Source organism: Perissodus microlepis, chromosome 9 (genome assembly GCF_051167445.1).
Source record: "Perissodus microlepis isolate ML-2025 ecotype Zambia chromosome 9, ASM5116744v1, whole genome shotgun sequence".
Taxonomy (NCBI): Eukaryota; Metazoa; Chordata; class Actinopteri; order Cichliformes; family Cichlidae; genus Perissodus; species Perissodus microlepis.
The window spans coordinates 27527766-27597015 of record NC_140469.1 but is presented as its reverse complement, the minus strand read 5'-3'; the positions used below and the strand labels follow the sequence as shown (position 1 = coordinate 27597015).

General features: G+C 38.9%; 8 protein-coding genes and 1 long non-coding RNA gene across 9 annotated transcripts in view; all 9 read right to left on the bottom strand.

Annotated features, from left to right (window-relative positions):
* Nucleotides 1–3311: 3311 nt before the first annotated feature.
* Nucleotides 3312–5786, bottom strand: LOC146380660 (uncharacterized). The gene is made up of 4 exons (XR_014801362.1): nucleotides 5598–5786; nucleotides 4052–4184; nucleotides 3922–3980; nucleotides 3312–3830 (listed from the first exon to the last, which is right to left on the bottom strand). It is a non-coding gene; the product is annotated as an uncharacterized LOC146380660 (long non-coding RNA).
* Nucleotides 5787–9014: 3228 nt separating this feature from the next.
* On the bottom strand, nucleotides 9015–11332 carry LOC146380659 (eotaxin-like). The gene is made up of 4 exons (XM_084940205.1): nucleotides 11164–11332; nucleotides 9548–9674; nucleotides 9419–9477; nucleotides 9015–9329 (listed from the first exon to the last, which is right to left on the bottom strand). The coding sequence occupies exons 1-4, from the start codon at nucleotides 11231–11233 to the stop codon at nucleotides 9304–9306; spliced, it is 282 nt and encodes a 93-aa protein (XP_084796331.1). The 5' UTR covers nucleotides 11234–11332; the 3' UTR covers nucleotides 9015–9303.
* A 4648-nt stretch (nucleotides 11333–15980) lies between these two features.
* Nucleotides 15981–17659, bottom strand: LOC146380658 (eotaxin-like). The gene is made up of 4 exons (XM_084940199.1): nucleotides 17531–17659; nucleotides 16379–16505; nucleotides 16244–16302; nucleotides 15981–16151 (listed from the first exon to the last, which is right to left on the bottom strand). The coding sequence occupies exons 1-4, from the start codon at nucleotides 17646–17648 to the stop codon at nucleotides 16081–16083; spliced, it is 375 nt and encodes a 124-aa protein (XP_084796325.1). The 5' UTR covers nucleotides 17649–17659; the 3' UTR covers nucleotides 15981–16080.
* Nucleotides 17660–26439: 8780 nt separating this feature from the next.
* Nucleotides 26440–29649, bottom strand: LOC146380657 (C-C motif chemokine 18-like). The gene is made up of 4 exons (XM_084940202.1): nucleotides 29478–29649; nucleotides 27747–27873; nucleotides 27617–27675; nucleotides 26440–27525 (listed from the first exon to the last, which is right to left on the bottom strand). The coding sequence occupies exons 1-4, from the start codon at nucleotides 29545–29547 to the stop codon at nucleotides 27497–27499; spliced, it is 285 nt and encodes a 94-aa protein (XP_084796328.1). The 5' UTR covers nucleotides 29548–29649; the 3' UTR covers nucleotides 26440–27496.
* Nucleotides 29650–35295: 5646 nt separating this feature from the next.
* LOC146380656 (eotaxin-like) lies at nucleotides 35296–36673 on the bottom strand. The gene is made up of 4 exons (XM_084940203.1): nucleotides 36523–36673; nucleotides 35837–35963; nucleotides 35709–35770; nucleotides 35296–35626 (listed from the first exon to the last, which is right to left on the bottom strand). The coding sequence occupies exons 1-4, from the start codon at nucleotides 36590–36592 to the stop codon at nucleotides 35601–35603; spliced, it is 285 nt and encodes a 94-aa protein (XP_084796329.1). The 5' UTR covers nucleotides 36593–36673; the 3' UTR covers nucleotides 35296–35600.
* A 6642-nt stretch (nucleotides 36674–43315) lies between these two features.
* Nucleotides 43316–46683, bottom strand: LOC146380655 (C-C motif chemokine 3-like). Its single transcript, XM_084940206.1, has 4 exons — nucleotides 46490–46683; nucleotides 44614–44737; nucleotides 44481–44539; nucleotides 43316–44388 (listed from the first exon to the last, which is right to left on the bottom strand). The coding sequence occupies exons 1-4, from the start codon at nucleotides 46557–46559 to the stop codon at nucleotides 44363–44365; spliced, it is 279 nt and encodes a 92-aa protein (XP_084796332.1). The 5' UTR covers nucleotides 46560–46683; the 3' UTR covers nucleotides 43316–44362.
* A 9039-nt stretch (nucleotides 46684–55722) lies between these two features.
* On the bottom strand, nucleotides 55723–57241 carry LOC146380654 (uncharacterized). Its single transcript, XM_084940195.1, has 4 exons — nucleotides 57096–57241; nucleotides 56895–57000; nucleotides 56533–56607; nucleotides 55723–56410 (listed from the first exon to the last, which is right to left on the bottom strand). The coding sequence occupies exons 1-4, from the start codon at nucleotides 57166–57168 to the stop codon at nucleotides 56236–56238; spliced, it is 429 nt and encodes a 142-aa protein (XP_084796321.1). The 5' UTR covers nucleotides 57169–57241; the 3' UTR covers nucleotides 55723–56235.
* A 2041-nt stretch (nucleotides 57242–59282) lies between these two features.
* LOC146380653 (uncharacterized) lies at nucleotides 59283–60749 on the bottom strand. The gene is made up of 4 exons (XM_084940194.1): nucleotides 60592–60749; nucleotides 60390–60495; nucleotides 60071–60145; nucleotides 59283–59948 (listed from the first exon to the last, which is right to left on the bottom strand). The coding sequence occupies exons 1-4, from the start codon at nucleotides 60662–60664 to the stop codon at nucleotides 59774–59776; spliced, it is 429 nt and encodes a 142-aa protein (XP_084796320.1). The 5' UTR covers nucleotides 60665–60749; the 3' UTR covers nucleotides 59283–59773.
* Nucleotides 60750–67945: 7196 nt separating this feature from the next.
* The window catches only part of LOC146380652 (uncharacterized), a 1475-nt gene continuing 170 nt past the window's right edge, over nucleotides 67946–69250 (bottom strand). Inside the window, exons 2-4 of the mRNA XM_084940193.1 lie at nucleotides 69085–69193; nucleotides 68733–68807; nucleotides 67946–68608 (exon numbers count right to left, since the gene is read on the bottom strand). Coding sequence (XP_084796319.1) covers nucleotides 68434–68608; nucleotides 68733–68807; nucleotides 69085–69193 — 359 coding nt within the window. The 3' untranslated portion in view covers nucleotides 67946–68433. The remainder of the gene's footprint in view (nucleotides 68609–68732; nucleotides 68808–69084; nucleotides 69194–69250) is intronic.

Genomic DNA, 69250 nt, shown 5'->3' with positions numbered 1-69250 from the left:
TATGAACTGTTTCTGAGAGACAAATAACACCAGGATCCTTTTCTAAGTAGCTGACAGCTGGTAACTGTGCAGGGGCGGATCTAGCAAAGTGTTGCCAGGGGGCCAGGTAGGGCATTAACAGGGAGAGGGGGGCACAAAGAAATACTTTTCTTTCTTATTCTCATTTAAAATATTTAGCTTTTAAAAAATAATTATCTGAATCTTACAACAAACGATTGATAGATTTATATATATATATATATACCATCAAAACAGTGTACATTACTGTCACAACCAGTGTTGGTCAAGTTACTTGAAAAAAGTAATCAGTAACTAATTACTGATTACTTCCGCCAAAAAGCAATCCCGTTACTTTACTGATTACATATTTTCAAAAAAGGTACTTTAAAAGTACATTTTTTTCAAAAACTTACTCAAGTAAATGTAACGGAGTAAATGTAACTCATTACTACCCACCTCTGAGGCTGAGCAACTTAGGAGTTTGAGAAAACTAACCGTGATTATTAGTTATTATGATTAGTTCAACACTCAGCAGCCTCATATCCTGGCCACTAAACTTTCCTCCCAATTTCACCTGGATGATCAGCTAACCCTGTGGATATTGGACTTTTTGACCAACGGGACTCAGAAAGTTCAGGTCAACAACTGTCTTTCTGGTCTCCGTTCCACCTCCACGGGCTCCCCCCAGGGCTGTGTGCTCTCCCCCTGCTCTTCATCTTCTACACCGATGACTGCAGGTTCACACAGCCCAACTGTCACCTGGTGAAATATGCTGACGACACAGTTCTCCTGTCACTGCTGTCAGGCCCCTCACAACACCACGGGCCCACTCTTCAGGAGTTTGTAGAGTGGTGTGATAGCTCCAAACTTGAACTGAACGTGAGCAAAACCAATGAGATGGTGGTGACCTTCTCCGGTAGGCAGAGGGATCTGGCTGCTTCAGTCACCACCACCATCCACGGGAAGCCAGTGGAGGTAGTTGAGGAGTACAAATACCTGGGAACCATCTGTGACAACCTGCTGAAATTCTCTGCCAACACAGAGGAGATTCTCAGGAGGGCTATACCTCCATAGGAAACTCAACTCCTTTGGAGTCAGCACACCCATCATGATGACTTTTTACTATGCCTTCCTGGAAAGCATCATGACCTTCTTCATCACCTGCTGGTTCCACTCCCTCAGCCTTCAGAACAGGAACAGACTGCAGCACACTGCATCAGTGTGCTCTAAAATCATTGGCCTGCCTGTCAGAACTCTGGCACAGGTTTTCAGCCAACAGGCCCTTAGACAGGCAGCCAGAATCATCTACGACCTCTCTCACATTCTTCACGCCCTCTGGGCGACACCTCCGCTGCATTTCCTGCAGGACTGAGAGGAGGAGAGCCATATTTGTCCCCAAAGCCACTCTGCTTTTTAACTCCAGCCGATAAGACCATTTCCCACACCAGAAACATAAACGACTCTACACTCTTTTTATATATTCACTTTTAGTCACTACAGTTATTTGTTCACTTATTCAGTCATTTTAATTTTAAAACTGTGTATATACTGTATACTTTAAGTATTTTTTTATCTCTTATTACCTGTTTATGCCCTGACCTTATTTTTAATGTCATGCTGCTCTGTTGTATCTTAATTGCCCCTTGGGGATAAATAAAGTTTCTTTGATTCTGATACTGATTAACATAAATAATGAATAAAAAAATACAAAGACTTTCAAGTCCTAACTAATAATTGCAATAACAAGAACTCTTCTTCAATACACTCGGCGCTTCACACACATGCCCGAATAACTAACTGGCTATGGCTGCGTCTGCTCCGTCTGGGGCAAGTGCACAGAAAGTTTTCCACACCCCACAAACGCTGCGGCTCTTCCGTCGTCCTTTATTGGTTACGTCCACATTGGGAGCCAGTTACACCAGGCCGATCCTTCCGTCCACCAAACCAGCTGAACCCCTGCACAGGTGAATTGGGCTATATGGCAATGTGAATAATATACAAATATCTTACTTGAAACCCACTCTCAACATGATGTTGGTAGTTTGAAAATATTAAAGTCTCACTGATAAGGGGTGGATGCACACTGAACTACACAGACCTATAAAAAATAGCATTAGCTCTGCCTGCGGATGTTCCTGCACTTAGCAATAAATAACCACAAACCCCTCCAAATGCTAAATACTATCCAAGTAATAGCACCTGTTTTTACAGGAATCGGCAATGTCGGGACTGCATGGCTTAAGCTGGTACATCTATGATGTGACACAAGGCAGTAGCCCTCACCACAAGGACTGGTTTGTTAACCATACCACCAGAAGGGCTGACATGTGGTGGTTTTGCAGTGATTGAAAGCAAAGAGCTAAACTCTCCCCTGTATGGAAAGGAATCTGTGCTGTAGTTTACCTGATCATGCCTCTTAAGATGTTCACCCTCCCAAACTTCAAGCAACTAACAACTGCATGTTAGTTCTTTGATGGCCTTGCAGAGTAGAATGGCTTCAGATATGTTACTGGCAAAAAAGTTTTGTGTCATCTGTTATGACCTAGGTCATGTGTTGTTTGTGTTCCTCACACCTGAGGGTGGTGCTGTTCTTTCTCTGTGTTGTTTGTGCTAGTGTAAGCTACAGGTGGAGGCTGAACATTGGTGGAAGACTAAATGAGGCTATAAATTGGGACCCGTCCAGACCAGCAGCCCGACCAACTTCCAGCTTCCAAGCAAGTTGGGCATTTAGCCCTGTGTCTTATAGTGTGCTGTGTAAGCAAGTTTCTGTGATGAGGAGAGCTTGGTTGCCTGGTATATATCTTGCTGTCTGCTAAAATTCTAAAATTCGACTTCATTTTCTTATATGGAGGTATCTCAGGGATAGAATATGCAGTTAAACAAAATTAAACTGATAGAAAGGTGAGTTTATAAGTAGCTCTGCTGTGGTTGGAGCAGTTGGGTTAGGAAGGCAGCCTGAGAAGGTCCAGCCATCTCCAGCAGGGGGCTGCGTAAGCTAATTGTAACAAAAACGGTTAACCAAAGAAGGGGCCCAGCAGCTTTGGGCTGTAACACCCCTCAGTTTAAATGTTCGACCCCATGATCTTCAACATGAGTCCCAGAGGAAGAGTCTGCACAACAAAAATTCCAGGTCTTCTGTCACAGACCTGCCCATGGCCGTTCATGCTACATCAAAGTAGTTAAGAAACAGACAAACATTTAAAGAAAAGACTACTATAGAAATTTCTTTTTCACAATGGGTCCAGAGGAACAAAAAAAGAGAAAAAAATAAGATATTTTCTGTGAAATAACAAAACTTTTCTGTCTGGAGAATTGTGCTGATACATTTTATTGATTAACTAAAGGAGTATTTCTTTAACATACTGGCAAACTGAGATGAAGTTTTACATTGTGCTTTTTTCATATAATAAGATTTTTCACTGGTCCGACCCACTTATGTTCATCGTGGGCCGCATGAACTTGGGTAAAAGTTTTATAAAAAACCTGGACAGTGTTGCTCAGCGAGCATCCTCAGTTGAAACACAAGTGGAATGCAATAGGCGATTCAAACAACAGCAGGAAAATATTTGCTCAATAATACAAAAGTTTATTTTTGTATTGTTTTTCACAGGCACATTGTTCTTCACATAAACACATAATGCACAGAAAGAGATTCACAAATAAGAAAAAAACACAAAAAAACAAAAGACAAATAAAACCTGATCAATTAAAGTTTTAAAGCAGTCAGGCTGAAAAAGCACTCTGGTTTGAATAAGCCTTTAAAGGTGATGGAAATACTGGAAATACTGATGCAGCAGACAGACTTCACACCTCCTTCATTTTGGCAGTGACTAGAGAGGAAAAACAGACAAGCAGCAGCTTCAGTTTTTCTTTGTAAATACTTTGCATTTATTTCTGTGTGTTTCTTTTAGCATGACTTACGATCTTTGACCCACTGAGCGTCTGGATTTGCACAAAGTGGTCCCTTTTTTGTGTTGAAACTGGAAATAAAAGACAGAAAATTATAGAGATTGTATATGTTTGTATGTAGGACAACAATGTGCTGACTTACATTATAGCCTTCACACAGCGTCCTCTTGCAGCCTGCTCAAGATATGTTTCCCCCACCACGACAGCAGTCATATTGCCTTTGGCGACGTCAACGCAGCACGGGCGTTTACTTCCAGGTCCACAGTCTCGAGTATCTGAGAGATAAAAGGTTAAAAACTGATTTGTCTTACATCACTAAACAGAAGATGACTTTTAATATGTGACCTGAAATTCTGTTACAGTGCACAGGCATTTTTTGTCCAAATCAATCAACAAGTTTAACAAATCAATGTTTCCAGCACTTGGGGGCCCTCAAGCACTTTTTAGGCAGTTTTGGCATTATGTTAATTAACTTTGATTTTTATAGTCGTTGGGATTCAAAGAAAAAATGAATGAAAACCAATCCAACTTTGGCCCAGAATTAAGTTTAGCTGTTGCAGGGCTCTCGCACAGATTTTAAAGAATGTTTCTATCTTGAAATGTCTCTGATTAAAAAAGCATATTACATACATATTACATTTGTGCAGCATGTGGACATTTCTTAAAGAAACTCCGGCTAGCCTGCCCATGCTCCACAGCATACCTATGAAATAGCTGCATAGACATGAAATCAGTGATGGTTTGATCAGAACGCGTCTCCAAGCAGCCTGAAGCTGGACAGATAGTCTCAATATGATAGAGAAAGGTGGGTTACTTTGAAATGTCCACACACCGTGACCGAAGGGGAGTCATACCCCGTATATATGGAATATGTAACTGAGTGGAGACATAGTCTTGGTATGATAGAGAACATATTCTCAATGTTCTTATGTTTATAACAGACGGTACGTCACTGTTTGCTTTGTGCTGTTATCAGGATCACTCAGAAAGTTTCCATAAATATATTTTAACAGACGCAAGACTTGATCCAACATTTGGAGATATCATCTGGAATCTGGTTCCTTGAATTTTGCAAGGATGAATTTTTACAAATTTGTCTTTATGTTCTGAAGAAGAAATCTGCTGTACCAAACTAATCCAAACTGATTCTGTCTTAAGTTGCTTTTTTTGTTATTATTTGCAAACAAAGCATGTTGATTTCTTTTCCAGAGGATGAGAATAGGAACCAACATTAAGCTACATTTATTAGCAATGATTAATCTATCAAATGTTTAATCATAGATTTCACAGTTCAGATGTGCTGATAACTGAATGGTGAAAAATATTGTCCCGTAGCTGCGAGATATTATGTTATACTCTCTCTGTGTTTCTCTCTTTTAAAATGCCATGACTGACTAACAAAACTTAGCCCAGAAAACAGCTTCCAGGAATGCTTGGTGGGTAGAACTCGAGTGTAAATGCTGGATAAAAAAATTACAATTATAGACTGAGCAGATACCAGAATATGACTGATGTAAAGGTTTGTGGTCTTTACACAGTGGTCCTGCCCAATAAAACACCAAAATGTCAGAAGTGCACATTATTCACAAACAGGTAGAAGCCATTGTTGGAAATATTCATTGCTGCGATCAAATAATCTATTTTATCTCTTTTTTCATTTTTCTTTATAAAAGTAAGAGCACAGTTACCTTCAGAGTGGCAGCACACACACATTGAGAGCAGGAGGAGAGTGATGGAGAGGATCTTCACAGACATTTTCACCGTGGTCTGGCTCACTGATCAGAGTCAAAATCTACGAGTTGATTGGTGTTTGGTTATTTATTGGTAAGTGCAGGAACACATGCAGGCACAACTGATGAGGTGTGATTATAGGTCTGTGTATTTGTTTGCATGCTGTGGCATATCACACCTCCCCCTCTTATCAGGGAGAATTCAGTATTTCAACCTATCAACACCTCACTGAGAGCTTTCTGAGAAACAGCCTCACGTACACAAAGTTCAAAGACACTCAAATATGGTAATGATTATGATAGAGCCTGATGATTGATAACAACGGTTTGTGCATTGTAATGAGTAATGAATCTAAATCACCCACTCACTTCTGTTTTTCAGTGACTCATGATGTCCCTAAACAGCCTATATGTACATTTATTAACATTTGCATGACTGGCTGACTTTTATGCTGCTTATTTTTTCTTATAAATTCCCACGACTTAAACTTGTGAAGAATGAGAAGAGCGAAAGCAGATCGTTGAATGAAACGAATGAACGAGATTTGGTTTGTAAAAATGCTGCAACTTCAGTGGTGTGGAACTGGTTTGGCTTTCGTCCGTCAAATACACACCAAAGCACTATTTTTGGTTGAGCATGCTAGTGGGCCGTTGTTATTACTGTGTTGTTTGGAAAATACGGCACACTTAAAATCAATCCTTTGATTTTTCTGAAAATCGACAGTGCCCCTTACAATCCCGTGTGCCTTATGTATGAATTCTGGTTGTGTTTACTGACCTCGAAACGATTTTATGTACACGGCGCTCGAAAATCTGTCAAATGTTTCAGTACGACTTTGCTAAGCTACGAAGCCGCACCGCTTGATGGATTGTCGGAGCATTACAGCTATCGTAGGCAGGAGCCTCGCGGAGTGATACATACTGTGCTTCAACATAATATTACCGTATTGTGTGTGTATAACCTCTTTTTAAGTTTTGTGGATATTATACCTGGTTATGCTGAGGATATGTCGGCCAATTTCCACTGGAAATGCCTTTTGGTTAAAGTGTCTGCAAGGAATTTGCATTTGCACTGTTAAATTTTTATATAACTTTAATGCACTTAAAAAGCTGCTTGTTTAAGTGAAAATACATTGATGGGTTTTTTTTGCACTAATAAAGTTGTGGAGTTGTAAAGTATTTTGTCTAGTGTCAATTATATCGTCAGTTATATCGTTATCGCAAATTTTCAAATGTATATCGTGATGGATATTTTTGGTCATATCGCCCTGCTCTACTGTCTTTATCTTCCAACACACACTTGCAAAGATCAACAGTTTCTAACACAGACTAAATGCATCACATGAAAAATGGTTTGTGTATGCATTGCTAATTCCCCCCCTCATAGCTGCATTAGACATTCTATTTCTTTTATTTAGGCTTAAATATGAGGGCATGGCTGTTTGGGGTACTTGGGTTCATTTCCCTGTTCATGACCCAACAGGCCAAGCATAAACTTTCTGACAGATGGCCTCACATTTGACTCTGAAATACTGTTCCTGTGGTTGCTGTGCTCTATTTGTGCTCACCTGCTGTGTTTAGTTCCAATAGATGTGATGCTGTGCATTATAGCTAAAAACTGTCTTCTCTGGTCTCATTGGTTCAAAGGACATAGTTCCAGAAGTGTTTATTGCAGAAAGTCAAGGTACCTTTCCTGCACCTCATGGATAGGGTTGTGTGTTCGCATGCTGCATATACCACCACATATCTGGATTTTCAGTATGACTTAAAGCAGTTATGACATGGTCTGATTTTCTCACCCAATAAAGGAATATTTAATACATCAGGCATTTCATCAGACACAGTTAACACAGCTCGTACATTTGCTTTTTACACATATATGTAAGCATTGAGACAAATTTAGTAATGCCGACAAATTAAATGAACAATATTTGTCTCTTATATATGATACATCTATATATACACTGTCAAAGATACTTGTCTTTGAGTGAAGATTTAAGGTGATAGGACATATAAATAACTGCAACTTGAATCTTTGACACAGAGTTCAAGCTCACTGCTGTAATATATCATAATAATCTGACAATAATTATAATATTGGCCATATTATATTTACATTACCACAGTGAGATGACTTTAGTCTCATGAACAACATTAGCTAATTGTTATTTACTAACTAATCTTGAAATGACTGTTCAGCACAGAAATGAAGCCCAACAATCATGTTTTACAGTCCCGTGGTCTCAGCCTCAGATACTCAACTAATCAAAGTGATGTCATAAAAAAATGAACGAACAAAATAAAAAATTCTCCATCATTTCTGTCAAACAAAGCTGTATGAAACGTTTCTCGCGGTTAGTATCATGGTTGCTAGGCAACCTGAGCAGCGCGACGAAGGCTAGACCGTCCCATTTCACAAGCCTCTCACTTCCGCACTTCTCGTACTTCCTAGTATGTGAACTCCTGATGTGGTCGCTGGATTGGGACACAGCCTCTGTGTGCTGTGTGAGCAAGTTTCTGCGATGATGAGAGCTTGGTTGCCTTGTATATATTGTATATAGTGCAAATAGACTTTGCACTAAATAGAGATAAGCCTGATATATTATCAGAAAAAACACAGTGCATGCATTCTGGGATGATTGTAAGAGTTAAGCATAAACAGGAGGGAAATGATGAGGAAATTAATGTTATACAACACTTTTTTGGGGCTAGCTGAGGAAATCTCTCTCTCTCCGTCTCTGTCTGTCCCTCACTCCATGTTATGTCTTACTGTCTGCTAAAATTTTGCTTCTTTCTTTTGTCAGCTGCATGAACTTTGGTAAAAGATAAAAGTTTATAAAAAACCTGGACAGTCTACTCAGTGAGCATCCTCAATTAAAACACTAGTGGAATACATTTGGCAATGTGTGTGACATTTTGTTTGTTTTTAAAAAAGACTACTATAGAAATTTCTTTTTTTAAATGGGTCCACAGGAATAAAAAAAGGAGAAAAAAACCCAAGATATTTTTGGTGAATTAACAGAACTTTTCTGTCTGGAAGTTATGCTGATGCATTTTATTAATTAACTGAAGCAGTATTTCCTTAACAAAGTGGCAAACTGAGATGAAGTTCTAAATTGTGCTTTTTTCATATATTGAGATTTCTTGGGGATAAATTTGTCATTAAATGTCTTTAGACTGACAAAAAAGGGAGTTTCACAGGTCTGACCCACTTATGGGTAAAAGATAAAGTTTCATTAAAAACCTGGACAGTCTACTCAGTGAGCATCCTCAATTAAAGCACTAGTGGAATACATTCAGCGATGTGTGTGACATTTTGTGAGGGTCTGGTGGGCACTGAAACAACAGCAGGAAAATATTTGCTTAAAAGTTTATTTTTATATTATTTTTCACAGCCACATTGTGCTTCACATAAACACACAATGCAAAGAAAGAGATCCACAAATAGGCAAAAAAAAAAAAAAAAGACAAAGCAACCTGAACCCCAATTATCAATTAAAAAACAATGAAGTCAAGAGCATGAATAAAATACAGGTTTACTCCACAGTAAAAATTAATCTACAAAAAGAAAGTTTTAAGACAGTCAGGCTGAGAAAGCGCTCTGGTTTGAATAAGCCTTTAAAGGTGATGGAAATACTGAAAATACTGATGTAGCAGACAGACTTCACTCCTTCCTCATTTTGGCAGTGACTAGAGAGGAAAAACAGACAAGCAGGAGTTTTAGTTTTTCTCTGTAAACACTTTTATTTCTGTGTGTGTTTGTTTTTAGCACGACTTACGATCTTTGACCCACTGAGCTTTTGGATCAGCACAAAGTTGTCCATATTCTGTGTTGAAACTGGAAATAAAAGACAGAAAATTATAGAGATTGTATATGTTTGTATGTAGGACAACATGTGTGGACTTACAGTATAGCCTTCACACAGGGTGGTTTTGCAGGCAGCTCGTGATATGTTTCTCCCACCACCTCAGGGCTCATATCGATGTCGGTGACATCAACGCAGCACGGGCGTTTACTTCCAGGACCAGGTGGACCTGAGAGGTAGGAGGTTAAAAACTAATTTATCTGACCTGAGAAAGTCTGATTAGAAGGAAAATCAAAAGTTAAATCTAGGTTTAAAACGTGATGAAACTCCTTACATCGCAAAACAAGACAAATGTTACCTGAAATTATGTGACTATAAGCATTTTTTTTTACACTTCGACAGAAAATGAAGGTCACAGAGAGGCAAAAAAGGATATGAAAACTAATAAACCATGTTTCTGTCTTCTAATGTCTCTGATAAAAACAGTGCATGAACACATTTTTCTGAGGTTGTGAATCACATATCGTCAATACTCTCTCTTTATATATGTTTCTATTATTTCTATAATGGAGGGTGTGTGATCGTTTCCTTTGTGTTTGTTTCCTGGATCACTGAGAAAGTTTCCATAAACACTTTTTAACAGAAGTCTCAGATTGTTCTGGCTTTTATTCTCCAGTACAGCACACCAAATTCCTTTCCAGAGGATCAAAATGAGAAAACACATTTAGCTTAATTTGCTAGCAACGGTTATTATATGAAAAACATGACTTTCCAGAGTCTAGGCTGTTAGTGGCTTCCCATGATGCACTCAGTGTTTCTTCAGAGTCTCACTTATTATGTGTTTAAACATCAATTTCTGTTTAATGACGCATTTTTAAATCTCTGTATCTCTTTCACAGTATGTTTGTAGTACTGTCTTCTACCCCTCAACCCTGTAGGTCCCTACAGATGGTTGCCCCTCCCTGACCCTGGCTCTGCAGGAGGTTACTTCCTTACTGTTACTTCCTCATGGGGAGTCATATAATTTTATCTGTATTATTGTATCTTTACTTCACAATTTAAAGCACCTTGAGGTGACTGCTGCGGTCATGTGATATTATATGAATAAAACTGGATTATATTGAAAGTTAATAATGTTTAATCATACAAGACAGAATTAAGAGGTGCAGGTAGCTGAACGCTGAACAGAATTATCCCATAGCTGCAACATATCATGTTATACTCTGTGTCTCTGTGTCACTATTTCCTGCTTGTAGATCACACCATCACACTTAACCAATGGGTCACAATGCATACACCCCTCACAGAACCCCCCCCCCATGAAAACAGCATCAAGATCTGGCTACAGATTTAGCTTGAAAGAAACCACTGCACACTGTGCCACCATAGTAAGGTTTGAGTTATGACAGTCAAAAGGGCGATGCAAATGATGCCGAGCATGCAACACACCATAAAACATAATTCTGTAATGTCACTGGAAATAAAATATATATAGTTTAATTATTCTTAATATTAACCAATCAACCAGAATGTGACTAAATTAAAGAAAATCTGAAAGTCCTTACAGAGCGGTCATACCCAATAAAACCGCCAAAAAGTTAGACGTGTACCCCAGCATCACAAATAGCTAGAAGCCATTGTTGGAAAAAGTCATGCTGTGATCAGTTTTATGTATTTTATTCTTTTTGTTTTCCATTAGAAAGTGAGAGCATAGTTACCTGCAGAGTAGCTGAAGCACACACACATTGAGAGCAGGAGGAGAGTGATGGAGAGGATCTTCACAGACATTTTCACCGGTGGTCTGGCTCACTGATCAGGTTGAAACTATATCAGTTGATTCGGGTTTGGTTATTTATTGGTAAGTGCAGGAACATTCACAGGCAGAACTGATGACGTGTTTTAACAAGTCCTTGTGTGTGCATGGTGTGGCATCTCAGACCTCCGCCCCTTATCAGGGAGATCTGAGTGTTTCAAACCACCAACAGACTCGCAGCTTCCAAAGAAACACACACACAAAGTTTACAGACACTTAAATATAGTGTACAAAATAATTGATACAAACAGTTTATGTATTGTCACAAATGATGGATCTAAATCACACGTTGATTATTGTTTTTCCATTTTAACTAACTGTGAGTGTTTATCTCTTGCAGTTTTGCGTCAGGCCTCAAGTGAAAAATAATCGTGCGTCATGATGCCTCTTAACGATCCTGATGCACATGTATTCACATTTGCATGATTTGTTAATGTTTGGCTACTTATTTTTCATCTATAAATCCCCACAACTTAAACTTTTGTTTGTAATTTAAGCCATTAAAGTCTCACTGCAAACTAAAGCGCCTCTGTCAGTGTGCCCCGGGGCAGCTGTGGCTACAATGTAGCTTGCCATCACCAGTGTGTGAATGTGTGTGTGAATGGGTGTAAGACTGAATGTAGTGTAAAGCGCTTTGGGGTCCTTAGGGACTAAGTAAAGCGCTATACAAATACAGGCCATTTACCATTTACAAAGCAGTGAGACGCTCTTATTGCTTATTTCATTTAGGTGTACTTTTGGCAGATGATCAGGTAACTTTCACACTCTGCTCTGGAGGAAGTGTGTGACAGAAAAGTATTTGTGTCGTCTGTGTTAATCTTCCAACACACACACATGCAAAGTCAAAATTTTTTGACACAGGATGTGCACTACTAACTTCCCACCTCGTGCATCGGCGCTCTTTTATTTCGGCCTAAATTTGTGGACATGGTTGTTTTTGGGTGTATGGGTTCATTTCCCTGTTGCATGATCAAATTTCAGGCAAACATTAACTGTCAAACAGATGGCCTCACATTTGACCGTATACAGAGGAGGTCATGGTTGATTCAATAACTGCAAGGGATCCTGGTCCCGTGGCTACAAAGCGAGCTGAAGTCGCTCCTGCACTGTGATTGACAGTTGAGGAGTTTGTGCTTATATGCCGTATTTGGTTTTCACCAAATGTGGTGTTGAGTATTATCACCAATAATCCCCACTTTGGTCTCATCTAGGGATGCACCAATACCACTTTTTTGGAAACGAGTACGAGTACGAGTACGAGTACTTGCATTTCAGTACTCACCGATACCGATACCGAGTACTTAATAAAAACATGATTTAAATTTGCAGGTAACAGCTTTAGTCCTATAATTTAACAAAAAACAAACAAACAAGGAACTAGTTTGGAATTAAGAACATTTATTTAAAATGAAAAGCATATTGTATGCAACATATTACAGAATAAATAAGTATAAAAAAACAAAATTTAATTTTAAATTTGTTCGTCTGTTTCTCTGTTTAGAAGTCTCACTAGCACAGTCACAGCTGGGATGACATCAGAGGCTAGTGCGTCGTAGCTGCTCACTTTTTTAGTTAGTTCCTCAAAGGGGGCGAGGATGGCAACAGTCGTCTCCATAAGAGCCCATTGGTGAGCGGTGAGATAGTCAGGGAGTTCGTGCTCGGACACATACACGCCCAGCACTCGCTTTTGCTCAATGAGGGACTGGAGCATGTAATACGTGCTGTTCCAGCGCGTCTGTACGTCCTGCTGCAGTCTCTTTATTGGCTGGTTGAGCTGTCCCTGAATGTCCTCGAGGCGGGAGTAGGCTAAGGCGGAATGTTTAAAATGCCCAACTATTTTCCGACCCACTGCTATAGCATCAGCTATGCTCCTCTGTGCTAATAAGCGTGGGTAAATAAGCGTGGGTAAACTCTTTGTACTCGTTGTTGTGTTGGGATTTTAGGTGCTTGATTAAATTGCTTGTGTTAAATGCGCAACCTTTAGAGCCTCCTCTGGACAATTTCGCTGAGCACAATTTGCAGGCCGCCTTTGTTTTCGCGTCTTCGTTCACTTTGAAATAGTTCCACACAGCTGATATGTCTCGCCTCGCTTTCTCCCCGCTCTGAGCTGCAGCCGGGGCAGGCACTCGGCGCCTGTGATTAACCCCTTACATGCCGCTCAAACATAGACAGGTCTCAGACCGTGGCATCGGTCCTCGGTATCGGGGGACTTTTAACGAGTACGAGTACTTTAGAAAATGTGGTATCGAGGCCGATACCCGATACCGGTATCGATATCGTTGCATCCCTAGTCTCATCTGTCCAAATGACATTCTTTCTGGAATCTTTTAGTTGCTTATAAAATAACATGTTACACCGCATTACTGAATTGCATTTTTTCAATAATGCTGCAATGTAACCCGTTAATGGACTACATTCAGTAATTATTTTGCAGTTACAATTATATGGATTTATATGCAGCTATCGGCAAACAAAATGCTTTTTTCTTCCGGTTTACTTGTGCTGCAATCATCTGATTTCAGTTTGTGTTTGGGAGGAGGAACTTGGTGGTGCAGTACAGTGATACAGCTTTTGAGGAATACAGACATGGAGATTACTTTTATTTTTATCGCACAAAAGCACAAAAGTATGATGGAAAAGTGCAAACTGCATCCAGGACAGAAGAACTGCATTAAATTGCCAACATAACTTAGGCTCTTTGCAAGCATCTGCACAGACCACATGCTAACACAAAGCTAGCCAAGAAGTTGAGAGCATGCTAGCCGCTGATCTTCAGCAGGTAACAAAGACACTGATGAACAGGCAGTCGTGCAGCCTTAGGTTTTACCTGTTCATACTCCTAGAAGTAACTTAACTTTTTGTGGTCAGCTTTGTGTTCATAAGTTAAAATCCAAACAATACCATGTGAGTCCTCATCAGGGTAGGGATGGTGCTGGTGTGTGGAACTGTAGGCTAAGTTAGGTTTATATTGTTAACTGGTAATTAAGTGAAACTTTGTGTTATTACCTCATCTATTACTACTTCATACAAATCTTTGTGGCTTTTTATTAACTGGAATAATTAGAGGTTGTTTAAAGTCACAATTCCTGGGGTGCTTCCTAGTCGTGTTGCTGTCTTTCCCATTTTCTCATTTTTCTTGCAGCAAGAGGAAGGTTTAGTGTACATACCTGCCTTAAAAAGCCCGTCATGAAAGTCTTTCAACATAATCAGTTTAATGATTGTGAAACTTGCTTTGTGCCATTCCTCTTTCTTCTTATTTTGCTTGTTCCCACAAATGTTTATGCACTTTTTTCTTAGGTTGCGTTCTTTATCTGATATGGTAATACATATTTGAGTTTATGTTACTTCCTGTTTAAACTACACTTCAAGAAATAGTCAAACCAAAGATAAGACAGCCACAAAAGCATATTTCCTGTTTATTTAGTAGGAAATAGGTTTGTAAGAGACATGTTCCTTAATTTGATGGTGTGAGTGTCTAACTCTCCAGTACGACTGCTAAATGAAGATTAAACTTAATAATTCAATAAGTATATTTATGAGTATCATATTAATAAAAACATTTACTTAAGTACTCGAAAGCGAAAGTAATTTGTTGCACTGCTTCTTACATTACTTTTACTCGCATATCATATAATTAGCATTTAACTTTATAAACCTAAGTCCACAGTCCCACATACCAACCCAAATCGCTATCTTAATAGCGATTTAACATATGATGTTTCTGAGGTTTCCTGACAAACAGGAGTTCAAATGGAGAAAATCCCATGAAAGCCAGGGTCACCTCCTGCACTGCAAACAACAGAGGTTCCAGCCAGCGACCCCAGTGGCATCGACCCTCTTGAATTAATGTATGAATCATGGACTTCAAGGTCTTTTTCAGCTCCACTAGCTCATCAATGTCAGCATAGTATATACTAGTCCAATTAGATTTAATGTGCCTCCTTTATTGGTCAGATGAATGGTCACTGAGTATCTCTACATTCTATTTGGTTCAGAGTATTGTGTATGATCTACTAAAACAAAACAATAGCCCTGTGCATGCCAGTAAATAGGCCCAATGAGGTCCATACCAATACACTCAAACAGGACACAAAGGCTCTTTGAAATGGTCATTTGGTTTACTAACTGGTATCCAGGCTGGATGCACACCTCTGACACCCATCTCCTGGAATGCCTGGCCAATACAATTGACCTTTAACTCGATCCAGAGTTTTCTCATATCTTCTGTGACCAGATATCAGGTTATAATGAGCTGCCTGGAAGATTAATTCCCAGTGGGTTTTAGGCTCCAAAAACTGGGTGTGTTTCTCTGCAGTGGGAGTGTAACGCCTCACTCTGTACAATCTATCCTTCATTACAAAATGGGAGTTGGCTATGCTGCATTAGGGCTGGTGCTACTTCCCCAGTAGAAGTGTCGGATAGCCTGGCATTGCCGCTGAACACAGCACAGATACCATCCTAGCTATCGTAAGCATATCCCCAAGGATTGTCCCACCAGTTTGTTAAACCCATGCCAATCCGTCTCAGGACCTCTAAGGGGCAAACTTAACTCAAATAAAAGTGCATAATACTGGATTATTGAGCTCAACTGAAAACACCAAGGGAATCCAATTCTGGGAATGTATCAGGATATTTTTATGAATCTGGTGTGCATTCAAACAACAAGAACAAACTGGTGCTATAAAACAAAAGTTTATTTTCATGTAGTTTTTTAAAGCCAAAATGTACTTTGTGTAAACACATAAAAACACAACAAGAAATTCATATATGAGCAAGAAAAAAGACACAAAGCCAGAACTCCAATGAGTTCACCATCTTGCCTTTAAAGATGGTGAAAATACTGATGTAGCAGACAGGTGCTTCCCTGGTTCACCTTTATCATTTTGGCAATGACTGTAGAGAAAAGACAGAGAAAGGAGAGCTTCAGATTTTCTCTGCAAATATTTTTTTATGTATTTCTGTGTGTCTGTATTTCTATGACTTACGATTCTTGACCCACTGAGCATTTGGATCAGCACAAAGCTGTCCTTCCTTTGTGTTGAAACTGGAAATAAAAGAGAGAAGGTCATACAGATTGTATGTGTTTATGTTTTTCTGGAGGACAACATGTTTTGACTTACATTATAGCCTTCACACAGCGACCTGATGCAGCCTGCTCACGATACGTTTGTCCCATCACCTTAGTGCTCGAATCGCATTGGGTGACGACAGTGCAGCATGGTCGCGGTACTGTAGGAAGACGATGAGCTGAGAGGAAGAAGGTTAAAAATTAATTTCTGGATTGAGAAAAGTCTTTATGAAAATCAAAGTGAATGCCAATGTGACCATTAAACAAATATTAGTCATGCAAGTTAATGGCCTTTTTTGTTCCCAACATTAGGTACTTTTTGCAGCGATCTCGCATAGAAAACTATGCCGCACGTATATAAAACAGGTCCGCAACTCCGAACCGTAGTAAAGGGACCTCTGGCTAATACATCGGGTTCCGTGTCGGGCTCGTAGCCAAAAACTAGCTTTACTTTGTTTTCTGGGTCAACTTTGCTAGCGAGAGACAGAGAGAGGCGTTGAAAGGCTGCTCCAGCGTAACTTATTGTTTCGGAGGAAAACACGAACACAGTGTACAGACGAGCCTTAACAGCTTACTGACAACTTGGCTCGTCAGGCACTCTTTTTGGCTGCAGTGGTTATCATTATACAGTGGGATACAAAAGTTTGGGCAACGTTGTTAATAGTCATTATTTTCCTGTATAAATCGTTGGTTGTTACAATAAAAAAATGTCAGTTAAATATATCATATAGGAGACACACAGTGATATTTGAGAAGTGAAATGAAGTTTATTGGATTTACAGAAAGTGTGCAATAATTGTTTGAGTTTGATGAAAAACAGCTTCATGAGTCCGATTTTCTGAAGTTGTGAATCACATATTCTCAATATTCTGGTAGTTACTTTTATAACTGAGGCTATGTCCCTGTTCACTCAGAAACAGCATCAACATCTGCCTACAGAGTGAATTAGCTTGAAAGAAACCACTGCACACTGTGCCAGCATAGTAAGTTATGGAAACATAATATGTATACTTTAAATATCATGATGATTAACCAACAAGAATGTGACTGATATAAAGATTAATGGTAAAAGAAACTATGAGAGTCCGTACAGAGCAGTCATTTCCAATAAAACCAAAGAAAGCTAGGAGCCTTAGTCAATGGTGTAATCAGTTTTATGTACTTTCTCTCTTTTTGTCCTTTAGGAAAGTAAGAGAACAGTTACCTTCAGAGGAGTAGCAGCACACACACATTGAGAGCAGGAGGAGAGTGATGGAGAGGATCTTCACAGACATTTTGACCGGTGGTCCAATTTGCTGATCAGGCTGCAACAAAAAGTTCATCAGTGCTTGGATATTTATTGGTAAGGGTAGGAAGATTTGCAGGAAAAAGAAGTGACGGCGGGTTATTTTAATACGTGTTTATTTGTGTGTGGGGTTGTATCAAAATCACACCTCCAACTCTAAATAGAGGCGGAGGCGGTTTAATATTTCAAACCGCCAACTGCTTGCTGAAAGCTTTCCGAGAAATAGCCTCACATTAGGACATGCACAGACATGTGTTATGGTCTACAGCTTGATTGATGCCAACAGTGTGTGCATTGTGATTATTGACGAATCTAAACCACCCACTCATCTGAGTAGAGTCCTTTTTTTCTCCTCCTGTACCCGATGTTGTGTATTTTATTTTATTTTTTTAAATGTTACCTATTGTTACCTAATGTTGGCTCAAAAAATCTCTAGACCCAGCAGTCTTAGCTAATTATACACTGAAAAAAAGGGATTGGCCAGCTCTTGGATTTACGTAAGCATCTTGCGTGTATATAACACAATTGCCTCATGCTTTAAAGTTAAGTGTAACTACATAGTGTAGAAACTACATGATATGCAGAGAGGCTAGATTAAATTGTTCATATCATGTTCAAGTGAAGTAAGTCAATAATATAGCAATGTTAAATCCCGCGACACTGCACAGGTTTCAGACTCGCGCTCTTTAGATCGTGGTTTCAGGAAGGCATCCATCTCCGTCAAGTCGAGCAGCCACCTCTACTTTTTTTAGTATACCAAAAAAAGTAAATTGGGTGGTTGTTACATTAAAAAAGTCTAACTTGTAATTTGAACACAATAATTTCATGTTTCTATGAACGTAATTAAATCATGAAGAATCTGTACGAAATTCAACAACTTAATTTGTTCTTGTTGAGACGACATGATACAATCTAGTAAGAGTGGTTAGTTGCTGAACTCATGAAATTCACAAGATCGCACAAGATTTCAAACTGCAGGAAAATCACTGGAGTTATAAGAGGCAGACAACTACACACGCACCACGTGCATGCTATTGCTATTTATTACGGAGCCCCGCAGGGGACATGGGAGAAAAAAAAAATTAAGACGGAACTTTTGCGAGATCTCGCAAAACTAACTCGGGATCTCGCAAAACTTTTGCGAGATCTCGCAAAACAAACTCGGGATCTTGCAAAACTTTTGCGAGCTCTCGCAAAACAAACTCGGGATCTCGCAAAACTTTTGCGAGCTCTCGCAAAACAAACTCGGGATCTCGCAAAACTTTTGCGAGATCTCGCAAAACAAACTCGGGATTTCGCAAAACTTTTGCGAGATCTCGCAAAAGTTTTAGCCGCATTCTTCGGACGCCGGCTCGAAGCCGACCGGGAGGTCGAGGCACGATGTGCCGGGAAAGCGGTGTTCCTCCCGGCTGTAGTAGGTCTCGACCTCCCGTTAGCTTCGAGCTAACGGGAAGAATGCGGCTAAAACTTTTGCGAGATCTCGCAAAAGTTTTGCGAGATCCCGAGTTAGTTTTGCGAGATCTCGCAAAACTCCGTCTTAATTTTTTTTTCTCCCATGTCCCCTCCGGGGCTCCGTAATTTATTGTGTATTATTACAAAAACAAAAAAATTCTGCATCAAATACAGGAAATCATAGCTTTCCTACATTTCCTAGATTGTTGGCATGGTGGTTAGTGCTGTTGCTTCACAGTAAGAAGGTCCTGTGTTCAAATCCACATTCTGGCTAGTTTGCAGGTTTCTCTCTGGGTATTCTGGTTTCCTCCTGCAGTTAAAAGTCATGCAGTTATTAGAGTTAGGGTTAACTGGTGATTCTAAATTACCTGTAAGTGTAAATGGTTGTTTGTTTCTATGTGATAGACTGGTCAGCTGTCCAGGGTGTACCCTGCCTTGTAACCTATCACTTCAGGGTTATTTCCCAGCCCTCCTGCAACCAGGATAAAGATAGAAGGATGGTAGTTGTTGAAGACCCATTCAATTTTTATGGTAACCAGGATCTAGACTTTGTTGAACATTATGTAATATGAAGACAACATGTAGTATTTAAGTACTGGGGTAAAAGTTATTGAATAGTGTTGAAATAAAATGACAAAATTGTGAAGGATTAAAATATTCCAAGAGCTCAACTTACTTCATCTGAACATGTTTCAATCGCGTTTTATGAACACAAAATGCACAGGTTTACTGAATATGAAAAAGTTGTGCTGATTTAACTCAGTTGTTTAAGTTTCTGCCAAAGCAAAACATTTGTGTGCAACCAATGTCCACTATTGAATCAAGTAAATCCAACATGGCCTTTTTTTCAGTGTAGGCCAATCTCCAACCTTCCTTTCATATCAAAAATCCTTGAAAGAGTAGTTGTCAAACAGCTAACTGCTCATCTGCAGAGGAATGGCTTATTTGAAGAGTTTCAGTCAGGTTTCAGAGCTCATCACAGCTCAGAAACAGCTTTAGTGAAGGTTACAATGATCTTCTTATGGCCTCTGACAGTGGACTCATCTCTGTACTTGTCCTGCTAGATCAGGGGTCGGCAACCCTAGGCACGCGAAGGGTTAACTGATGGCACGACCATAGCTGGACTGATCATACCGGGTATTTACTCGGTGGGCCGATGGTAATTTTTCATTTTTATGGGCCGATGTTTTTTTTTTTTTTTTTGTAACGTTATAAACAATGAAAAGTGGTGGATTGGCCAGATGCTGGCTGGTGTGTAAAACTAACTCAGTTGTTTGGTGGTGGCTATGGCGGTGATTCCTCAGATTCAGTAACATTAGCAAGTGGTGGAGGCCAGCAGGTGGATGAGGGAAAGGGGAAGCAAGAGGAGCAGAGACCCGAGGCGGCCGCCGGTCCGAGTATCAGGTGAACTGAACTTCAGGTAAGAAGTTATGACCTGCAGTCTATCTGGGTCAGATATAAACCAAGTTTAGGGGTAGTTTATTTTTGTTGTGCTGAGTTTTTACAGTCAGTTACAATAACTCGTACTGCGTACTAGCTAGCATGAGAGAGTTTCTATACAGCTGGGCGGGTGCTATGATGTTACTGGTGAACTTTATTTTATTCATAAGGTTAGTTAGTAGAGTTGCCAACCGTCCCATAAAAAGACAGAATCGTCCCGTATTCAGAGAAAATATTGCAAGTTTTATGTTGAGCTGAAAAAGAACACAGTTTGTCCCGTACTTCAGCTAGAATGGAAAAAGACACAAAGCTGGAGTTATTCTGTCTTTACGCTGCACAGCTGCCTCTTCTCCTCTCATTTTCTCCCCCTCTCTCTCCTGGTGCTACTTCAATCATGAAACTGATCGATGATCAGCTTTTCTCTCTTGTTTGTTTATCGTCCACTTTGTTGGCTTAGTTTATTTTTCTTATCATTGTTGTGAGGAGACCATATATAGCATTTGCATTTTCTGTTGTACAGTTCATTTGCTGTCATGCAGTTCTTGTTATGGATAAAAAGTGTCTCTTTGTGTTTTAAAATAGCTGATAACAGCGAATACGCTGATAGCTGCCAACATCTGCAAACAAATATAATTCTATGAAGTTGTTCTATATAGTGTGAACTGTTAATATAGAACATTATTAAATTTATTGCTAATGCAATCATTTGGAACACTGACTTCTGAGGAAATTTTAAATGGCACTCGTCATCAGAAAGGTTGCCTACCCCTGTGCTAGACCTTAGTGCAGCATTCGATACTGTTGACCATAATATCCTATTAGAGCGATTAGAACATGCTGTAGGTATTACAGGTACTGCGCTGCAGTGGTTTGTATCATATCTATCTAATAGACTCCAATTTGTACATGTAAATGGAGAGTCCTCTTCGCACACTAAGGTTAATTATGGTGTTCCACAGGGTTCAGTGCTAGGACCAATTCTGTTCACATTATACATGCTTCCCTTAGGCAGCATCATTAGAAGACATAGCATAAATTTTCACTGCTATGCAGATGACACACAGCTCTATCTGTCCATAAAGCCAGATAACACACACCATTTAATTAATCTGCAGGAATGTCTTAAAGACATAAAGACCTGGATGGCCGCTAACTTTCTGCTTCTTAATTCAGATAAAACAGGTTATTGTACTCGGCCCTGAAAATCTTAGAAATATGGTATCTAACCAGATTCCTACTCTGGATGGCATTACCTTGGCCTCCAGTAACGCTGTGAGGAACCTTGGAGTCATTTTTGACCAGGATATATCCTTCAACGCACATATTAAAGAAATATGTAAGACTGCTTTCTTCCATTTGCGCAAAATCTCTAAAATTAGAAATATCCTGTCTCTTAGTGACACTGAAAAACTAGTTCATGCATTTATTACTTCCAGGCTGGACTACTGTAATTCATTATTATCAGGATGTCCAAAAAACTCACTGAAAACCCTTCAGTTAATCCAAAATGCTGCAGTAAGAGTAAAAGAGTAAAAAAAAAAAAATTTGTGACGCAGACTAAACACACAGAAAAAATGGTCTGGGTATGCACTGCTAATTTCCCCCCTTCATAGCTCCATTGGTTGCCCCTTTTGCTTTTATTTAGGTTCACATTTTGGGGCATGGGGTGCTTGAGATCATTTTCCTGTAGCATAACCTAATTTGGGCCAAGGTGTAGCTGTCAGGAAGATGGCCTCGCATTTGACTCTAGTCAACTCTTTCTGATTCATTGACTGCAAGGTGCCCAGATACTGTGACTGCAAAACAAGCTCATATCATCACCTCACCATGCTGGACAGTTAGCATGAGGTGCAAGGCATCTTTGAGGTCTCCTCACCACATCACTGCCTTCAACAGCATTATGTTGCTAACAGAACTTTGGCTGGTTTCAACCATCTGCACAGACAGCAAGCTAACGACAATCTAGCCAAGAAGCGAGCGTTATGTTAAAGCTGAGTAAATGCTAACCCCAGCCCAGCAGCAGCCTGAACTTCAATAGTTAACAAAAGCAGCAATGAGCAGTCAGGCTACAGCCTCCACTCTACATATTCATCTTTCACTGTTTCTATCATTGTGGCAATCAATTTTACGTTTCTCAGCCCTGATTTTTATCTCCATGTTGTCAGCTTTGTGTTCATTAGTAAAAGTTAAAAGATTATATGTTTGTATTAAAAAGGATTTTTTTTTTACACTGTGTGAGTCTGTAGCCTAAGGGTTTTATTGTTGATAATTATGAAATTTCAGGTAACAGATACAGTGTATTGAGAAAGTAATGTAATAAGTACTGTACAAATTACTTTCTCAGGTGTGTAATTAATTTACATACCGCATTAAGAAAAATATAACATTGCTTTCACTATGACCTCAACACTGGAAACAAGCATAAAGGACACAACGTTGGTCTGCAGTGGAGTAATGTGTTGTTTGCGAACAAACTACTTCCTTGTGCCAACAGGGAGACCGAATCTTCAGCCAGTTCTGCTGAGAATCCATGCAGGCAGAGAATGTAGTTTGATGGGCGCACCATGTGGTCAGTCACATGCAGACAGACTAGGATCATACTATAACCTAAAAGAAGGAAGGGGGAATGATGCTCCGAGGAAAGCGAATGTTGTGGTACAGGAGTGTTGATAAAAAGTGAATAAATGAGGAAAAAACGAAAACGGTGCAGCGTCTGATTTAAATGGTAAATGGTAAATGGCCTGTATTTGTATAGCGCTTTACTAGTCCCTAAGGACCCCAAAGCGCTTTACATATTCAGTCATCCACCCATTCACACACACATTCACACACTGGTGATGGCAAGCTACACTGTAGCCACAGCCACCCTGGGGCCCACTGACAGAGGCGAGGCTGCCGGCAGCTGTGATGTATGAGACTGCAAAGCTGAGTCCAGAACTGTAAAATGAGGAGCTAGCTAAAAAAATCCACACTTTCATTTTACCTGTTTTCCCGATGCAAAGGACAAAAGACTTTTATCCAGGCCTTAAATCCTCCCTAGTAGCACATGCATAAAAGGCTGTAACTCTTCACTGTAGATAATCTCCCCACGTGGCCCACAGCTCAGCGAGAGGAAGGCTCAGTGTACCTGTCTACATAATCTTAATAAATGTAAAACGTGTTTTGTCTCATTCCTCTTCCGTGAATACTTTATTTGGTTACTTTGTTTACTCCAGTTTAATATTTCTGCACTTTTTGTTAACTTTGCTTCCTTCATTTGACGTGGTAGTTCGGAGGTACATTTATCTTACTTTCTGTCTTAACGAAACCTTGAGAGCTTCTAGGTAAAGCAAAGATAAGATAACAGGAATAGTTTCTTTTCAGTTTTTTTATTATTTGAGTGTAAGAAGTGGTTTTTTGTGAAGTATCTTTCTGAATTCGATGGTGTGATGGGGTGACTGCTTAATGAATGAGTGGTTGAAAAGTTCCTTTAGGCACATTTTGTATGAAAACAAAATTTCCCCACCGTGGGATCAATGAACTCTAATCTTGTATCTCATAATATATGAATGAAACCATTAATAATGGTTGAAAAAATATTAAGCAGGTTTCATAATAAATAATATGAGTGCGCAGAATCAAATTTCTTTCTCTGTATCATAAACCATGTGGTTCCTCAGCTCCTCTCAAAATAGGAAGGTGTAACTCTTTTCATCTATGTGCCAGGAAGTTTTCAGATATGACACCATTGGTAGATGTTTGTCAGTCTTTATGATCACACTTCCTTTCCAAATATGTTGTATGAGTCTATCGGTTAGTGGTTTGTGGTTATCAAAACGGGTACATGCACAAAACGAGAATAAAAATACAACTTAAATTACTAAAGATTCCACAAACAATAAAAATAAAGAAATTCAAAACCTACAAATATGTAGAAAGACAGAAAAGAGATACAAAATGACTTCACAGACAACCCTGCTAAGAGGTGCAAAGCTACGACAGACAGAAAACAACCATGGACATAGTCAAAAAAGACAAAGAACACGCACAATGTTGTGATGTGGTTTTAAACGTGTAAATAAAAATGGCCCAAAGCTTTTTAATACACCCTAAAATTGTTCCACATCATTCTCCGAGAGCCAGAGCAGAGCTGTGCAGAGATGATTTTCAAAGTTAAAATGGGGCACATGGAACCAGACTGGATAACAGCAAACCGCATTCATCACGAATGTTATACTGAATCACATCGTGCTATATCACCATCATCAGGCAGCGATGATTGCAAAGCAAACGTAGCCTATATTTTACCTGATGGTTACAATGTTGCTGGTGGGGGGTTGCTGCTGCTGCTGAGAGTGCTGAAGGATCATTTTAGTGAAATATAAGTCCTCCAGAAAGGCAGGAAAAATCCCTGGAACTTACTTTAAAATGAAATATGTTCCCTAAAAAGTTGGACAGAACTACAGACCCATGACAGCCTTACCCAGTTAGCTAGCAGCTAATGACCGGCACTGCTATGTAGTTTATAAAAGGACAGGTATTTTTTGTCGCACTGTTGCACACACAGGACTCATTTGTTTCAATTTGTTGTGAGGTTAGATACCATTGGGCGATCTTGGCATTGGCATCTTTGATTCGATGGTTGAACTGCAACAGAACGTGGTTCAAGAAGATGGTGAATGAGCATCTCGGGAAGTAAAGGATTTTTTTAACATAATCTTAATAAATGTAAATCCTCTTCCGTGAATACTTTATTTGGTTATTCCAGTTTATTTTTTCTCCAGTTTTTGTTAACTTTGCTTTCTTCATTTTACATTTGACATGGTAGTACAAAGGTACATTTATCTTACTTTCTGTCTTAATGAAACTTAGAAAGCTTCTAGGTAAAGCAAAGATAAGATAGAAGCAATAGTTTATTTCCTGTTTTTTTCACTATTTGAGTGTAAGAAGTGTTTTTTTTTTGTGAAGTATCTTTCTGAATTTGATGGTGTGATGGGGTGACTGCATAATGAATGAGTCGTTGGAAAAATTCTTTAAGCACATTTTGTATGATTATGAGACTTATATAATACAAGAAACAATACAAACACAGTACTAGAGAGAGTGCTGGAGCTATACCAGAATCGGAGCTATACCAGTAATGTAAGAAGCCAGAGTGACAGTGTAATGGTACAGCTACTGTGGAAGCACAACACATATAGTCTGACACACGCAGGCTTCTATTGTGCTGTTCAGCTCACTGGTCTTAGTTCAGCTAAGTAAAGGGCTTGCCTTTTGTTACTTCCAGCTGCCTTCCTGTGTCCACATTTTAGTTGCTTTAGTGGAAAAATCATTTTGCACAATTGATGCAGAATTATCAAACTGATAATTAATCTCATAAATCATAACACACTGCTCTCCTCTATGCCTTTATAAGTTAAAAGCATTGGCATCAGCAATGCTGGCGCTGCATTTGCTTGGTATTGGATCACTTTGAAGTAATGTACATAACTAACTATTACCATTCACTTTTTAAAAAATGTAATTAATATAAATTTGTAACTGTACACACTTCTGTTATTACTGTTGCACACCTACAGTACCTTTGCAGTCCACCAGAGGGCCCTTGTCAATACTTTGGATATCACTGGTCCAAGTTATAACAAATCTGAATCCTTTCTTGGTAGCTGGTATACTTTTGAACCCAGTGTGAAATTGCCAGGGAGATGTTGTTGGGAATTCCGGTGTAATCTTAAACCTTTCAAGCTCTCAATCACCCTCTCATCATATTGTGTGTGTGTGTGTGTGTGTGTGTGTGTGTGTGTGTGTGTGTGTGTGCGTGTGTGTGTGTGTGTGTCTGTGTGTGTGATCATTGTTTTCCCTCTCCCATTATCACACCTACATATCACATAACTGACACCTTGGAGAAGCATTGACTGGCATCAGTGTCGAGTGACAGAATATAAAATACCTATTCCAGCCTCCTGATGTTTTATCACAGTTTATCACAGAGCACAAACGTCCTGCAGGGATTTAAAAATATCAGACATTGGCCTTGCACTAGCTACGATCAAAAAAAGAGTTATGAAATCAGAGTTGCTTTAAATCAAAATCCATTTATAACACCTTCTATGAGTAGCACTGCTGTGGGTGGAGCAGGGAACCAGGAGGAGCAGTCAGAATAGGAAGGTAGGTTTATGAACACGTGCAGGCACCTATCTGCAGCAGGGGGCTGCACACACGAATTGGCACAAACAGTAAAAAAAAGGGAAGGGGGCCCAAAAACCCTGAGCTGTAACACCCCTCGCCTTAAAATACAACCTACAAGGGGTTTGCTTTTCTTTCACATGGAGCCATCAGATATATCTCAGACACTTACTTTAATTATCTATGCTGAACAGCATATGAGGAAGTTATGTCTTTAGGAAGTGTGAGTTTCTTTTTAAGTGGTGGAATATTTGATGTTTATTGAACTCGGATGTGCTACTTCTTGAGCATCCTCACACTACAGACTTTACTTAAAGTTCATCATTGGGCTAAGACATGGCTTAAATAGGTTGGAAAAAAACATTCTAGTATCCTACCATTCCTAAGACCCCGAGAAAACTTAAACAGTGTATCATATGGGGTTATGCAGTTTGAGCTCAATTGAAAACACCAGGGGATACCTGTTCTGGGAAATTATTGGGATATGTGTATGACATATTGTGAGAGTCTAATGGGTATTTAAATAGCAGGAAAATATAATAAAGTTTATTTTTGGGGGTTTTTTTTTTCCACATAAATACATAATACACTGAAATGCACATATAAGCAAGAAAAGGGTCAAAGAAAGACAGCGCTTAAATACTAACTTTTTAAAAAATGGTTGGCACCATGAAAGACTGAAGTCAACACCAAGAATTAAATACAGGGTAACAGTAATATAATTAATCTGAAAGGTTTTTAGGAAGCATTCTCATTTGAATATATCTTTGAAAGTGAGGCCAAAGATGATACAGACAGGCAGCAATGCTTCACCAGAGAACTTGTGCTTCACTGCACCTTCTTCATTGTGGAAGTGACTGAGGAGGGAAGAGAGACAAAGGAGAGCTTTAGATTTTCTCTGTAAATACATTCAATGTGTTTGTGTGTCTGTGTGTTAGCACAACTTACGATTCTGGACCCACTGAGCGTTAGGATCGGCGCAAAGCTGACCATATTCTGTGTTGAAACTGGAAAAAAAGAATGTTTTAGAGATTGCATGTGTTTATGATTGTGTGTAGGACAACATGGGCTGACTTACATTATAGCCTTCACACAGGGATATGATGAAGCCTGCTCGCGATATGTCTCCCCCACCACCTCAGGGCTCATATCGAGGTTGGTAACATCAACGCAGCAAGGGCGTTTCTTCGTAGGACCACGGATACCTGAGAGGAAGGAGGTTAAAACGGATTTATCTTACCTGACAAAAGTCTGATTAGAAGGAAAACCAAAGTTAACTCCAGGTTTAAAATGTGATGAAACTCCTTACATCACTAAACACAACATAGCTGTTGAAATGTTACCTAAAATTACGTGACAGTGAGCAGGCTTTTTTGTGCATCACTCTGTAAACATTTTACACTTTGATTATTCAAAGTAATTTTAACATTTTCATTCAAAGTGTATTGAAAATAGTAACTCATATGGACCTTTGTTTTGGCAAAGTATGTTCTTCAACATCTTCATCAAACAGAAACAGTGGGCCAACAGAGTATTTGCAGTAGAAAGTCTCACCGCTTGGGGCTCATCTTAAGACTCTAGTAATTACGTTCATCATCGACAGTGTGTGACTGTTTTTGTTACCAGGACCATATTCCATAAATATAATTAAACAGAGGTGAGATTTGACTCCCGTTTTATATCTGAGACACTTACTGTAATTTTACATGTGGAACAGGAATATGAGGATTTTATGTCCCTACGAAGTGCGACAGCTTCTTTTAAAGTGGTGGAATATTTGATGTTTATTGAACTTAGATGTTCTACTTCTTGAGCGACGTCTGATTCTGTTGTGTTGACATCCACTTCCAGTTTAAATGGATGTGCCAGATGTGGATTTGATGAACAAAAGCTGGATGTTGTTCCAGAAATTACTTTTGCTTTCATTTTTTTTACTTTACTCAACTCCTACCCATCAAATTGAAATGTAAACAATTGGTAGACATGATCTTGCAAATGAATTTTCAGTCTTGAATTGTTCTTATTGTTATTAATTGTCAACAAAGAACATTGGCGAGAATATGAGGCAATAAGCTTCATTTATTAACATCATTCTTTTATCAAAGACAAAATTCAGATATGCAGCTAGCTGAATGGTGAACATCATTATCACACATTTGCAACTTATCATGTTCTGTCTCTGTGTCTTTCATTTCCTGTTTGTATATGACATTATCATAGTTATGCAATGAGTCACAATGTGCACCTCTCACAGCAGAAAGCTTGAAAACTAAACAGCATTAAGATTTATTTACAGAGTGCTCATATAGCTGAAATGGAACCCCTGCATCCACTGTGGTATTTTGTATGATAGTTGAATGGTGCGAGGGATGCTTAGCATCATGAGACAGAACCCATAAATCAAAGGAAGTACACATTTGCATGTAGATATGCATAAATGTATAATCACTATACATCAAATGAAAATATTTCACAATCAAAAGAAAAGTCAGGAGAATGATGTAAAAATCTCCTTCTCCTAAATTTAAATGTAAAGGACACCTTTTAAAATGTCATGACTGACTGCACGTTCAGGGATGTCTGGAGTTTGGTGGATAGAACGCAAGAGTGTAAATGCTGAAAAGACTGTTTAAAAGTACTGAATGAGCAGATACCAGAAGTAAAGGTTTGTGGTGAGAGAAACTAGCAGAGTCGTTGCCTAGTGAAACCCACGAGAGTCCACCCCCTTTCACCAAAAAGTAAGTAATTGCTGTAAAAGTAGCTACTTAATCAATTTTATATATCTTTGGAGAAGTAAGAGTATAGTTACCTGCAGTGGAGCTGAAGCACACACATACTGAGAGCAGGAGGAGAGTGACGGAGAGAATCTTCACAGACATTTTCACCGGTGGTCTGGCTCACTGATCAGGTTGTGATTATGCGAGTTGATTCCTTAGTTATTTATTGATAAGCGCAGGAACATCTGCAGGCGTGACTGATGACGCGTTTCTATAGGTTTGTATATTTGTGTGTGCGTCGTTGTGACATATCACACCTCCGCCTCTTGTCAGGAAGATTTTTCTATTTCAAACCACCAACATCTCACTCTGAGCTTTCTGAGAAACAGCCTCACATACACAAAGTTCACAGAAACTTGTGTACAGCCCAGTGACTGACTCCAACACCTCCATTGTCATGAATGATGTATCTAGACCCCTGAAGATTTCAGTTTTTCGATTTTCACTGACAGTGACTGTTTATCTGTTGGAGTTCATAAAAAAAATAACCATGAATTGTTGTGGTTGTTATGAATCAGGACTCAAATGGAAATAAAAGTAATGCATGATGACTCTGATGCACATTTCTCCACATTTGCATAACTGACTGACTTTTTGGGTCCTTATCGAGATACATTTAATCTTAAATTCTCACAACTTAAACTTTTTCTTGCAATCTAAACCATTAAATTAAATTCTTTTGATTTTCTTAATGGATTCTTTTATTTAGGGTTGAATTTAGTGCTACAGGGGCTTGGGATCAATGTCCCTTTGCGTGAGACAAGCTTTAGTATTCAGACTGATGGCCTCTAATTTGACTGTAGAATACTTTGATATACAGAGAACTTCATGGTCAATTCAATGACTGCAAGGTGCCCAGGTCCTGTTGTTGCAAAACAAGCTCATACACCTCCCTTCCAGCACTGTGCTTGACAGTTTGTATGATATATTTGTGCTGATATGTTGAATTTGGTTCCGTGTTTATGACCAAACATCTCCTCTTTGGTTTCGTATGTTCAATTGTTCCAGAAATTTTTTTCATTGCTGACAAGCAAGGCACCTTTGTTAAGGTCCCCTCACCACAGATATGCATGTGAGTGAGAGCACTGGGACACTGGAATAAAGGACCCCATTGTGGTCTGCACTGTGGATTGCGGCCTTAGGCTACGTCTACAATAGCCCGGATAGATTTGAAAACTTTAATTGGTCACATGACTGCATCATATCACTAACATGTGTCATCGTTTTAGAAAGTCTGCGTTTTCACTGTCCACACTGTGACGCGAAAGCACCGTCTTCAAATGTATTCGTTTTCGAGTGTGTTTTCAAAACGCTGTGTTTTCATCTCAGTGTGGATGGGAGGCCAAAACGGAGAGAAAACGATGCGTGTTCAAATGAAAATGCATTAGTGTGGACGCCTTAGTGTAGTGTGTCATTTATCTATCTAAGTTTCAGTTGTTTTTATCAGGTTTTCCCATTTTCAGCATCTCCAGCACTGTCTTTAAATATTAGATTTTTTACAGTTTGTTTTGTGAAATCAACTACTATAATAAGTCTATTACACTTCTACCTTCTAGTCCCTAAGGACACCAAAGTGCTTCACACTGGTGATGGCAAGCTACATTGTAGCCACAGCTGCCCTGGGGCGCACTGACAGAGGCGAGGCTGCCGGACACTGGCGCTACTGAGCCCTCTGACCACCACCAGTAGGCAACAGGTGAACTGTCTTGCCCAAGGACACAACGACCAAGACTGTCGGAGCCAGGGCTTGAACCGGCAACCTTCCGTTTACAAGGCGAACTCCCAACTCTTGAGCCACGAGCATGGATATGTATTTGGTGTTTCTGCAGAATACCAAATGTAACAAAAAATATATTGAGATGTTTCCAGCAAGTTCAGTAACCTTTAAAATTGAAGACTTGCTGAAGTTGAAGACAAAGACTCTGAAATATTCATTTTCAATTCCACCTCTCTGCCTCTGGCCCATCATTACAATATACTACTACGTCTTTAATCATCAGCATATTACTATTCTTAAACTGTCGGTATGAGTTCCAGTGTAGTGCTCTGTCACTTAGTCACTTCTGTTTTATAATAAATGCTGACGAGTTTCCAGAATGAACATCTTTCCTCTGTATCATAAGTCATGTGGTTCCTTAGGCCCCCTCAAATCAGGAAGTGGTAAATCTTTTCACCTATGCACAAGTTTTCAAATATGATATTCGTGGCATTTTTGACAGTCTTTCTTTATATTGCTTCTTTTCCAAACATGTTGCATGAGTATAAAAACTTTGCAAACTTGTGCTTTGTTTCCACGTTCTTTCTTTTTTAAATACTAAAAAAATACAAGCATAAAACAGAGGTACAAAATGACTACACTAAAACTGCTAAGGAGTGCAAAGTGACCACAGACAGAAAACATGCAGATGCAAAATCAAGAAATGCAGAAAACATGCAAAATATAAAGTTTGGGTTTGGAAATACAACAATAAAAATAGGTGCCATGTATCTTTAAATTAAACCACATCATTTTCTGACTGAGGTTTGATCTCTAACCACCTCAGCCATCTTTCACTCTCTATATATAGCATTCCTTCATTGACACAATGCTTCATATTATACACAAAAAGGACAGGAGTCAAAAACTCTTGTGTGTAGTCCATGTCTGACTGTATGGTTGTGATGTCTCAGGCTAGGTTCACTACACCCCACAGCCACAGGATCTGTAGTTCTGAACCTGGAGGACAGAAAGCCTTGTTGGCAGTGGGATACAAGTTGATGGAATCACTGGTCATTGGACAGGATGAGTGCCATAAAATACTAGAAAGAAGCCTAAAACGTGTAGTCTAACAAAGTTTACTGCTGTTCACAAAGAGGATTTTCTTCTTTTCCTTTGCTGCTTTACACACTCACCAAACATCGCTCTGACTGTTGCTTGTCACTATTATGCTCTAGCTGTCATGGCTGTCGTGGCTGTCATCCAAGCACAACACACTATGGTCCCCGTGTGATACTGTGTGATAAAGACATCATCCAAGTAGGCAGTGGCATATGCAGTATGCGGACACAGCACCCTGGAAAGTACTGGGGCTCTGAAAAAGCCAAAAGCAAGGTTGACAAATTGGTATTAACTGTACAGAGTGCAGTTTATAAGTAGTCTCTGTAGTCTCTGGAGATAAGGCAATCTACCAGCAGCCCTTGGTTAAAACCACTATCTTGAAAAAGCCAGCGGTTATTCACCAGTCCAGGTGATAGCTGACCAACTGAACTGTGAGACCTCATTATTCTTGCTGTAGATTGAACACACAGAACTGTATAGGCCTGTGTTTCTTTACTATAAGAACTGTGCTTTTGTGCATGACCCTCATGACTCTTGGTCGCAACTGGAATCTGTTGGCGTTTAGTGGTGGAGTAAATTGTCTCGTAATCCCTGGATTAATGGGTCAATCACTGGTTCCGCCACATGATCCCAAACAGACCTTTATAGGTGCTTTTAAACTGAGAATGTTAAAACATGCAGGGTAATTAACATCTGAGTGATTTTCCTATGGTGCTCATATGTGTGCATTGCTTAGTCTTTCACATGCTCACAGCTAGGCATATTGTAGTATTTCTTAATATTCACCAGCTTTCATGCAAAATAAAGTTCGTTTTGTTTGTTTTCCTGAGACTGAATTGGTGACTTAAATGTCAGTAAAACTGAAACTCTGCACGGAAACTAGAAAGATGAAGATTAGCACTGTAGTACGCCAACACCATCCACCATCAGTCTGTGGTAACAACATAGATGATGATGAAAGCAGGTCACTGCTTTCATAGCTGAGAAAAGAGAAATTCGAATCAAGCGGCTGTTTTAACTGTCTCTGCACACCAGCCAAAATAGGAAACTGCACTCAGGCAACTGATTCACATCGAGTGCTGACTGAACATTTTATTTTGTGTTTATTTCTGTTCATTTAGAAATGGTAGCAATGGTGGTGTGGTGTTATTCTTGTGTGCACAGAGCAGTTGTATTGTTACAATATTGGCAGAAATTTTTAAGAAGGTTTGAAAAATGTACATGACCCACTTCCTAGTGGAAGTTGAGTAACAATGAACCAAGTGGAAAAAGGCTTAGTGAGAGTTAAATCACTTCTATGAATTTAATCTTTAGTTATTTTTTTAATGTATTTATTAGTTTTCTTTTTTTTATTTAATTGAAAAACTGACTATGGATGAAGTTTAGCTGCTTCCTCAACTGTTCTCATTAAGAAGAACAATAAATAAGTCCTGTGTTACTGGCCATCCTACATTAAACAAAGAAGACACAGAGAATAGCATCCCAAAGACCAGTGTCAGTGAAATACAGCTGCAATAAGTAGCTCTGCTGTGGTTGGAGCAGACAGGTTATGGGCACGCTGACGAGCAGGAGCAGGCATGTACTTGCTACAGCAGGGCTGTACCCACATAGCAAAATTGGTATGGCCCAGATCTGGCCCACACAATATGCTTACACATGGCCCACATACAACAAAGAATGACGGCCCTTTGGTGGGCCAGATCAGGTTTGCCAGAGGTGGCCCACACATGGGCCAGCACAAGGCCAGACACACTGGTGGTCCTTTGCTGGCCCATGTGTGGATTACCTCTGGCAAACCTGGTCTGGGCCACCAAAGGGCTGTCGTTCTTTGTTGTATGTGGGCCATGTGTAATTTGTGTGCAGCCATGGGCCAGTTGCAGACACACTGCTGGTCCAGAACAGTTTCAGCTCTGGCCCCAGATGTCAGCCTAATATGTACCTTATTCAAGCCATGTAAAAACAACATGTGCTGGAACATAATAGTGCAAAAGTAACACGACAAAACTGTTCAGACAGTGAACAGACTGATTCTTAAATGGCACTTTTCTACTCTACATAGCAGGGTGTATGTCAACCAGATGTGGGCCAGGTCTGGCAATGATGGTACTATTTATGTTCCTGTTTTCCTATTTTAGATAGAAGACCGAAATGCCACGTTGCAAAACTATACTGCTATGGTAGCCAACGTTTCAAATGCAGGTTTGTGAGTGTACACTTTATCCAAAACCTGGTGAGGGTTTACTCATGTTTACCACTAGGTGGCTGTAGCTCAGGAGGCAGAACATCCTTCAAGGTTTTTGTTTGTTTGTTTGTATCCCTGTGTGTGCAGCCGTATCAAACAGATGGAGTGATTGAATGTTCTTTTCAGTGGTGGAATTTTTTGGCCTGATTTTTTTTAACTTGACTGACAAAAAATAATTGGAGATTATCTATCAGAATTTCAGGAGCAGGACCACCCCTCCAAACACGCTCCTTCCGGTTGTCATCTATATAGGTTCCCCCAGTTCTGCAAGCTGTTCATTCTCATCTACGTGCCCCACCCTCCCTCACTCCTTGTTTTCCATTCGTTAACTTCTTCATTTCTATTTAGTGCATGGGGATCTGCCAGGCCCGGGAGCCATCACCAGTCCCCTTCAAGGCCTTCCCCAAACCACAGCTCAACTCATGTCAAAGCATTCACTTTTACCTACTAAAACAATATCAAACCTAAATAAGACTTGGGCCCAGCTAGTGAATAATAAATTAAAAAAACATGGATGTTCGACTCTTTGAGTGTCAGGAGCAGCTGATCCTTTTGCGCCCACTTCTCTGAGTAAGGAGCTCCTAGTGGCTGAAGTCAAGCTCTCCAACCACTACAGTAAGTGTTTTGACCTCTATTAGAAACTCTTGATGATGACTCAAATAAAAGTGTATCATATTGGCTCATGTACTGGTGGAATCATGCACAATTCTGGGAAATTACTGGGAGATATGTTTGTTGTCTTCTGTGAGTAGACAAGAGTAAACAAGACTAGAAAAAAATATTTGCTCAATAATACAAAAGTTTATTTTTTTATATTATTTTTTGCTGCCAGAATGTGCTTCACATCAACACAAGAAAGAAATTCATGAATAAGCAAGAAAGACAAAAACAAAGGAAGTCAAAGCGTATCCATTTGAAAACAGCTGGTCCAAAAAAAGACTAAAGCCGTCACCTAGAATAAACAATAGGATTACTCAACAGGTTAGAGTAAATGTAAATGAAAGCAGAAAGAAACAGTTACATTAAGAAAGCGCTCGAGTTAAAATACGTTTTAAGGAGACAGGCAGTGATGCTTCACCAAAGAACTTCACTTCACTACACCTTCGTCATGTTGGCAGTGACTGAGGAGGAAGGAGAGACAAAGGGAGCTTCAGATTTTCTCTGCAAATACTTTTCATGTGTTTGTGTGTTAGCATAACTTACGATCCTTGACCCACTGAGCGTTAGGATCAGCACAAAGTTGTCCTCCGTTTCCTGTGTTAAAACTGTAAATAAAAGACAGAAGGTTATACAGATTGTATGTTTGTATGTAGGACAATGTGCTGACTTACATTATAGCCTTCACACAGGGTGGTCTTGCAGCCTGCTGACGATATGTTTCCCCCACCACCTCGGCGCTCTTATCCATGTAGTTGACGTCAACGCAGCACGGTCGTCCCTTTCCAGGATGAGCTGGAACTGAGAGGTAGGAGGTTAAAAATTTATTTATACAACCTGAGAAAGTCTGATTAGAAGGAAAATCAAAGTTTTACAGATTTTCATTAAACTGTCTCACACTTGGGAGCCATCTTGAAACTCTTTTTTTAGTACAGTTTGGTGATAAACAAGCAAAACAAACATAAATTCAAATTTGCAACCCACAGATTTCAGAGCAGATGGGCTGAGTGCCATGTTTCTCACATGTGTCTCTGACAAAAAATGGACGCTGAGTAAAATTGTCTGAGGTGTTTGTTATGAGAATCACAAACAATCAGAAACTTTCAATAAATATAGAAGAGAGAGTTCACCAAATTTTTGAAACTTTTAAAAGGATTCATTTTCACTTTGTCTTTAACTAAATAAATAACTCATTTTGCACATCAAACTGAAACATAAACAGTTGGGAGCCGTCGTCTCCATAGGGTACGGTGAGGCTCTTCACAAACAGCTAGGAGCCAACATCAGAAATTGTAACTGCTGTTATCAATTTGATATATTTTATCTCTTTTTTCCTTTAGAAAAGTAAGAGCATAGTTACCTTCAGAGGAGTGGCAGCACACACATATTGAGAGCAGGAGGAGCGTGATGGAGAGGATCTTGACTGACATTTTTATTGGTGGTCCGGCTCACTGATCAGGGTGAAACTGAGTTGATTCGTGTTTGGTTATTTATTGGTAAGTGCAGGAACATCTGCAGAGTGTTTCTGTGCATTTGTGTGGTGTGTGGTACATAACATGTCTGCCTGTTATCAGATTTTAATATTTCAAACCACCAACGTCTCTGAGAACTTTCTGAGAAACAGCCTCACACAACATTCACAGGCACTTAAATATGGTGTTCAGCCTGACGAATGATGACTGACTAATTTTTGTTTTTCCATTTTAACTGACAGTGGCTGCTGACCTCTTGCAGTTAAATGGAAATTAAACAAACCCATCCAGTGATTGTTGTAATGCACAAGTCAGGTCTGAAGTGAAATTAAAAGTAGCTGTTAATGCCTCTTAACAACATCTGTTAACTGACTGACCTCTGGCTGCTTATTTTTCCAGTTTGTTTGCAGGAGGAGGAAAAGGATGGAGCAGTTAAGAACATTACCTTTATATTTATCATACAAAAAAGACAAGAACACTGCATCCAGGATAGAAGCATGTGTATTCATCTTTGCTTTGTCTTGTTGGCTTTATGTTCAAACATAAAAACTAAAAGAAAGACCACATGTGTGCCCTTATTAGTATATGGATTTGTGTTGGTGTGTGGAACTATAGCCTAAGGTTTATATTGTTAACTGGTAATTAGGAGACGGTCGAGTGTCAAACAGGTTATATAAATAAAATACTCAAATCCTCAAAAAATGTTGCCAACTGTTGTGTTTAAACATCTGCAGAATATGAAATATAACATACCAAGATGTTTCCAGCAAGTCAAAAGTAAAGACTTCCTGAACCTGATGACACAGAATCTGGAATATTCATTTCTACTTCCACGTCTCTGCCTCTGGCTCATCGTTACAATATTACCTCGTCATTCATCAACATATTACTACTGTCAAACTGCCTGGATGAGTTCCAGTGTAGTGGTGAGTTACTCAATCCCTTGGCTTTTTCTAATAAATGCTGACATGACTTTCCAAAGTCAGCATCTTTCCTCTGTATAATAAATCATGTGGTTCATCAGGCCCTGTCAAACTAGGAAGTGGTAAACCTTCTCCCCTATGTGCCAGCCAGTTTTCAAATATCACACCGACGTCGTCTTTCTCGATTACGCTTCCTTTCCTATCATGTTGCACGAGTGTTAAAAAGAGCAATCGAATCTTGTGGTTTGTTAGGTGCAACTTTGCAAACCTAAGCTGTGCTGCCATGTGTTTTCTCTATCTCAGGTTCTCATCTCCTTTTCAGTATCCCTTCACTTATTTGTAGTTCATGTCTGGCCATGTGGAGACAACCCAGGCCAGGCCGACAGTGCCGACATCAGGTTCACAATCGACAGCCACAGAATGTGTTGTTCTGAATTACACCAGAGTGTCTCATTGCATACAGGTGGATTCAATCACTGGTTATTTACTGACTGTGGATCAGAACTATAAAATACAGGAAAGAAGCCAGCGCTACAGGGTCCAGGGTGAAGAAGCCTCTCAGAGCTGTGGAGGGCTTGACCAGGTTCACTAGCAGGTGGTACTGCTGCTGTAGACTGGGGAGCATGATCATCTGCTCACCATCTAATACATACACAGGAACAAGGTTGCACACTATGGGTGGAGAATACATCACAGGACCATGTTAAACTGGCTTCCTGCCAGTTGGAGAATCTTTCAGAGATGCTATGTTTCTAATGTTATGTTTCTGATGACTGATGTTTCTTGTAATAATAGTGGATTCATTTTGCCCTGTTCTCTTTGGAAAGAAGAGCCTTTCTCCTGTTGGCCATTACAAACAAGCCATACATTATCAGTCTTTTTCTAATCAACTAGAACTTTGTTCCCATTTAAAATAATGGGCAGCGCACAACAGGTGAAGAAGAGAGTGCAGGCGGGCTAGAGTGGGTGATAACATGTGTCAGGAAAAGGACGTTTTACAAGATGGTAGTTAGACTTGCTATGATGTATGATTTAAAGCGATGATGGCATTAACAAAAAGCATGAGGCTAAGCTGAAGATGCAAAGATTTAATTCAGAGTGGCCAACTGGTCAGAGATAAAAATTAGTATATCAGAGGAGAAGTTCGATTTGAGCAGTCCGGAGATAAAGGCAAGGTTGAGATGATCTGATCATGTGTAGAGCAGGGATAGAGGACAGAGGATTTTAAAGCTGCCAGGCAAAAGAAAAAAGGAAGGTTTGATGGGTCAGGCCTAACCGGTTATTTTTGTGCATTAGTTTGCGATTAAACAAAATTTGATTGAAGAATGTTTTAAACGATAGCAGAACAACAACATAAGTCTTCTAAAAGAGACGATCTCACAGTGGCACACACTTTATTTCAGCTACTAATAGTAATTATCTTGCAGTGAACCAAGAATCTTTTGTGTTGGGCTGGAGTGCACATTTTAACACTTTTGTCACAGCGCGGTCCGCTAGTGTGTTAGTTAGAGCAAGGCCCAAGAGCAGACAAAGGCAAGGAGACGTGATATGACTTAACAAAATGCAAGCCTTTATTATGGCTGATGACAGAAGGCAAAAACAAAAGCTACGATGAGTGCAGGGAAGACAACTAAACTGGAAAACAGACTAAGAAAAACCTATGAAACTGTGATAAAGCTATGAAACTTCGAGAACTAATTCTATGACTGTGGCTTTGAGAAACGTGACAACTATGACGAGACATAACTGGGACGTTTACACAGACGACGCGACATAGACTGAATGAAACACAGAGACTAAATACACATAAGGGATAATCAAGGGAAGTGGCCACACATGGGAGCACAGCTGACACACATGAACCTAATGACAGGACAGGGGAAGTGAAACTAAATACAAAGAACAAAGAACACTGGACTCTTTCAAAATAAAACAGGAAACATGGAGATGTAGACATGACACAAGGGAACCTGATAAACCATTAACTAAACTGCAAACTAGGCCTCACAGAATAACTAGATAACTAAAAAGAATACAAATGAAATGACAAAATAACATAAAACTCAGAAACACTGGGTGGCATGGCCTTTCCTGTGCTGCATGCAGGGACATTAAAGATAGCTGGCTGTTTTCTTTCCCCCACGTGATGGCAGCAAAGGTGTAATAAACACTGACCAGTTGTCACTATGATGGCTGAATTGTTACAACAGGCTTATGTTGTATACTCTGTGGATGATGTTGTGTGCAGCTGAACTTTAGGGATTTTTAGTTTTATTGTTAATATCATTTCTATTTATTTCCTTTATTACTCCAAAAAGTTGATTCTGTTCATCTGGACGTAGCGTTTTGTGGGAGAAACGTTTCGTCACTCATCCAAGTGACTTCTTCAGTCTCAGCTGACTGCAGGTTTCCCCAATCTTATAAACAGTACATTTACATAATGACTGAAACCAGCCCACTGAAGGAACAATGGGCTGGGAGGTCCATTGGAGATTTTTTGGAGATTTACTTTCCTGGATGATTGAGAATGCATCAAGACATTTCCTTTATTAATTAAAAAAATCTCATCCAACACACAGAGGTGATCAGGTTGATGGAGCAGGCATCCAACCACCAGTCCAGGGATTATTAGAGAACCTGCTCCACCACTTGAGTGCCTACTTATTTTAATTTCTAATGTCTCGCACGTTTTTCTTTATTGTTTTTACTGCAACACAGCCTCAAAAGGCAGCAGGACTTAATTTTCACCTGCAGGGTGAGACCAAGAGTCATGAGATTCTAACTTCACAGGCCAATAATAAAATAGTTTAATTAACATTATTTCATTATTATTTAACTTTATTGTTTATTTTTAAGGGATGTAAAAGTAACACCAGGTATCAAAGTGATTCAGTGGCTGTACTTCTCACAGTATTATGTTTACATGCTTACAACTTCAGTCACCTTTCTCAATCATTATGTGTTAATGGACCTCTCTGCATTGACTTATTGCTTGTTATTAATCCCTGGCTCTCTTCCACAGCACGTCTTTATCCTGTCTTCCCCGTTTCACCACAACCGGTCGCAGCAGATGGCTCCGCCCCTCCCTTACATCAACACCAGCAAATGGGAACTAGTGCAATATGAAAACAATTGTGTCTGTTGTTTATACAGTAGACATATTTGTATATATATTGTACACATATATTTTAGATATATGTTCTGTGTTTGTTCCTTTTTGTTATTGAGTGACTGCGTCTTTCTTTGCACAGAGAGAATTGCACCTCAGTTTCGTTTTGTTTCTTCTCTACAAAAGATTCTAATTCTGAATGTTAACCTCGTGAACGGTTGCTGCTGATGTTTGCTGCTGTTGCTCTGCTATTCCCTGCTACACGTTACGCAATAATGTAAATTTATTGAGATCTGTTATTTAAATCGTAGCAATTTAAATGACAGATCTTGTTTTAGAACTTAGTTTTTGTATTTATTTTAATGTTTATTTATACTTTTAAACCTGTTGTTTAGCAGAATGCTGCAAATACCAAGACCTAAGAATTCATGTTTTTTTTCACATCATGTCAAATGTTTGAATGACATTAAAGTCTGATTCTAATGCCAGACACGGATATAGATCTATCCATGTAAGAAGCAGAAACCATCAAAAATCTATTTCACCTCCTTTAGTGCAAATTGTTCTGCTAAGGCAACAACAAGAAACCCACAAAACAAAATGGTTTGGCAGGTGTGGGCTACAGACCATTACTTTCTTCTCCTCCTGATTATTTGTTAGTGTCCTTATTACATTTGACAGCGTGAGATGGCATCTGCACCCTGTACACGTTGCACAGGTAGTCCAATTCCCCCAAGTTTGCAAACCCTTTGTGCCCTTTGTGATTCACCTTCAGATCCACTAGGCCCCAAAAAGCACACTGCTGCCACACCAGTACTAGAGGTTTAAAAACTTAGACCAAATACAAACACCCACAACCTGTGCTGAGAAATGTGATATAGACTGTTGTGCAAAATGTTTTTACTGGGTTGCAGCTGGAATTTTCACACCCATTTCCCACAGTTACTGTGTGGAATTAGGTTTGTTAGATTCGGAAAATCACAGAAAGGCCAATACAGAGCTTCATCAAGCTGACACTGGAAAAGTGTGTGTGTGTGTGTGTGTGTGTGTGTGTGTGTGTGTGTGTGTGTGTGTGTGTGTGTGTGTGTGTGTGTGTGTGTGTGTTTGGGTGGGGTTAAATCAGAGTAAGGTCAATGTCGTTGGGAAGCAAAAAGAACAAAGCAGAAATGCAAAGCTGAAGTTCCACAGTGTGGATGCTATGTACCCCTTCTACACATTAAAATAGCTTCAGTTACAGTAAGCAGAGTTACTTATGCACAATAAGACTCATACGTGACATTAAGAAACTAAACATTTCACAAGATGCGGGCCTCAGGCAGACATTCAGTCTGATTTCACTTTCTGTTTCCCTGAATTTGTGCAATTCCATCCTTCATCATCCAGTCCACTTAAAGATATTCATGTTTTTCTCCTTTTACATACAAAGTCATTATTTCAGAGTATTATAGCAAGAATGTATCAAAAGCACTAAACTCTTCTGTCAGCCATTTACACAGAATTTCTTGCATCAACTCTGTACGTGTGGTTAACCACAAGTTATATAGACGTGGGAAAAGTTTGAGCGTACGTGACAGCAAAGGAAATCATATGTGTTCAGCTGCAACAGATGCATCGAAATTGTGTATTTCGTCCCTGCACAGACTCTTTTTTTTTGTCTTTCAGAGGAAGGGCTGGCAGAAGCATTTCTACCAACTCATCAAGCTTCTGAACTGAGGATGCATGCAGCACAACAGGTCCATGAACACACACATCAACAGCAGGATTTCTGGTTGTTCTGGGGGAGACAGGAAACACTCATTTCTAGCTAAATCGTTACCACGACTCAGATCAGTGCCAGCAACAGGCAGCTGATCTGGCACACCCACTCACTCTGTGCCAGACATCAAGGTTAGAAGAGCACAAATGTGTGACACACATCAAAAAAGCTTGTTGTTATTCCCCACACCAACAAATCTGTGTCACAGTATGACTGTGCTCAGGAAAAGTGCTCTACATAACATATTGCTATAGAATTCTTCACTCAGTATTTCAGTTTTTGATTTCTGGGCTGCTCCAGAAACAACTGCTGACTAAAAATGTGCAGACAGAAATGAAAAAATAATATTTCCTTTGGGGGAAGAAAAATGACAAGCACAAGCTCCTGGCCTAGAACTAACCAGTGCATAGCATGGATGTGGCTCCCCTGTTCCACTTCCAAGGACGTTACAGTATCCCAGCAACATCTTCAGTCCAAAACAAATTTGTGTATTTATTCTTATCTTTTAGACCCCTACTTTAACTCTTAGAGATGCTAGATGAGTAGTTTCTGAACTCCCAAAGCATTTTCAGTGGGAGAAATATTAATAATGACAGCAACATTATCATCCTTCTGGCAGTCAAGGGAGGGTGCACAGTTTTGCTAAAACAGAAAGACTATTGTGAGAAAATGTTGTCACTGCTCAGTGAGAAAAATCTTATGAGCCCCTGAAATGAGACCCAGGAAGTGGTTACAGGCAGGGGGTGATAGACTGTGTGAAGCAGTTAGAACAAGAATATGCCACTGATGGGACCTCATACCACAGACTATACCCAAGTCTGTATGGTTTAATGAAGATACATAAAGACGGTGTACCTTGAAGACAAACTGTCTGTATGATCCACTCAGTCACCTATAACATTGCAAAGTTTCTGGCTTCGATCCTCAACCCGTTGACAGGCAGCCCTAAACACCACATCCACAACACTTTGCTGTTTCTTAGGAAGGTGAGAGATGTTGTTGTGGAGGCAGATGAATCAATGATCTTGTACAATGTTACATCTCTCTTTACTTGTGTAACAGTAACTGAAGCAGTGGAGATAGTTTGTAAGAGATTACAAGATGATCCCAACATCAGCAACAGAAACAACATTACAAACAAAAACAGGCGCAGACTCTTAAATGTGCTGTACAGTCTAATTACTGATTTTTTGTGTATTGTCATGATTTTTGTTTTTCCATTCTGGTTGACAGTGACTGTTTTTTTTTCTCTTGTAGTTGAATAAAAAACAAACCACACAGTGATTGTTGGCATCTGTCACAGAGGCTGGCATGTTTGAATGACAAAGAAAAACGACTATTTTTCTTTTAATTTAATTTAATTTGCTTGTAATTTACATTTGACATTAATTTGACATTAAGTTATTTTGTCCTTTGAAACTAATTAAAACTCACTTCAAAATGTAATATTGAAATCTATAGATTGTAATTTCAACACATATATGCAAAGATTAGAAAAAAAAAACTTCAGGGTGGCTCGTTTTTATTTAGGCATTAAACTGGACGTCTACCACATACTTGTGTTGTTGCTGCCATCCGGAGCATTTTAATGGCATGGAATTAACATTTACGTGACACAGCACCTAGCTGTACCAGCTTTACAGAAGCACATAAGCGCAAACATAAAATAAAATAAAATAAAATAAAATAAAATAAAATAAAATAAAATAAAATAAAATAAAATAAAATAAAATAAAACTAGAATGTTGGCATCATGACAGACTGAAGTCAACACTAAGAATAAATTACAAGGCTACTCCAAAGTTAAGAGTAAAAAAGTAAAGAACAGTTATAAGACAGTTATATTAAAAAAAAGGCGCTCTGGTTTAAATTAAAGGTCATTTCAAAGGAGATATAGATGATGCAGACAGGCAGCGATGCTTCACCAGAGGCTTCGTACTTCACACCTTCGTCATGTTGGCAGCGACTAGTGAAGAAAGAGAGAAAGTGGAGCTTCAGTTTTTTGTGCAAACACTTTTCTCGAGTTTGTGCCTGAGTCTGTGTGTTAGCATAACTTACGATCCTTGACCCACTGAGCTTTCGGATCAGCACAAAGCGGTCCGTCATTTGTGTGGAAACTAGAAATAAAATGAAAAAGTTATGGAGATGTGTGTGTTTATGTTCGTGTGTAGGGCAACATGTTCAGACTTACATTATAGCCTTCACACAGGGTGATCCTGCAGGCTGCTCACGGTATGTTTGCCCCACCACGTCAGGGCTCATATTGCGGCTGGTGACCTGAACGCAGCACGGCCTTCTCCTTGGAGCATGGCGAGCTGAGAGAGAAAGTAGATCAGACATTTATGTATTTGACCTGAGAAGTGTAATTGAACAGAAAATCCAAGTGAACTCCAGGTTTAAAATAAATAATAAAACTCCTCTAAATAATAATAATGATAAAAAAAAAATGGTTGTTGAAATGTTACTTTTTGTAATGAATGAAATTTTGTAAATGTTTTTGTGCTTAACGCTGTAACCATTCTGACACTATGGAAACAAATAAGAAAATGACTTGATGAAACATCAAAGTGCATTACACATAGTAATTCAAACCAATCTGTTTCCACTAACAGATATGAAGAATTTGTTATTGTTCATTAACCCTGTTTATAAACAGGAAAAGTGGACCAGCTGAGCAGAAGAAAATCTCACCACTTGGGGGCCTCTTGAGGCATTTCTACATATTTATTTGGTGTAAGATGGACAATGTGTTACAATGTAGCCACTGAACAATACTGCAGACATAACTATGCCAGATGTCTAAATAGCAAATCTCTATAAAGACGGTGTTTTGAATCTTTGTGTCACCCTTAAAATGTCGGCAGTGTTGATTAGCCAGAGGCTTGTACAAGTCAGCTGACAGCATAAATTGCATAAATATGGTTTATCAATCCAAACGATATATAATCTGAAAACTTCTACTAAACCTTCACTTTAAAAAAACAAAACAACAAATTTAGACATAAAGGAGCATCTTTTAAAAGGCCATGACTAACTGACCAAATTTATCCTGGGAAACACCGTCTACTACAGACATCTGGTGCTTGGTGGGTAGAAGGTGAGAGTGTAAAAAATGGACAGAATACAACTGGTGCCAAAGTTTATATAAACCATTTTTTGATAGTGAGTTACAGCTACATATCAAATAAATAAAAGGACTGGGTAGTTAGGATGTGCAGTAATAGCTGTCAGTTAATTCATGTGCAAGCTAGTGAAGCTATATCCACTCCCTGTCACTCCTACTGTAAGATACACAAACTGTAAGATATGTGTTTGATGTTACAGTAGGTAAGCTCTACCTACTGTAACATCAAACACATATTACTTCTGTTTTACCCCCAAAATAAGCAAAGTATATCACACACGTGCTCAAAAACAGAGCTGTATAGTGTATGTGTCAAACATGTCTGCTAAAGCATAAAAATGCAGTGAAGCCTTAAAAGTCTTCAGTTTACTACACAGGCATGACAGTTTGCAGCAAGTTGCAAGTTTTTCTAAATCTTGCCAACTTATTTTTAACCATTGAGAGTAAAAAGAAAAACCCAATGCAAATGAATGTTCTGTGCGTTTCTAAGTCCACTGTGATCTGTAATAATCATGTAGTGAGACCCACTGTTGGAACTCCACTTTCTCAGGGTGTAAATGTTTACTTCTTTATATTAAAATGAGAGTTGGTTACTATGCAATTGTATTACTGTTTGCGCAAACTTGAGATCGACTTGGCCTAATTGTGGGCCATTGACACCCTTCATGTAGACAAAAATAAATGTATGTGTACATGAAAGCAGGCCTAAGCAGCAGTAACGTTGTTACGAAACTAGCCTGAGATGAAAAGCTAAGTCCCTGCAGTGAGGTAATGACAAATTCAGTTTAACTCCTTTTTATTTATATAGCAGCAAACCACAACAACAGTCTCTTTAAAGTGTTTCATATTGTAAGACAAGGACCCTACAATAATATAGACAATATTCAATCGGTTTAATACATCTTATCTCTCTTTTTTTCTTTAGAGAAGAAAACACAGTTACCTGCAGAGAGCTGCCAGCACAGATAGACCGAGAGCAGAAGGAGAGCGATGGTGTGGATCTTCACGGACATTTTCACTGGTGGTCTGGCTCACCGGTCAAGTTGCAACTAACACAAGTTGATTAATGTTTGGATATATATTAGAGAGTGAAGGAAAATATGCAGAGAGAACTGCTGACGTGCTTCTGTATGCCTGTGCGCTTGTGTGTGTGGTTGTGGTACATCACACCTCCACCCCTTTACAAGTTTGAACTTCTAATGTACCAGCTTTCCGAGAAAAAGCTTCTCACATACACAGAGATGTGCAAAGACACTTAAATGTGGTCTACAGTCACATGATTGATGCTGCCAGTTTGTGCATTGTTATTAGGGACCTCTGATTATATTTGTTTTTCCATTTTGACTGACAGTAAATTCCTAGCCCTTCCTTCTAGTTAAAATAAAAAAACAAACAAACCACAACATTTCCACGTTGACAGAATTTTTTTGTCTGCTTATCTAGGTATCAACAAATCCTCAAACTCTAAACGTTCTGCTTGTAATTTAAGCCATTTAATTGAACTATATAAGGTTTCCTCTTAAAGTTAAACTGTTTTGCCTCTGAAACAGGTATAATTAAAGAAATCTAGAGACACTACAACTGCTTCTTTGATCCTTCTAATATACTTTTTAGCAGAAGATCAGAAAAGTTTCACACTCTGCTCTGGAGGAAATGTAAATTGTGACAAAAATATGAAGTTGTTGATCGTGTTAGTTTGATGAACCACACACGCAACGATCAAAATTTTCAGACACTTTTCTGACTGAGTAAATCCCCCAGTTAAAATATTCCTCTTCAGCCATATTCATCATCATCATCATCATCATTTATTTATATAGCACTTTAAAAACACACCTGGTAGACCAAAGTGCTGTACAATACTAATATGCACATAGTAATAAAACCAGACATAGCAAAAAAATTATAAAAAAAATAAATAAAAAATAAAAATAAAAAAAGTCAGTTACCCACAGAGTTAAAAGCCAGGGAATAAAAATAGGTTTTTAATAAAGACTTAAAAACTGGTACTGATGTAGCCTGTCTAATATGGAGAGGAAGGTTATTCCAAAGCATCGGCGCTGCAACAGAGAACGCTCGGTCTCCTCTAAGTTTCAGCCGTGACTTTGGCAGTTTATCAGGGGGAAAATGGTGTTGGCGTGTTATTTAATTTGCCCTCCTCGTAGCTATTGGCTACAGCTGTATTCACTTTTATCTGGGCTTAAATTTAGGCCCATGGCCCTAAATCAATGAACTGGACCTGTCTAGGTTTGTGCTGTTGGTGCATTTTTTTGAGTATTTTTATTGGAATTATTGGATGTGATTATAATATTGTCAAGACTTGAGTGAGAGTCTGGTGTTTCTCCACTGGCTTCCTGTGTTAACCCGTGTCTGCTTCCTGATTCCACACTTTTCCCTACTAACCTGGCATCTAGTTAGTCAGCGAGGCTGTATTTAAGACCAACACTGTCATCATTTCTCCACCAGTTCGTCAGCTACCTCATGGTGGTAACCAGGCCTCATTGCTTCTTCTGTTCATGCTCATGGTTTTAACTGACCTGGTTTTCTTGTGCCCACAGTTTCCTCATCAAGTCACCGCTTTGCTCACCCGCAGCTCAATGACCTGGATGCTGGTCTGCTTGGTAAGATTCTCCACACCTCCCTGCAATCTGTTCCTTGGGATCAAAACTACTCACTGTTTCACCCACCTGTCCTCCTGCCCATCATCTCCTCTGGATCATAAGAATAAAATAGGGTTGGAAGCTCATTTACTCACCTCACGGACCCTCACTCGGTTTCCCTCCCCAGAGTCTTACTACCTCCATCCACAGAATCAGTATTCCTCTCACCTCCTTATATTCACTCCTCACTTCCAGGTCCATTTCCATGCACTGGCGTCCAGGGCCCTATGACAAATATGGCTTCCATATTGGACTCCTCTGCACTGAGGAGTTTCTGCTTCAGTCCTCATGTGAAATTAAAATTCTATTTGTCTCTTACTAATGATAGCAACTTGTTAACACACACTTGCTGTTAGAAAACATACCACCCCATTATCCACATAATGTGAGCACTTTTTTGACTGAATGGGTCAAGGAAATAGATATAGGTCAATCTTGTTGAAATAAAATAAAGTTCTGTAAGAATTACAGAAATAATTATACCATTAAAAAAACATACATTTACATTTTGATTTGAGCTGAGCATAAACAGAGAATTTGTAGCAGTGGCCTCCTGATAGCACCTTCAGCCAACACATCCAGCTGTTTCTTGTACACAAACAGATGTTTCTGTTGTCGTTTAAAGGCATTCTTATGCATCACATCCTCAGAAGCAGGAAATTAGAGGTCATCCAGGTCTTCATGTTGTTAAGTTGTTGGTTGGTTTATAAAACTGGTATGTGTATTCTGGCTTTGTGGATAGATAAAACTAGGTATCGTCTTTGTCATAAGACTATAAGGGAAGCAGGTATAATATACATACATACATCTGTGAGCGCACTGAGCAGCTCCTTTAGTCAGACACTGGAACAACCTCGCTGCAGGAAGGACCGCTTTGACAGACCATTCATCCTGACAGCAGTTACACTCTATAACTCCTCAATCACAATGTCATGAGTCACTTGGACACTGTGGTCATCCACAATTACCACCTCATGCATAAAATGCATCTTTCACATATATGGACCTGTGCATGTATATGTATATGTATATGTGTATGTATTTTTATATTTATTGTGTATGTATGTATGTATGTGTATTTGTGCTTGTGTGTGTGCATATACATGTCTATACTTATAGATACTTAGATACTTATAGATATCTATTACTTACATAGTAATAGTAATAGTAGCATAGTTTAACTTTATTACTTGCATATCTCCACAACCCTCCATCCATAACACATACTGTGTAAGCGTGTACACAGAACCTCAGCTACTGTTGTATATATTGTATATTGTATTATCTTATTTATTTTGTATTCTGTGACTTTATATTCTTGGTATACTCTTTGTATTCTTCTGCTATCTGTACGTGAGCTGTGGTAATGCACAAATTTCCCCACTGTGGAATAAAGTCTTATCTTATTTTAAACTTAAATACATGCAGTACTGATCAAATGACCTGATAAAAAGGACCACTTGGCTCTGGTGACTGATCTGCACTTCTGACACAGAAGTGCAAAAGATATTAAATGATAAATATTATGTGCTACAAGTGCAGCCTGATGGAGGCTCAGTACTGAAATCGAGACTTGAGGTCTGTTATTTGACAAAAGGCTCTAAGAATACAATAATTTTTAGCTAGAAGACAGCAAACCTTGTGATTGCTCAGGCTTCTTTAGAGTCATGCACTAGGTCTGGAAAAGAAACGTGACCAAAAAGGACTGACAAAAACCAAAAATGACAGCGGTACTGTACCATATTTAAAGACTGGTCGGCACATGAGTGAAAAGGCTTACCACTTCCTAGTTTGACAGGGCTTCAGGACCCACATGACTTATGATACAGAGAAAAGAAATGACTGGGCTCTGAATCAGCAAGCTGATGTCAGCATTTAGTAGAAAGAAAAAACTGTTAGGCGGCCCACAACTAAACAGCAACTCCTCCAGACAGTTCAGAGGACAGAAATACACTAATAAATGAAGAGGTGGTGTCATATTGTAATGGAGGTGGAGAGGTGGAAATAGAAAGGAATATTCCATACTCTGACATCAAGTTCAGGAAGTCTTTACTTTCAAAAGATTAAACTAAACTTTGTCGAAACATCTCAGTATGGTTGAGCTGTATTTGGTATTCTTTTGCATTTCAGAAAGAAAAGGGTTCCTCCTTTTCAGTCGTTTTCTAACTTTACTGTCATGAACTCTAACATCTTTAACATCTTGTGAACTTTTTTTTGGCAGCTATCTGGACTGTCTCCACTTCTCACTGTAGAGTGGGCGGCCTTCAAAATGTTTGGAAAGTACCCCATAACCCAATATTAAGCACCAATTGCTTCCCTGAGATCACAGCTGGTGTCTTTCATACACAGCGTTGTGTTAACACCCATTGAATAGACACTGCTAAAACCTCTGATTTCACAATGGTGCACACACTTGCTGGTGATTAAGTGCGTTTGGTTAGCAGGACCTTGTTGCTATTTAACCTCTGAATCGCTAGTTTTTTACAGACTGCTTCTGCATTTTGGCTACGTGGGTGTTAAAAAATAATAGTGCTGTGCAATATGTCACGTTTTGTTGTTCATCTTGCATTTAAATAATTTAGAAACTGTTAGAAACCAGATTGCCATTTTAACTAGCATTCTGACATGTAAAACCTCAGACTGAATGGGGGAGTAGTTTCTTTTTCATATGATTGTAGGAGCGTAGTGACGCACTGTCATAGGCTCCCACAGTCTGCAGGTGGTTTTCACAACAAAGTGGTATCACTGTTTTTAAAAACTGTTTTTATGTCTTTGATGAGGTATTCTGATACTTTTTTGACCTTTTGCAGAAGAAAATGTCAGAAACATACATGATGAGACGCAGATTGAAGAAGAAGAGAAACACTGAATGCAAGATGGCATTTACATCTTTTATTTCTGATCACAGGTGCTGCTCCACATCTCCCATTTAGATTCAAAGTTGTGACAGGATTGCCAATAAATACATTTCTTCTAAAGACAATTAAATAAACTAGTGGACTGTATTAGCAAACAAAATGTTGTACACTCAATACTGAGGGAATGAATATGCTCAGTAATAAATATTTATTCCGGTGGATCAAGTCAATTCAACTAATGGTCCCACCAATAAATGAATTGAAAGACATTAGATATTCAACATAGTAAATTAACATAACTATGTTCATCAAGTGTATATTATTATACACCAATATATTAGTTTGTATCAGATTAAGATTTGAACAAACATTGTTCAGAGGTATTTTCATCATCAGATGTCTCACAAGTGCTCATCTCAGAGGTAGATGAAGAGGACGGTAAACCAGTGGAGGCTGATGGAGGAAAGGTGGTGCATGTGATTGTTGAGAAGAGCTAGACTCGAGATTTAGATTTTGCTCTTCTGAAAAAAAAAGTAAAAACATTTATAAGACAACAGATTAGTAACTGAAGGATTGAATACATGAGTGAAGAAAAGTCCAAGTGAGCATGTGAGTGAATTAATGGTGATGTTAAACTCACTCAAGTTCTACAATCTTGGCGTGAACCCAGTGAGCTCTCCCATTAATGCAGTAAAGACCAGACTGTGTCTGAAAGCTGCAGAAATGACAAACACATTAAGTATTTGTACTTAATACATTTTATTAAATTCACTCGGCTCATTGTTCAGTCGAGTGTGTTGCTTTGAATGTATTGAAAAGTGACTTGAGGGAACTACTGTTGCAATTTAGCAATATATAATAATGTGCTCAATTAAAAACTACACATCTTTTAATTAATCAAGAAATAACATTAACATGGGTCTTTCATTCTATAACTTTGTACTAGCTCCAGGTACCCAGTTCTTTAAATGAAAAAACTAAGGCCTCAATATATTAATTTAAATTAGGAGGGATTCTTTAACAAAAAAAAGATCCAGCCATTTGTTAATTAGTCTTTCAGGACGCTAGCCATTGCTTTAAGTTGTTGAAATATTACTTACATGACTGCATTGACACATGGAGGGTTTTTTCTCTGGACTGTGTATCCCAAGATTGGTTCTATAATCTTCTTACTGGTGACTGTTTCACAGCATTCAAACACCTTTGAAACTGCTGAAAGTTTTTATGAAGGCATTTTTATGTAAAATAAATCAATTTGAAAGATATTAAACAGAGTCTATCTGAAATTCAAACTTACCATCTGATCCAGACACAGCCACAGCCACCAGGACAACAGCGACCAGCGCAAACAGACTTCCAGATTTTACCATTTTCAAACAGCTTGAAAGTTATTAGATTAAATAGTAAAGAAAGGATTATCTGTTGGTCTTTCCTCTCTCTTTTGTCTCTGAAGATCCTGGTGAACTGACAAACATCTTGAGATGCTGGATACTTAAAGGCCTGAAAGCAGAAGCAATCTTTTAATTAGTCATCTTACTCATTCTTCATGTGATTGACTTTCTTTCAATCTAAAAAAGAATTCCAAGACATTTCAAGCCAGAAGCACTCATTGCACAGTTTTAGTTGGAAATTTGGCAATAGTTTGAGTATCTGATAGGGGGTGTTAGGAGTTCCACAGACGCTGCGAGTCACATTAATGACACGACTTATTTTATTAATAGACTACATAAAGGAAATTAATTTAATGAAGAATCTATAAAGAAATAAGACTGTAGATCAGTTATTTATTCTAAACTAAAACACAAAAATTCTCTCAGTTACTATAAGTTAATAACTTATGATGCTTTTTTAAAAGACTTTTCACTTAACCATTGTCATTTGATGAAGGTCACCTCTGTGGCATTCATGACACAAAATCTTTTGCAATATTTCTGGGCAGGGCACGTTAAGTATGCAGTCATAAGTATGTTCCAGTGCTGTGACGTACGGACATGTCTCACCAGCTCCACCCATGTGCAAGAAAGCTCCAGGGTTCAGGGGAAACAGAAGAAAATTTTTTTTTATTATTATTAATTAGAGGAAGTAAGTGAAAGCAATGGTGAAACTAAAGTGTGTCCTATTCACTGAGTTAAAGCAGGAGCACACTCCACAATCCCTGTAGATTTATGTAAAATACTGTGCCCTGAAAGTAAAAAAAATAATGACATCGGTAAATCTGTAGAAAACAATGAACTTCATGTAAAGTACATTAAACATCAAAAACTCAGCTGAATATCTGGTGTGACACTGTTTTAAAGTGGCACTTTTTTTAAAGTAGACTCAGACACAGGTGGCTGGAAAATTTAGGTGGCAGTAGTGATGTTCACAGGAAAAATATCAAGTCTGGAGTTCTGTTGTTGTTTGTTTTTTGCCAGAAAAAGCCAAATGAACAGAACACCATGACATACGGAAAGCAAAAGGCAATCCACACATCTTTACGTGTTAGCACTTTTCTATTTCTATCATTAATCCATGATTTCCTCCACTTTCTCTGCTGTACATGGAGCCTCCCAAGATCCATCTGTCTGACTATCCCACTTTTTCTTTGGTAGCCTCTTCCTTTGAATTCAACTACCAAGTCCCCTTGTCTTCTTTCCTCTGTAAGGAGGATATATTTAAAACAATATCAATAATAATCCCTCAACTTCAATACACTTCTCCAAATAAAACCAAACAGTCATTCCAAAAACAGCATTGCTATGTTCGTTTAGTTAAAAATCAGGCACACAAACCAATAGGTGAAATTTTTCTCTATACACATTTAGAGTCTCCAGAAATTAGCTGCAACCCTGAATTTCTCAACACATGAATCAGTCAGAAGATACACTGAGCCGTCTTTGCCCTGCCAGCTCCCTGGTACAAAGCCTAGTTAATGTCCAGCTGAGTCCACCAGAGAACAGAGCAGGTAGCAGTCAGCAGAATTCACAGTAAGAAAGTGGGCATCATTCATACTTCCTGCTGAATGATGCAGCCAAATCCAGATTGAGGTTTTCTTTCAAACATGGACTGTTTCTATTAGGTAGATATTGTCCTATCTATCTAATAGACCCAAATTTATTCATGTAAATGGGGAGTATTCTGCACATATTAAGGTTAATTATGGCGTTGCACTGTGTTCCATGGACTACATCTATTTACATTGTATATGCCTTCCCTTGGCAATAGTCTGCTATGCAGATCATGCCCAATTTTTTCCATCCGTGAAGCCACATGGCACACAGCAATTAGTTAAACTGCAGGAATGTCTTAAAGGCATAAAAATGTGGATGACCTGCAATTTCCTACTTTTTAATTCAGATAAAACTGAGCTTGCTGTACTTGACTCTAAAAATCTTCGAAATGTGGTATCTAACCAGATTCTGACTCTGGATGGCATTACCTCGGCCTCCAGTAACATTGTGAGGGCCCTTGGAGTCATTTTTGACCAAGACATGTCCTTCAATGCACAAATTAAACAAATATGTAAGACTGCTTTCTTCCATTTGTGCAACATCTCCAAAATTAGAAAAATCCTGTCTCAGAGTGATGCTGAAAAACTAGTTCATGCATTTATTACTTCTTGACTTGACTACTGTAATTCATTATTATCAGGAAGTCCTAAAAACTCCCTGAAAAGCCTTCAATTAATCCAAAATGCTGCACCATTAGTACTCACTAATTTAATTTAATATCCTGTTCATCACATACTGGTTGTTGAATAATCAGGCAGGCCCCCATCATATTTTAAAGACCTCATAGCAACTTAGCACCCTATTAGAGCACTTCGCTCTCACACTGCAGACTTACTTGTTGTTCCTAGAGTATTTAAAAGTAGAATGGGAGGGAGAGCCTTCAGTTTTCAGGCCCCTCTTCTGTGGAACCAGCTTCCAGTTTGGATTCAGGAGACAGACACTATCTCTACTTTTAAGATTAGGCTTCAAACTTTCCTTTTTGAGAAAACATATAGTTAGGTTCGCTCAGATGACCTTGAACCCTCTCTTTGTTATGCTGCAATAACCCCAGTCTACTGGGGAATTCCCCTAATTCACTCGCCTCTTTTTACTCTCTTTGTGTTTTCAATATTTCTCCACAGAGTGTCTTTAGTCTTGTCTTCCTCCCCTCACCCCCAAACGGCCATGGTGGATGGCTGCCCTTCCCTGAGCCTGGCTCTGTAGAAGGTTTCTTCCGGTTAAAAGGAGTTTTCCCTTCCCACTGTTGCCAAGTGTTTTGTTAAAGGGAATCATGTGATTGTTGGTAATTTCTCTGTATAACTGCAGGGTCTTTAACTTACGATATAAATCAGGTGACTGATGTTGTTGTTTACTGGCTTTATATAAGTAAAATCTAATTATATTTAAGTAATTGTGTTTTCTGGTGCCACACTCTCATGATTAGTAGTGGCTTTTGCCCAGTCTGTGTACATGCACCTGCAGGAACTCTCTGTTTGTCCTGATTCCCCTTTTAAGGTTAATGCAAAACTGCATGAGCCACTGAAGGTGGCCTGAAGGGAAAAAGACAGGCATGCATGTCTAGTCTGTACCTTTTTGCTTATTTTACATAAAAGAATGTCAGAAGCTCACACATGGAAATAAAAAGGTGGATGCAAGATCACCATTAATTTAGTGTTTATTTCAGTCGATCACAATTTAATGAAGATTTCAAATAAATAAATATCTCATGACACTTTCTCAGAATACTGGAAAAAGGAATATATGGATTATATCAGAATGCAATACTGAATGCAAACTCAAACTTGCAACCATCATGGTTGCTCAATTTAACCTTTAAGTCATGACAGTATTTCAAGTAAATAAATATCTTTATTTATCATCAAGACACGCTGCATATAGTAATAATAAAAGCCTAAAACTCTTCTAGATGTTGAATAAAGTAACATATAAATACTTATAAATACACTTTCTGATATTTTTTTCCTCTTCTGCATCAGCACAGATTAATTCAGTTCTTCTGTGAAATAATTTCACTTCTAACAAATTGAAAGAAACTACATATTCAGCCAAATAATTTAACAATACATTATTAACAATGTACCAGTAATTTTAACATTTATTTAAAAGGCCTTTTCTGGGTTTATTTTTGTTTGTTTTACTAATATCCCGGGGTTTGCAGAGGTGTTTACATCAGATGGCGTCCTACTCGTTCCTGCTTTCTGAAAAGGTCTCGCCGGCTGACATCTCAGAGGTTGCTGAGGAGGAAGGTAAAGCCGTGGAAGATGATGAAGGAGAGGCGGTTGATGTTATGATGGAGAGAAGGGAGACTGGAGATGTAGTGGCCACAGACGGTGTAGTGGACTGGGCTTTAGCTTTCCTGAGGGAAAAACAAAAAAAGAAAAACATGAGACTTCAGGTTTGTAACTGAAGGACTGATTCCATTAGTGGCGAGAAGTCCAAGTGAGCATGTGAGTGAATGAATGGTGATGTTAAACTTACTCGAATGCAACAATCGTGGCACGAACCCAAGGAGCTCTCCCATTGATGCAGAAAAGACCGGACTGTGTCTGAAAGCTGCAGAAATGACAAGCAAATTAAGTATTTGTACTTCAAAAACATTATTTTTTTATATACAACTAACTCATTATTAACAAGCGAGTATGTTGGTTTTTGCTTTAATTCTTTTAAAGTTTTGAACAATAAGCTTAATTTAAAACCACACATTTTAGAAAATTAAATGAAATACCATTAAATTTTGGACTAAGTCAAAGTATGTTAAACTGGAAAAGCAAAGATCTATTAAATGTTAACTGTCTTTTTGTACTGTAGTCATTGCTTTAAGGAGTCAAAATATTACTTACATGACTGCGTTGACACAAGGAGCGTTTGCTTTCTGGACCAAGTATCCCAAGATCGGCTCTGTGATCTTCTTATTGGCTACAGATGTGCAGCAGGAGGCCAGCTTTACTGTTGAAGCAGGAATTTAATTTTACTTAAATGCATTTTTATATAAAATAAAATTCAAGGAACTTTATCAGAGTTTATCTGAAATTTAAACTTACCACCTGACCCGGACACAGCCACAGCCAGCAGGACAACGGCGACCAGCGCGAACAGACTTCCAGACTTCACCATTTTGAAAAAGCTTAATAAATATGAAGTTAAATAGTCAGTAAATGAGTATCTGTTGGTTCTTCTTCTCCCTTTGTCTCCGGAGGGCTCGATGTACTGACAAACGTCTTAAGATGTTGGATACTTAAAGGCACCGAAAGCAGAAGTGATCCTTCCGGGTTAGTCATCATCCTTCTTTTTTTCTGATTTTCTTCTCTTTTCTTTTCATTCACGTGAATGACTTTAATGCTGATTTAAGAGGAATTCTGACGAACTTACATCCGAAAGCGCTTTCATCACACTTTCAGACGGAAATTTGGTCAATGGGGTTTTCTAAGTATCAGACTGTGGCTGTTAGGAGTCCTGCAGGAGCTACAATTTAAATGAACAGACATCCAGAAAACATGAGATACAGACAGCAGAAGACAAAGACAAATCTCTCATTTTAATTAAAGGAACAGTCCGTATGCTTGGCTTCTTCATCCACTTTAGACTTGCTCTCACTTGTTTCTTACTAATCCTGTGCACTTCAGTCTCTTTACTCCAGTTATCCTCCACTTTCTCATTTTCTTCATTGATCAGTTCCTCAAACTTCCACTTTCCAATTCCACTTCTTCCTTTCCGCTGCTCTCTTTTCTGTACACCTAGCCTTCCAATAGTCCATCTCCCTATCTATCCCACTTTTTCTTTGGCAGCCTCCTTCTTTGAATCCTGTTCTGTACTTCCTCATTCTACCCCCACCTTTTCCTATTTTCTTTCCTCTGTCAGCAGCATTCTTTAAAAAAATAAAAATAAGGATCTAAATATCCAAATGGCCATTAAGATATCATTGGCTGCTGCAAAGATATAATGAAGTAAATACTACTAGATTCACAGAGAATTAGTTTCACTGAACAGTATGTAATTCTTCATCAAAGAGATTGATCGTTCATACCAGCTGTGTTAGGATATCAGCATGTTACACAACAAAACGTGAAATGATATTTGACTCATAATAAATCCAAAGAAAACGAATAAAGCAGTAAAACAACTGAAGAATCCAATAAAGCTGGTACAGTGGGCAACTAAGAGGTGAGAGGACTATAAACACACATCCTCACACACACACAAATATTCATTAGGTACAGATGGGAAAGAACCACAGATATTGGGAAAGTAAGCAGCAGAACAGATCTTCACAAAGAGAACCAAGAAAAAAAAAAGACAAAAATAACTTTTAAGTTGAAAAAGGAAGTAACTTAAAGATAAATATGAAAAAGACAACAAACCCCCACCAAGGTGGGCAAAGACAGGGGAACACAAATAAATTGTTATTTAAACTCGATAATTTCCTTTGTATTTTATCAACAATATCCTCAGATTTACCCTAAAATAATAAGCATGTGAATCAAGCAGGATCTTCTGGGATTGTCAGTTTCTTGAACAGCCAAAAAGCGAGTCGTGTAAAAATGTGTTAAAATGCTGATTTCTGCTGTAGCAGATTCAGGCTGTAAACAGGTTTACAAAATATAGACACATCTGATTAATGAAACGGTTTGTGGCTTTACAACTAATTTCTTCCTTCAGACCAGCTGTAAACCAGACTCTCGTTTTTTCGTCGGTAGCTGTCTGTTACACTTCCCTTCCACTGATCTGAGTAACTAGGCTGGGCGTGTTGACTTTGCTTATACACATTTTTATTTAGTGCTGATTAGCATGTGTTTGCAGCTGGTTAATGCATCTGTATGTGTCATAGGTTCAGGGGGACTGCTGAGATCCAGGCGTTATTAATTACACCACCATACAATTAGACAGGATACTACCCGAAAACAAAAGACATGAAGGAGGACTGATGACAGACAACACTGTTACCTCACTACACTCAGCTGAGCCATCTTTACAGAGGACGATAGGGGAATAAAAAGTGAATGCATGTGTGCTGAGATCAAAAAAATGTGATTATTTGTCTCCCGCTGTGTTCTAATTACCCAGAATAGTTTCAGACAGTTCTGATACTCTCACAGTGTTTGAACTTAATATGTGAAAACAGCTACAGTCATATGAAGCTGCAGCTGCACAACTGCATGAGCCACTGAATGTGGTCTGAACAGATAAAGAAAGGTTCTGCTAAAAAGGAAATAAAAAGATGGATGCAGGACCATCATTAATTCAGTGTTTATTTCTGTCCGTCGCAATCTTCACAACAAAATTATTGCATTAAATAAATATCTCATGACACTTTCTCAACAAATTAATTTCACCAAAATGCATTTGTTTGATCTACGTATAGATCATAATTATGGATGAATACTTAATGCAACATCAAAATTCTAACCATAGTGGTTGCACAACTCAGTTTTAAGTTACAATATTTCAAGTAAATAAATATCTCTATTTTTCATCAAGACATGCCGGCATGTGGCAATAAAAATGTAAAACCTTTCCACACAGTAACATGTAAACACTGACGAATTCACTTTCCTATAAAATGTTTCTCCTGTACTGTAGAAGCACAGATAAATTAAATTAGACTAAAACAATTACTTTTAATGAATGGATTCAAATACATATTCACCCTAATAATTTAACAATAAATTATCAGTAATTATTACTAATTTTTGACTTTGTTCTTTCTTCATCAGATGGCGTCCTACTCGTTCCTGCTTTCTGAAAAGGTCTCGCCAGCTGACATCTCAGAGGTTGCTGAGGAGGAAGGTAAAGCCGTGGAAGATGATGAAGGAGAGGCGGTTGATGTTATGATGGAGAGAAGGGAGACTGGAGATGTAGTGGCCACAGACGGTGTAGTGGACTGGGCTTTAGCTTTCCTGAGGGAAAAACAAAAAAAGAAAAACATGAGACTTCAGGTTTGTAACTGAAGGACTGATTCCATTAGTGGCGAGAAGTCCAAGTGAGCATGTGAGTGAATGAATGGTGATGTTAAACTTACTCGAATGCAACAATCGTGGCACGAACCCAAGGAGCTCTCCCATTGATGCAGAAAAGACCGGACTGTGTCTGAAAGCTGCAGAAATGACAAGCAAATTAAGTATTTATACTTCAACAAATACATTATCTTTAAGTTTGTTTAATAGTATTGAATTTGATTGATTAAAAGCCACACAATTAAGAAAATTATTGGAAAAACTACTAAAATGGGTCTTCAGACTATATAAAGTGCATCAAGCTGAAAAGGCTGCTATTTATTTATCTTTAACAATCTTTAAGGAGTCTAATTGTTGCTTTAAGGTGTTTAAAGTGCTGCTTACATGACTGCGTTGACACACGGACGCCTTGCTCTCTGGACCAAGTATCCCAAGATCGGCTCTGTAATCTCCTTATTGGTGACAGTTTTGCAGCAAGTGGCCAGTTTTTCTGTTGAAGCAGGGATTAAGTTTTAATTGAAATGTATTTTTATACAAAACAAAGCCTGAGAGATTATAAACAGAGTTTTTCTAAAGGTTAGCTTACCATCTGATCCAGACACAGCCACAGCCAGCAGGACAACGGCGACCAGTGCAAACAGACTTCCAGACTTCACCATTTTTAAAAAGCTTGATAAATACGAGATTAAACAGTAAATGAGTATCTGTTGGTCTTTCTTCTCCCTTCGTCTCCGGAGAGCTGGATGTACTGACAAATGTCTTGAGATGTTGGATACTTAAAGGCGCTAAAAGCAGAAGTGATCCCTCTGGGTTTTTTTCTTCCTTCTCTTTTCCTATCTATGCTCCTTTTTTCATGAATGAATAAGTTTAACGCTGATTTCAGGGGAATTCCAAGACTCTTACATCCGAAACCACTTTCATTGCACAATGTCAATCCTAAATTTGGTCATGGCTTTTCCCCAACGATCATATTGTGGGTGTCGGGAGTCCTCAAATCATGCTTATGGCAAGTTTTTTATTTTTTATTTTTTTTGATGACTTGATTTATTTGAAGAACTAATAAAGAGGAAAGACTGAATCTGTTGTCTAACTTAATTCAAACAAATCATTCCTTAAGTGCAAAAATTCTCAGTTATATAAATTCATGATTAAAAGCTTTAAGTGATTCTTATTTTTTGAAAGTCACCTCTGTGGCATTCATGATACAAAACCGTTGGTCATCATTGTAGGCAGGGCACATTAAAGTGTGCAGTCACAAGTGTGCTCGGGTACTGTGACGCATGGGCATGTCACCACATCGACCTCTGACCTCCCACCCATGTGCAAGAAACTGTGCAACGCCAGCGTCTGGGGGAAACAGAAGAACGTCTTCCTAGGTTTGAAAAGTTTGCAAATAACGGGAAGTGAAATTGAAGAATGTCCAACTCATCCAGTTAAATGGAAATACACTTTTTTCTAGATGTATGTAAAATACTGAGCACTGAAAGTAAAGTGAGGATGTTTTTAAAACTAATGAGATTAATACATTCGTAGAAAACAGCAAACTACATGTAAAGTACAATAAATATCAAAAACTCACATCAGTATTTGGTGTAATACCACTCCGGGTCATTTTTTTCCAACAGTATTTTTTATAAAAAGGCAAATGAACATTCACTAGCTGGGCCCACGTCCTCAGTTTAGGTTTTCACAGCGTTTTGGTAGGTAACAGTGAATGCTTTGACATGCTGCAGTTTGGAGAAGGCCTCAAAGGGGACTGGCGACGGCTCCCGAGCTGCCAGATCCCCATGTAAAACAAGTAGGGAGGGAGGGTGGGGCACGTAAATGAGAATGAACAGCTTGCAGAACTGAGGGAACCTATATAGATGACAACAGGAAAGAGCATGTTTGGAGGCATGGTCATGCTCCTGAAATTCCGATACATAATCTCCAAAACATCCAGAAAAGATGAGACACAAGAAGCAACAGACAAGCCATTTATCTTAATCACACCAAAGGAAGTCCAAGTTCAGACAAAAGTAGGAAAAAGAGAAGACAAGAGACAAAAATAACCACTAATTCATCCGGATACATACACTCTAATTTGCCATAAAAGTGTATTTCATCAACCACAACAACCTAAATAAGCAGGTTTACCAAACAGCAGCTTCTTCGGACTGTCAGTTTCTTGAACAGCCAAAAAGTGAATCTGTGCTCAGACGTACTTCTGCTGTAATAAAGTCAAGCTTTAAGCATGTTTACCAAAGATAAACACATATCATCAGTGAAACACTTTTGACCTTTATAGCTAATTTCCTCCTTCAGACCAACTGTAAACCAGAGTTTTTTCTTTCTTTTTATCTGTAGCTGTCTGCTGCACTTCACTTCCGCTAATCTGAGGAACTCAACTGGACGCGTTGACTCTGTGTCGTCAGTGCAGCACACATTCATATTGCATCCGGAAGTATTCACTGCGCTTCTCTTGCTTCAGAGTTTGTCATGTTATAGCCTGATTGCAACATGGATTAAATTCATTTTTTACCGTAAAAATTCGACACAATACAGCGTATTACTTACATGACTGCACTGACACATGGATACGTTGCCCTTGGCTACTTAACGGTGACGTTTGTACTGCAAGTAGCCAGCTTTCCTGTTGAAGCTGAAATTATATTTTAATTAAATGCATTTTTAAATAAAACACAACCATCTGAACCATCAAACAGAGTTTATATGAAATTTAAATTTACCGTCTGACCCATACACATTCACAGCTACCAGGACAACAGCGACAAGCGCAAACAGACTTCCAGACTTTACCGTATTCTTAAAGCTTGACAAATATGAGATTAAATTGTCACTGTTGGTCTTCCTTTTCCAGTTGTTTCTGGATAGCTCAGTGAACTGACAACATTTCAATAAGGGGAGATCATTAGAAGGAATTGAACATGATTTATTACATTTGAAAAAACTGAATTCAGTTTGAAATATTTGGCGGTTAGACTTCGATGATCCATCGCAGCAGAATGGATTCCCAGCTGTGATAGGGATTGGGGCGGATGCCCCTGAATCTAAACACTGATGGTGGAGATGAAGATGGAAGCTTGAATGATGAGTGATGAGGGAGAGACGGTGATCAGGAGGAGGTGGGTTGCATGAAAGTATCTGCAAGGGAGAATGACAGATGCTCAGCGAGATTTAAAGTACGCAGAGTGGAGGCCTTAAGAAGGCTGAGAGAAAGCTGATTGGACTAGAACAATGATTTGTGTGATGTAAAGCTGAGATTAGCTACCAACACCTCAGAAGCAGACAGCTGGCTGTAGCTCAGGAGGTAGAGCAGGTCATCCCTGTCTGCTCCAGTCTGCATGCCAAATGTCCATGGGCAAGATCCTAACCACAAGTTGCATCCATCGGAGTTATAATGTGAGTGAATGTTAGTTAGAAAACACTTAAAAGCATAGAAATAGTTCTTGTGTGAATGTGGCATGTTGTATAAAGTGCTTTGAGTGCTCCGGGAGAGTAGAAATGCGCTATATAAGAATCAGTCCATTTAACATTTGTGTGATTACAGATCTTCCTCTTACGTTCTCTTTCTCTTATGTTGAATATTAAAGTATATTAAAGGCCTGAAAGGAGAAGTGATCACTCTCTTCCTTCTTCCTGCTTTTTCCTTATTCTTTCTCTTATTTTTAAATTCTGATCTCAGGGGAATTTAGAGACGGTTAAATTAGAAACACTTTCATTGCACAGTTTCAGTCCTCAATGTGGTCATGGGGTTCCCAGACTGTTAGATTGTGGGTGTTAGGACTCCTCAAATATATTCCTATGGCAAGATTCATTTTACTGACTGAGGATTTATTGAGGATTTGATAAAGAACAAAGACTCTGGATCAATAATTAAATTTCATCTAAACTGGACTGTAAAACTAAAAAGGAATCTCTGTTAAAAAAAAAAACTTATGAATCAAAACTTTAAAAAAAATTTTTTTTAGCTTATCTCATTTTGTGAAATTACCTCTGAGGCATTCGTGACACATAATCTTTGGCAATCATTCTGGGCAGGGCATGCTAAAGTATGCAGTCACAAGTGTGCTGTGGTCTCATGATGCACCGTCACAACGTCAAAAGAGCCTTCAGTTACAGCATAAACATGATCTGCAGTCTCTGTAGATCTATATCTTGTACATATCTTTCTTGTGTAAATGTAAATTTGTCTGTTATTGTGTAAATACTTACGCTATTGTGTACTTCACACACATGGAGAAATGCCAAACTGCCTTTCATTGTTCTTGTAACATGACAATAAAAAGCTATTCTATTCTATTCTATTCTAACTACGGACCACTGAAAATAAATTAAGGGCACTTTTACATACAATGACATTGATAAATTTGTAGAAAACAAGCCCCGTCATTCTACAAAGATATGATTGGACTGTAAATGCAGACACACACACACATCATATATTTGGCACAGATGGGAAGGAAACAGATATACTGTAGGTGAAACTGATCAGGGAACAAACAAGACACTGAGACAGCAAAACCACAATAAAACCTCAGGATTCCCCAGGATCCAGTTTAAATACACGAGTCAAGGCTTAGTTACTCATTTGTTAAAATGCTTATTTCTGTTGTTGTATTGGGTTTTATTTTATATACAGTGAAAATACAGGGGCGATCGTGGCTCAACAGTTGGGAGTTAGCCCCGGCTTGGACAGTCTCGGTCATTGTGTCCTTGGGCAAGACACTTCACCCGTTGCCTACTGGTGGTTGTCAGAGGGCCCGGTGGCACCAGTGTCCGGCAGCCTCGCCTCTGTCAGTGCGCCCCAGGGTGGCTGTGGCTACAATGTAGCTGCCATCACCTGTGTGTGAATGGGTGGATGACTGGATGTGTAAAGCACTTTGGGGTCCTTAGGGACTAGTAAAGCACTATACAAATACAGGCCATTTACCAAAATACTATGGCCATGTTACATACACTAAAAATAATATAGTAACTGTCTGACTTATATACACAAGCTTTAGTGTCCTGTAATTTATTTACATTTTATATGATACTTTACAATGATGATAAAGGGCTATTTTATTCTATCTATTCTCTATTTCACACTATATATTTTGCATATGTACCAATTCTATTTTTGACCTCATAATTTGTATTAATGGTTGAGCCTCACAGCTTATGCATCATGATTTGCATTGATGGCTGGCTGTGACAAGTTTACACCTCTTACACATCTCAAGATCTCAAGATAGACGGCTGATTTCGACTATACATACTGCCCCAGATGTAAAAAGGTTCGCAATAATAACTGCCCCTAACTATACACTTGTCATAGCAAGCCGTTGTTTCTGACCATATACAGTGGCTTGCAAAAGTATTCGTCCCCCTTGAACTTTCCCACATTTTGTCACATTACAGCCACAAACATGAATCAATTTTATTGGAATTCCACGTGAAAGACCAACACAAAGTGGTGTACACGTGAGAAGTGGAACGAAAATCATACATGATTCCAAACATTTTTTACAAATAAATAACTGCAAAGTGGGGTGTGTGTAAGTATTCAGCCCCCTTTGGTCTGAGTGCAGTCAGTTGCCCATAGACATTGCCTGATGAGTGCCAATGACTAAACAGAGTGCACCTGTGTGTAATCTATTATCAGTACAAATACAGCTGCTCTGTGATGGCCTCAGAGGTTGTCTAAGAGAATATTGGGAGCAACAACACCATGAAGTCCAAAGAACACACCAGACAGGTCAGGGATGAAGTTATTGAGAAATTTAAAGCAGGCTTAAGCTACAAAAAGATTTCCCAAGCCTTGAACATCCCACGGAGCACTGTTCAAGCGATCATTCAGAAATGGAAGGAGTATGGCACAACTGTAAACCTACCAAGACAAGGCCGTCCACCTAAACTCACAGGCCCAACAAGGAGAGCGCTGATCAGAAATACAGCCAAGAGGCCCATGGTGACTCTGGACGAGCTGCAGAGATCTACAGCTCAGGTGGGGGAATCTGTCCATAGGACAACTATTAGTCGTGCACTGCACAAAGTTGGCCTTTATGAAAGAGTGGCAAGAAGAAAGCCATTGTTAACAGAAAACCATAAGACGTCCCGTTTGCAGTTTGCCACAAGCCATGTGGGGGACACAGCAAACATGTGGAAGAAGGTGCTCTGGTCAGATGAGACCAAAATGAAACTTTTTGGCCAAAATGCAAAACGCTATGTGTGGCAGAAAACTAACACTGCACATCACTCTGAACACACCATCCCCACTGTCAAATATGGTGGTGGCAGCATCATGCTCTGGAGGTGCTTCTCTTCAGCAGGGACAGGGAAGCTGGTCAGAGTTGATGGGAAGATGGATGGAGCCAAATACAGGGCAATCTTGGAAGAAAACCTCTTGGAGTCTGCAAAAGACTTGAGACTGGGGCGGAGGTTCACCTTCCAGCAGGACAACGACCCTAAACATAAAGCCAGGGCACCAATGGAACGGTTTAAAACAAAACATATCCATGTGTTAGAATGGCCCAGTCAAAGTCCAGATCTAAATCCAATCGAGAATCTGTGGCAAGATCTGAAAACTGCTGTTCACAAACGCTGTCCATCTAATCTGACTGAGCTGGAGCTGTTTTGCAAAGAAGAATGGGCAAGAATTTCAGTCTCTAGATGTGCAAAGCTGGTAAAGACAGACCCTAAAAGACTGGCAGCTGTAATTGCAGCAAAAGGTGGTTCTACAAAGTATTGACTGAGGGGGCTGAATAATTACGCACACACCACTTTGCAGTTATTTATTTGTAAAAAATGTTTGGAATCATGTATGATTTTCGTTCCACTTCTCACGTGTACACCACTTTCTGTTGGTCTTTCACGTGGAATTCCAATAAAATTGATTCATGTTTGTGGTTGTGATGTGACAAAATGTGGAAAAGTTCAAGGGGGCCAAATACTTTTGCAAGCCACTGTATATTGACCTTGTCCATAAACATATCAAAATGACTCTGCTTTGTAGCTGATGATGATGATGGTTCACGGAAAGACACTTCTGCTAATCTGAGTAACTGATCCGAAAATATTGTCTGTGTTTGCGCTGTTGGTGCTAAAAACATTTATCGGTCTGTAATGTATGATTGTTATATTTTATTAGCTTTTAAGTGCTGATTGGCTTGTGTCTGTATCTATGTAATGCATGGAAACAGTGTTTGTAGGCCTGCGCCACAGGTTCCATTAAAATGCATTTAGACATGCAAACTGTTAATTCACTAAAGTGAGATTTTTACTGGACCTGAGCAATCTCAGCAAAGGCCATTTTTGAGTGAATTGTGTCTACGTGAAGTTTAAAAATTTAAAAATAACAGGGTGGCTGGGGAATGTCATTATAGTGAACACTGACCAGCTACCTTTAAAGTAAAAACATTTACACCAGCCCGGTACAGAAAGGGTGAAAAGTGGGGCATAAAAAATCTCCAGAATGTAGAAAATGAATTTTAAAATCTGCCTGATTTAACATGACTCTCCAGTGCGCCGGTGCTGTCGAACACTGTAATCCAAACTTACTTAATTTAATTAAGTTTGTCCAAATATGGCCAGTTCTTGCTCCAAAAAACACCATTGCTATAGTCAGCCCTGGAACAGAGCGGGCTGTTATCAGGAGAGCTCATAGTGAGAAAGTGGGCCACCTGCATACTGCACGATGCTGCCAAACAGAGGTTTTCTGTCACACATGGACTATCTCTTATTGTGAGCTAGTTACCTGGACTTGTTTCAGACACTGTCCACTCCTGATTCTCCCACACTGTTTCAAGTAATTGTGGGATAAAACTACAGCTGCACAACTACATGAGCCACTAAAGGTGGTCTAAACACACAAAGAAAGGTGCTGCCAGTGTGAGGCAGACGTGTGTTTTGCACATACACACAGTTAGATTGAAATTAAAAAGGATGCAATCTCACCATAAATTTAATATTTATTTTTCCCGTCACAATCCTCACAATAAAAGCTTTTAATAAATAAATATCTCATGACACTTTCTCAGAATAATTAAACAAATGAATTTCTGGATTTGGCCAGAATGCATTTGTTTGATCTCCAAATAGATCATAAAAACTAACAAATACTAAATGCAAAATTCACAACTTCACTTTTAAGTTATGACAATATTTTAAGTAAATAAATATCTCTATTTTTCATAAATATATGCCTGCATGTAATAAAAACATAAAACTCCAAATGTTGTGCACATTAACACATCAATGCTGATAAATACACTTTACAATGAATATTTGCCTTTACTGTATCAGCACAGATCAATTAGACTTAACAAATAAATATCTTTGCTTTAAATTAATTGAAAGACACTTAATATTCATCCGAATAATTTAACATCAGTTAGTTCCCCCAACATCTTGGGGGAGGTTACAGCTTTCTTCATCAGATGGCGTCCTACTCATTCCTGCTTACTGAAAAGGTCGCACCAGTCGACATCTCAGAGGTCGCTGAGGAGGAAGGCAGAGCGGTGGAAGATGAAGAAGGAGAGGCGGTGGATGTTATGATGGAGAGAAGGGAGACTGGAGATGTAGGTACCACAGATGGTGAAGTGGACCTGGTTTTAGCTTTCCTGATGAAAAAAAAAAAACAAAAAAGGAAAAATATATGAGACGACAGGTTTGTAACTGAAGAACTGATTACAAGAATGAGTCCAAATGAGCATGTCAGTAAATAAATGATGATATAAAACTTACTCGAATGCAACAATCTTGGCACGAACCCAGGAAGCTTTCAAATAAGCGCAGAAAAGACCGGACTGTGTCTGAAAGCTGCAGGAATTAAAAATAAGGTTAAAATTAAAAAACGTCTTGCCATTAAATCCATTTCATCTAATATCAACAGGTCATTAAGTTAATTTTCAATATAATAGAGTCACTTTCATTTACATTTGTACACAGCTTATGAAATTAAAATGTTATGCAAATAAAGTCAGTATTAGATGGTTAGAAGCATATTCAGAAAGTTCTTAATTACTGAAAATTAACAGTGATTTGTCCATTTTTGTGGAGTCTATTCGTTGCTTTAAATTGTCAGAATATGACTTACATGACTGCCTGGACACATGGAGGGTTTGCTCTCTGGACCAGGTATCCCATGATCGGTTCCTTAATCTCCGTTGTGGTGACTTTTGTGCAGCAGGTAGCTAGTTTCTCAGCTAAAGGCAAACACAGAGCGGCGTGAGATTTAAATGAAGCTGTCTGAAACTGAAGAA

What these genes read in the sequence shown, in the direction of transcription:
- LOC146380658 (XM_084940199.1), bottom strand. Translation starts at nt 17,648, where the DNA reads ATGAACTTTTTGTTGCAGCCTGATCAGCAAATTGGACCACCGGTCAAA. An exon ending in CGCTGTGTGAAGGCTATAAT is followed by an intron (nt 16,303 to 16,378) that starts GTAAGTCAAAAC and finishes TTTTATTTCCAG; the next exon opens with TTTCAACACAAAGGAAGGAC. An exon ending in TGCTCAGTGGGTCAAGAATC is followed by an intron (nt 16,152 to 16,243) that starts GTAAGTCATAGA and finishes TTTTCTCTACAG; the next exon opens with TCATTGCCAAAATGATAAAG.
- LOC146380654 (XM_084940195.1), bottom strand. Translation starts at nt 57,168, where the DNA reads ATGGTGAAGTCTGGAAGTCTGTTCGCGCTGGTCGCCGTTGTCCTGCTG. An exon ending in GGCTGTGTCCGGGTCAGGTG is followed by an intron (nt 57,001 to 57,095) that starts GTAAGTTTAAAT and finishes CTGCTTCAACAG; the next exon opens with TAAAGCTGGCCTCCTGCTGC. An exon ending in CCTTGTGTCAACGCAGTCAT is followed by an intron (nt 56,608 to 56,894) that starts GTAAGTAATATT and finishes TCATTTCTGCAG; the next exon opens with CTTTCAGACACAGTCCGGTC.
- LOC146380656 (XM_084940203.1), bottom strand. Translation starts at nt 36,592, where the DNA reads ATGTCAGTCAAGATCCTCTCCATCACGCTCCTCCTGCTCTCAATATGT. An exon ending in CCCTGTGTGAAGGCTATAAT is followed by an intron (nt 35,771 to 35,836) that starts GTAAGTCAGCAC and finishes TTTTATTTACAG; the next exon opens with TTTTAACACAGGAAACGGAG. An exon ending in CGCTCAGTGGGTCAAGGATC is followed by an intron (nt 35,627 to 35,708) that starts GTAAGTTATGCT and finishes CTTCCTCCTCAG; the next exon opens with TCACTGCCAACATGACGAAG.
- LOC146380657 (XM_084940202.1), bottom strand. Translation starts at nt 29,547, where the DNA reads ATGTCTGTGAAGATTCTCTCCGTCACTCTCCTCCTGCTCTCAGTATGT. An exon ending in CCCTGTGTGAAGGCTATAAT is followed by an intron (nt 27,676 to 27,746) that starts GTAAGTCAGCCC and finishes CTTTTTTTCCAG; the next exon opens with TTTCAACACAGAATATGGTC. An exon ending in CGCTCAGTGGGTCCAGAATC is followed by an intron (nt 27,526 to 27,616) that starts GTAAGTTGTGCT and finishes TTCCCTCCTCAG; the next exon opens with TCACTTCCACAATGAAGAAG.
- LOC146380655 (XM_084940206.1), bottom strand. Translation starts at nt 46,559, where the DNA reads ATGTCCGTGAAGATCCACACCATCGCTCTCCTTCTGCTCTCGGTCTAT. An exon ending in CCCTGTGTGAAGGCTATAAT is followed by an intron (nt 44,540 to 44,613) that starts GTAAGTCTGAAC and finishes TTTTATTTCTAG; the next exon opens with TTTCCACACAAATGACGGAC. An exon ending in AGCTCAGTGGGTCAAGGATC is followed by an intron (nt 44,389 to 44,480) that starts GTAAGTTATGCT and finishes TTTCTTCACTAG; the next exon opens with TCGCTGCCAACATGACGAAG.
- LOC146380659 (XM_084940205.1), bottom strand. Translation starts at nt 11,233, where the DNA reads ATGTCTGTGAAGATCCTCTCCATCACTCTCCTCCTGCTCTCAATGTGT. An exon ending in GTGCTTCAGCTACTCTGCAG is followed by an intron (nt 9,675 to 11,163) that starts GTAACTATGCTC and finishes CCTACCTCTCAG; the next exon opens with GTCCACCTGGTCCTGGAAGT. An exon ending in CCCTGTGTGAAGGCTATACT is followed by an intron (nt 9,478 to 9,547) that starts GTAAGTCCACAC and finishes TTTTATTTCCAG; the next exon opens with TTTCAACACAGAATATGGAC.
- LOC146380653 (XM_084940194.1), bottom strand. Translation starts at nt 60,664, where the DNA reads ATGGTGAAGTCTGGAAGTCTGTTTGCACTGGTCGCCGTTGTCCTGCTG. An exon ending in GGCTGTGTCTGGATCAGATG is followed by an intron (nt 60,496 to 60,591) that starts GTAAGCTAACCT and finishes CTGCTTCAACAG; the next exon opens with AAAAACTGGCCACTTGCTGC. An exon ending in CCGTGTGTCAACGCAGTCAT is followed by an intron (nt 60,146 to 60,389) that starts GTAAGCAGCACT and finishes TCATTTCTGCAG; the next exon opens with CTTTCAGACACAGTCCGGTC.